This window comes from Magnolia sinica, chromosome 3, assembly GCF_029962835.1.
Source record: "Magnolia sinica isolate HGM2019 chromosome 3, MsV1, whole genome shotgun sequence".
Taxonomy (NCBI): domain Eukaryota; kingdom Viridiplantae; phylum Streptophyta; class Magnoliopsida; order Magnoliales; family Magnoliaceae; genus Magnolia; species Magnolia sinica.
Window position 1 is genome coordinate 93,975,502 of NC_080575.1, and position 54,178 is coordinate 94,029,679.

The 54,178-nt window shown below is 40.0% G+C and overlaps 3 protein-coding genes across 13 annotated transcripts; 1 reads left to right on the forward strand and 2 right to left on the reverse strand.

The window, feature by feature from the left end:
- Nucleotides 1-12,882: 12,882 nt before the first annotated feature.
- On the reverse strand, nucleotides 12,883-36,428 carry LOC131240274 (pentatricopeptide repeat-containing protein At5g61370, mitochondrial). Of its 11 annotated transcripts, XR_009168687.1 has the most exons (5): nucleotides 36,207-36,428; nucleotides 20,359-20,497; nucleotides 17,397-18,948; nucleotides 13,660-13,742; nucleotides 13,217-13,579 (listed from the first exon to the last, which is right to left on the reverse strand). XR_009168687.1 is itself a non-coding variant. In XM_058238400.1 (3 exons), the coding sequence occupies exon 2, from the start codon at nucleotides 18,837-18,839 to the stop codon at nucleotides 17,400-17,402; it is 1,440 nt and encodes a 479-aa protein (XP_058094383.1). In that variant the 5' UTR covers nucleotides 18,840-18,948; nucleotides 20,359-20,497; the 3' UTR covers nucleotides 12,883-13,579; nucleotides 17,397-17,399. The 11 variants fall into 11 exon arrangements, 1 of the variants encoding a protein (XP_058094383.1); XR_009168695.1 differs by lacking the exons at nucleotides 17,397-18,948; nucleotides 36,207-36,428 and having other exon boundaries at nucleotides 12,883-13,579; nucleotides 20,359-20,392; nucleotides 20,494-20,699; XR_009168689.1 differs by lacking the exon at nucleotides 20,359-20,497.
- Nucleotides 34,055-36,200, reverse strand: LOC131240273 (putative pentatricopeptide repeat-containing protein At3g49142). The gene has a single exon (XM_058238399.1). It carries the CDS (start codon nucleotides 36,149-36,151, stop codon nucleotides 34,076-34,078), a length of 2,076 nt encoding a protein of 691 aa, XP_058094382.1. The 5' UTR covers nucleotides 36,152-36,200; the 3' UTR covers nucleotides 34,055-34,075.
- Nucleotides 36,429-46,179: 9,751 nt separating the features above from the next.
- On the forward strand, nucleotides 46,180-53,551 carry LOC131240276 (uncharacterized). Its single transcript, XM_058238401.1, has 5 exons — nucleotides 46,180-46,458; nucleotides 46,622-46,715; nucleotides 49,201-49,315; nucleotides 50,559-51,290; nucleotides 53,238-53,551. The coding sequence occupies exons 1-5, from the start codon at nucleotides 46,302-46,304 to the stop codon at nucleotides 53,391-53,393; spliced, it is 1,254 nt and encodes a 417-aa protein (XP_058094384.1). The 5' UTR covers nucleotides 46,180-46,301; the 3' UTR covers nucleotides 53,394-53,551.
- The last annotated feature ends 627 nt before the right edge of the window (nucleotides 53,552-54,178 follow it).

A 54,178-nucleotide genomic window follows, 5' to 3' on the forward strand; every position in this document is an offset into this window, starting at 1 on the left:
CACGCTGTGGTGGACGCATATTGGATAGTTCGATTGTACAATGAGTTTAGAAATTCGCCCTAGCTTAGGTGGTTTTGATTGATGTATGGTTTGCCACGTGTACAGTGAACAAGTCATTGCCAGCTAAGTCCGCTCGCATGGAACGCGGATTCGGTAACGCCGGGGAATTGCCGATGTCGGTTAGGCAGTGACCCTGGCCCCACATTGATGTATGTGTTGTAGATCCACACCGTCCATCCGTTATGTCCATTCATTTTAGGCTTGAGCCCAAAAACGAAGCGGATCCAAATCTCAGGTGGATGGCATAGAAAGATTATGGTCAGCTTCAGGAAGGTTTCAACGGTGGAAATTTCCGTTACCAGTGTTTCCTTGGTGTGGTCCACTTGAGTTTTGAATCTATCTAATTTTTAGTTTCGTTTCTTATTTTGTCCTTTCAAAACAGATGGACGGAATGGATTTTTTGAAGACATCTCTGTGGGGCCCACACTGCCCCGGGCACAGTTTATCTATGTGTGTCAAAGGCAATCTGCTTTAAGGCCCATCTAGATGTATTCATTGTATATCCACACCGTCCATATATTTTCCAGCATATTTTAGAGCATGGTCTCAAAAATGAATCAGATATAAATTTCAGGTGTACTACACGACAGGAAACGTGGTCACTGAACGGCTAACATTAATAACTTCCCAGGGTCCACCGTAATGTTTATTTACCATCCAACCAGCTGATAATGATAATCAGACCTGGATGAAAGGAAAAAATAAATATCAGCTTCATCCAAAACTTTGGTAGACCACGAAAGTTTTAATGGTCATAAATCACTGTTTCTTGTGGTGTGTTCCACCTGAAACTTTTATCTGCTTGATTTTTCGGACCATATAATAAAATAATCTCTAAAAATAGATGGACGGCGTGGATATTCAATGAATACATTAAGATGGGCCCTACAGTCACATCCACGTCGCTGGTCCCGGGTCGAAGCTAAGTCGCGTTCATCCGGAAGATCCGGAACCAGGAAAAGCTCTCTCGTCAGAGTGTACGGGGCACGGAGATGCATCAATCTGAGCGGTCCATCTAGGGATGCCTGTAACAAAATTTTGTATAGTTAATACCGACCGTTAACTGTTTTTCGTGTACGGCTGTTGTTTTGAAGGCGACTGATCAGATGGATAGGATCGGACACGAATTGCCTTTGCCTATGTGAGGCTTACCGCAATGTACTGCGTCCATCAGGTTTGTGAACGTGGGGCCCACCTTGATGTATGTTTTGTATATCCACGCCGTACATCCGTTTTTTAAGCTCATTTTAGTGTAGAAAACGGAAAAATGAAGCAGATCCAATTGTTGGGTGGACCACACCACAGGAAAGAGTGTTGATTGAATTTGCATCATTAAAAACTTGCTAGGGCCCACCGTACCGTTTATTTTACATCCAACATGTTGATAAGGTCACGTAGACATGGATGAAGCGAAAAAACAAATATCAGCTTGACACAAAACTTTTGTGCCCTACAAGCATTTAATCAACGTTTTTTCCTTTGTGTGGTCCACCCGAGATTTGGATATTCTTAATTTTTCAGTCCATTCTCTAAAATGATCTGGGAAAATGGATGGACAGTGTCGATATACCCAAAAGAAACAATAAGTGGGATCTACAGTCACAGCCTAAGGCAAGTCGGTGTTCCCCGGCCTCACCGAACCCGCGTTCCGTATTCCAGTTCACACGACCGTCAAGATGGCTGTGGCTCATCATCCACCATCCATGCGCTGCAAGAGGAGAAATTAGCGCGTGTTTGGGCACTGGGATTAGGTGGGATGGGATTCATCTGGTCCTGTGCCAATTCCGCTCCATGTTTGAGAAGGATGTAAAATCTTGGAATTAAATTAGATGGAATTCACTCAATGTTAGCAAGTTGTGTAGGTCCCACCATGATGTGTGGGCTATATCCACACCGTCCACCCATTTTTCGAGATTATTTTAAAGCATGGGCCAAAAAATCAGGTAAATCTAAAGCTCAAGTGATCCCCATCATAGAAAGCAACTGAGATTAAATACTTACTGTTGAAAACTTCTTTGGGGCCACATAAGTTTTGGATCTGCCTCATTTTTAGGCTCATGCCATAAAATGAGGTTACAAAACAAATAAACAGTTTAGATATGACACATGTGTATTATTCTCAATAATTTTAAATGATAGTGGTATATTCATTCAATGTACAACTATATTACTAAGAAAGCAGGGCATTAATCTTATCCCACGGCAAAAGGGACAATCCCTGCCATGGGTAATAATTATGTTTTTTGAATCTCATCACATCAAATCCCTTCTAATCCCACGGCAACAGAGTCTTGATGCATCCAGAACTGAAAGATATCCTGATCACCCATTTTCTATAAGTGGGCCCCATGTTTCGGTGATCGTTTCTCTATGATCTCCTAGCCGTCTATTTTCTAGGCCATTGATCCAAGGTGGGCCCACATGTTCAAAAAAACTGGATTACCAAAACATGGGCACCAACGTACAAACGCTTGATATTCCATCCATCAGGATTTCTGTTCTTTCTCGTGTCGAGGAAGGATTCATTGAACCATGTGGCAGTAGAATGTAAATGTAAAACTAAAATGGTCAACGATTCAAATTCGATGGACAATATCGGATGGTTGAGATCTGGTCTGTGATTCATCCACGGTGGGGCAAATAGTTTGGATGGTGCCGATCTCTTTACATGATGCCACGTGTAATGGATGAGTGACAGCTATTTTCTCGGTGAATTATTACGGGAGTCTATTTCCCTGCTCCTATGTTCATGGTCTACACCATTTAATCGTGGATTTGACTAGTTTGTGAGTCAATCGCGACTGTGCAATTCGTGGGCCCCATCATTGATGGAGCATATCCAACACGGAATCTGATGGTACATGCATCGCCTTCTGACGCGGATTTACTGAGAAATCCTTTCGCATTCCTGTACTGGGATGCCAGTTGGGGCCCACTATGATGTTGGTTAGAAATCCACCCCGTCCATCCGTTTTGTGAGGTCATTTTAGGTTACGAAACCGAAAATTAGTGGATCCAAAACTCAAGTGGGTCATGCTAGAGAGAAAACTGGGAAAAGAGTTTCCTACCGTTGAAACCTTCTTGGAATCCACCTTGATGTTTATATGCCATCCAAACCGTTTATTAGGTAATTCCCACTGTGATGAAGTGAAAAAACTAAAAATTTATCCTGATAGGTAACTTTTGTGGCCATAAAAATATTTCAACGGTGGTCACTGAATCCCCAGTGTTTCCTCTCGTGTGGCCCACTTGAGTTTTGGATCCTCCTAATTTTGGATTAAATGGTCTAAAATGACCTCACAAAACAGATGGACGGGGTTGATTTCTAGAAAAACATCACAGTGGGACCCAACTGACATACCAGTGCAGGAACTTCATGTGAAAGGCTTTCGCAGGAAATCCGCGTCCATCGCCATCTAATATTGCGCTGTCAAATTCGGCAGTTAGGATTGTCTAATCAGAGTAATTTAATTTCCGGGATGTGCTTCGTCAGCAAGTGGGGCCCACTCTTTGGAAGGTTAGGATTGACGTACACGCACGTGCCCAGTCCAAATGTCGTTATTGGAATGCATGTGAAGCTTAATCCATGAGCATTTACACGTGCTAATATTACGCGCGCATGTGAGATCGTTTTCCTTGTAACCATTTCATCTCCCCCAAAAAACCTGGCCGTTTAACTTCTCAGGAGATCCATAATAAAGCCTTTCGTTCGCTTTGTACAGTGTGGCGTGGCCCACTTGAGTTAAAAGACCTGATCTTTAGACCAGATGATCTAGACCGTCTGAAAATCTGGATCTCTAACACGTGTGACGTATTGGCACATGTGCTTGCTTGAGGATGGGTCCCACTCCCACATGCGTGGGATCAGTAAAAGCCCAGGAAATCTGATGAGCATCCCTTTTTCTTCGTTTTCACATGGGCTCCAATTCAACGCTTGTCATTGTCTTTGTTCGATCTGGAAACGGTCAAAATTTCCAATGGATGGTTGGATTTCACTCACATTCATGCTTTGACAGCTAGGGGCAGTTCGGTCGTAATTGGAAGATTCGATGTCTCATGTGTCTCGCCTCTTCTTAAGGTGTACTGGCCTCACCCGTGGATACTAGGCACACGTGTATCTTACTGCAGCCGCTCATCAGGAGAACCTCATTGGGTAGATCAGAGCTGAATTTAATCAGCAGATTGGCCACACGTGTACAAAAATGAACGGTAGATTGATGACTGATGGTCGGATTGACCTCATTTTTGAGAAATGGTATTTGAACAGCGATGACCGCCGGATGAGTGGCTTTGATATGCACGTGTACACGTGGAAGATATGAAGTCAATACCGACCGTCCAAAATTGGGCCCCAAAATGGACGGGGCATAGCCCAAACAATAATCAAACATCCTAACCATTTGATGGTTGCTGTCAAATGGAAATATTCTTAAACAATTGTCGATTTGAAATATGATCCATCTATGAGAGAATGGTAAATTGAACGGTTTGGATTGAGTGCATGTCAACAAATTGCTAGTAAGAATGCGTGCATGCATATGATCCACCATTCTCCGCCCGTGTATAACCTAACATAATTCATCGTAGCATGCTGCAAGCCCCGGTTGTAAGATTCCCATACAACCTAGCTCTGATCCTACACGCGCAACATAGAAGAAGTGAATCGTAACCATTCATGTAGTATTTTATACAGTAGATGGCTCATTTCTCAAATAAAATACCAATCAGACGATCCTAGCCATCTGTCTTGGCAACGTTTCCCTTCTAAATTTCTGGCCGTTGACCATGTCTATTTCTTGGCAGCCTATTAAAGCCACGGATCTGATTGCTATAATGTGTCGTTTTGAATTGGTGTCTACCTATGAAACTGCACACTAGATAGATGGTCCTGATCCACCTGTACGGTGCGTTTGCATTTAAAATATCTCATCTCTAGTTGACCACAGCAGAAATTTACATATTCCCCCCTCACCATTTTTATATTTGTATTTACTTAATACTCTTTACCGTCAATCGCTGTTAGTGGCGTTACTATTGCATCACCAACGTCGTCAAGGGAATGAGAAATGACCAAAACATCCTCCGGAACGGCCAAGCGACCGGACGCGGTTTGGCTACTGACGCTGCCACCAGCCAGGTGGCTAGTGGTCGGTGCTATGTGGACCCCACCATGATGTATGTGTTTTATCCATGCCGTCCATCCATTTCTAAAGATAATTTTAGGACTTTATGCCAAAAACGAGGTAGATCTAAATCTCAAGTGGACTACATCATGGGAAAACAGTATTGATTGAATGTCCACCATTAAAAACCTCCTAGGGCCCACTGTAATGGTTATTTGACATCTAACCTGTTGATTAGGTCATACAGACTCAGATGAAGGGAAAAAATATATATCAGTTTGATCCAAAACTTTTGTGCCCCCCAAGAAGTTTTTAATGGTGGGCGTTCAAACAACACTGTGCGGTCAACTTGAGATTTGGATCAACCTTATTTTTGGGCTCATACCATAAAATGATCTGGAAGAATGGGTGGACGGCATGGATGAAACACATACATCATGGTGGGCCCCACAGAGCACCGACCACTAGCCATTGGCTAGTGGCAAGGTCAGTAACCAATCCGTTTCCCAAGCGACTGCAACGATTTGGAAGTCCAATGTCAATGTGATTTGAAACGTCGTTCATTCATCAATCGAGTGAATACCGCCCCCCACACGATATGCAGGCGTGCGTATCAGACATACGTGAGTACAGTACACGTGTCACAAATCAGATCCGTTCATCAGAAAGGGTATGCAGTGAACATGCCCTAAAAAAATTTAGGTTAGTGTATTATTCATTAGTGGGCCACAAGTACAAGTTGAGTTAGAGCCATTGATCGATTTGACTTAACCACCCAATTCATGTGTACAGATGTGGGCCATATAATATGAAAGCTTTCATATTTCCTGCGTCCAAAAATCATAACAATAGAATCCACCAGATGAACAGCTTGGATCTCTCACAAGTATTTAGATTTCACAAAATCTAACAAAAATACATAATCAAAGCTTATGGTTATCAAAATGAACTACCTTCATTTAAATATATTATTCGGACGGTGTTTTTTTTTTATTTTTTTATTTTATGTTAGCTTGTTAGTAGACCCATTCTCAGTTCACACTTCACTGTTCGCCACCCCCACTAGGGATCGTTACCAAGACCTCAGCGTTGAAACGATGTGCATCGACCTCAGCGTTCAAACGAGGTGTCTTTCACTCAGTCTGCCACTTGAGCTATGGACCAGGGTGTGGGATTTCCGATTACCTAATCCTCAACACGTATTGTCCCATTGAGGCCCACTTGCAGAGAACGTACGGTCACTCATGATCATCGACATTGCATACTGGCGGAGATCCTAAATGGGCCACACTTAGAAGCTTATACTGAGCTGATGTTTTTTATTTATTTATTATTATTATTATTTATACTACTTACAGAAGAAAACTTTCAATGGCTCCCATTTAACTGCACGAATCAATGGTCACGACCATCCTTTATGCTTGATTAGAGGAGTGCCGCTCATTTGAATTTGCGTTGAGAGGATGACAATTGTGATTATCCAGCCATCTCTGCTTGTGGGCCCAGTGGGATGATGCGTGCCATGATCGAGTGCCCACTCCTCATACACGAGGCTTACACGTGCATTAATCCATGCTGTTCAATTGTAGGCCATGCTAAAGATGAACCCCAAAATCATATGCAATGGCTTCATGTGCATTTTTTTTTTTTGTTAGCTGGTTAGTACACCCTACTGTGACTTCGCACTTTATTGTTAGCCACCCTTAGTAGGAAATTGATACCAAGACCTTAGTGTTGAAACGAGGTATCTTTCACTCTGTCTTATTACTCAGACAGTTTAGATTGATTTGTGCACCATTTTCATGTGGCCCTGTAAATGCATCACATCCTGTCAGAGGATTAAGTCACTTCTAAGTGTATTTATTCATTGGAGAGGAAAGCCTTGAGTTTGATCAAGTATATATAAATTTTATCAGTAGTTGAATATAAGTAAAATTAAGAGTTAATTATGAAAAACAACTAACCATTTAAAAATATGATGATAATTTAGCTGTTAAGGTATTAAAAAAACCATTTTGCCTATGTTGCCAATCATATTTAGGGATGGATTATACCCTAATTCATATCTCAAGTGGTAGACCGAGAGAAGTTACCATGTTTCAATAATGAGGTCATAGTACCGATTCCCTAGTAGGGTAGTTAATAGTGGATTGTGTACTGACAATGGGGGCTTCTACTAACAAGCTAACCCAAAAACAACAAAAAATAAAAATAAAAAATAAAATCATATTTATGGTTGGATCCAAATTTTTTTGTGTGCGCTTTTGTGGGAGCGTTTAGAGCCCACCTTTAAAATATAAAGTGACTCATGTTGCACGTTTGTTTTTTAAGTCTTCTCACGGACTGATCGTCTGTCCTAGGAAGGTTTCACCAGTGTTCATTATTTGGATTTGTTTTTTTATTGTTGTGGGTTGCATGTGGATTAGATTTAGATTTGGCTGATTTTTCGTGTGAAGTCATAATATGAGTTGTCAGAGTAGATGAATGAAGTAGATCCCATGCATACATAAAGGTGGGGCCCACTGAAGGGGCAAGGGCCGGTCAGATGTAGTTTGGCTGTTGTGGGATATGTTTGGCTAAATTATGGTTGATTTGTACGTGAAGGCCTAATATGAGATGCGAAAATAAATGGCCGGCTAAGATCATACACATATACAATCATTAGTTTGGTATAAAACCTGGTGTAGTGTTTTTATCCCCTCCATCCATTCAGCACCTCATTAGCATGAATGAATTAATTAAGTATTCCAAAATTCAGGTAAGCCCCACCACTATCTTCTATGTTATAGTCCACCATGGATTTGGATGTATTTCATTTTTGGGCTCATGCCCTAAGATGATTCAGCAAAACGGATAGATAGCGCGGATATAAAATACATACATCAAGGTGGGTCCCACGGTAAGGGCCGCACCTAATCCCCTCCCCATTATTTCCTTCTCAGTAGATAAGGGCATTTTGGTAAAGTTTCATCGCTAACCTAAAAATCTGAGTCAACACAGCCGCCGTTAACGGCTATTGACAGTATGGCGCATTTACCATTGTCAGAAAATCAAGGTATGTAAATACAAATGTCAAAAACTGAGGAAGGAATTTACAAATATCATAAATGTGGAGAGGAAAATACAAATATCCCTTTTCTTTTAATAGTATTAGTGGTTAGTAAGAAAGCTAATGAAGTATTACATCTGCACATATATTTTAGGCTTAAAATAACAAAACCGCTCCAGAAGAAGGAAAGCTACTTCAGGGCAGCCATGGTGGAGAAGGACACATGATCAGGACCCCACATCTGGTGGGCCCTAACAGCATCGATCAGGAAATCCTATCCACTGCTTGATCACCACTTTTCTTGATTGATAGTTGATATTCACCATTTTGGTTTCTACTGCCTGCTTGATGGCCATTAATCAGATGGATAAGATCATCCAGTTTGTGTGATTTTTTAAATATATCACATATACAGTATGTATGACTAAATGGACGGTCCGGATCAAATGTCTTGGTTGAATGTCAGCTAAATAACAACTCTGGTAGGAAGATTTCTTGTACTTCTCATACATTTAAGTTCTACTATTGTTATTTTAGAAAATGAGAAATGCTCCAGTGCTCTTAGAGCACCATAGGTTATAGTGCTCCTAATTGCATTGGTTCACTTGGATAGTCCAATGGATCATCCGAACCGTCTATCATGTTGAGAACACTTTTCATGGATGGCCATGAAAAGATCTCCACTGACTGGATGATCCAATCCATCTTTGATTTGGCCTTATTTTTTTTTATAACCATCCATTTTCCAAGCCTTGGATAGACTAGTTGAGATTACCAAACAAAGTAATTCTTTACAACCATAAGCAATTGCCCTAAAAAATACATGATCAAATTGTTGATTGGATCTGTTATGTGAAAATAATCTTGACCGTCCAATATAATGTGGCTCACCTACTCAACGGACCACCTTTATCGTTGGGCAGTAACATCTACACTGTGAGGTCCACCTGATGTATGGCTTGGATCTTTCACCTATCTGCCACGCTAGCATATGAAACCTCCTATTTTCATATATATAAAATTCTTAGTAAGGAAGCTGGTATACATAAGATACTAATTAGAGTAGTTAAAGAGTACCCATCATAAAAGTATTTAGGAGGACGAGTGGGATGGTTCACACGTGCACACCTAACCTACGTGGAATTTAAAATGGTGGGGCCCATCGTGAATGGGTCATAGACCCTGAATCAGATAGGCCAACATCTGATCAGTGGTATGTCTTTGTTGAAATGGGACCGTTGACTATTTTTTCATTTTAGCTGTCCCTTGGATTACCAATAATCTAATAACATGTTTTTATCAAGTGGTTAGAAACCGAGTTGGACGGTTACTTCACCGTGCAACTAGAGAATGATGTTTATCCTATCGTGCTTCAGATAAATCCGATCCATCCAAAATATTGGCCACAATTTGAGGATCATTTTATACAAAAATCAGGTTGATCCACCAATCAGTTGGGCCACACTTATTTTTTTATTATATCAGTGGCTATCTGCTGTTTTAGGTGTGACCCACCTGACGAGTGGATTAGGTTGGTTTTTTCACTAGATGATCTTTGTAATGGTGCCAACCTATTGAAAGGATTGACTGTAAATTAAACACTGGCCTCTCCTGAAACTATAGCTTTACTGGGGCTGCCAAGGGGCTGCAATTCTGCGGGCAGAACTAGTCAAGTGAAGGGGTGTGAATGGGCCGGGCTCAGGCCTTAAAAATCAGAAATTTGAATAGGCCTATCCCAAAACAGTTCAAAATCTGGGCCGAGACCTACCCCAGGTCCGGCCTATTGACAGCCCTAGTTAAATGCATTTCGTTAACCACTTAATTAATTAATTTTAAAATAATAATTTTTAAAATTTTATAGTTTTTTCCACTACTCCTAACCCCCTATTTCTTAGGGTCACTTCCGACTCTACAAACTTGTAAAAAGGTGGGCCCTCTTGTTGGAAGCTTTGTTAATTGGACTTGAGCGTAGAGGTGTACATCTTCACACATGACATAATGGCAAGTGTGTCAGATATCAAATCCATCCATTTGTGTAAACACCCCACTTCAAGCCGATAAGCTTGATTGAACAAAAACCCCAATCCGAACTGATCCAAACCCAGAAACCCTAAAACCCAGTTAATCCAATCACAATAACCCGAACAAGACCTAAAACTGGTCGTGAATCCTGACTTTAGGATAAACCTAACCTATATAGTCAACTCTTGAGTCTACCCACTGAGTCAACTCACCCAGTTAGCCCACATAGCTAACTAGTCAACTCACCTTGGCACAAGCCCATTCCAAAGTTCAAATTGGAGGAAAAGAGAGATAGCAAGGCAACTTCGAAGGACCAAAGCCATCAACGTGTACAAGAGGAAATCCCTCCGAAGCTGGAGCAAAAGTGAAGGACGACCATGTTGCACTAGCCGTACTTTGGCCAGCTGCCCACTTAGCTAAAATTACACTTTATGACATCCAAACTAACACATGAGATTTTTCCACATGGCAATCTCAAATCCTAGCTATCCAAACACCTTTCAACCTCAAGCCCTAATTTGTGGATCAACTTAATTCTTGAGCTAGGGAATCAATATAAGGGCGTCTTTCTAATGGATGGATTGGATCTCAGATAAACTTGCTATGATGGCAAATGTATGGCATGTAAATGAGTTGTATTTCACATGCGCCTACCATTCTATAACCTTGCCTGGGGTGGTAGGGTCTACCATGATAACCATGTGACATCCTAGCCCAGGAAAATTGATTTTCTTATGCATACTTTTTAAACACGCAGTTTTTCACATAAGTAATTGGAACCGTTTTCTAGTAATCTAGACCACCATGCTGTCGGGTCCCAATATGGAAGGACCATATCCAACGGTCCCTCATATTGGAAGATCTAAGACCAGTTGAATGTGGATCATGGTTATTTAGCACTCCTTAATCTTAACAGTCATTTGAAATTGGAAGGTTATGATGGGACACAAAAGACCCACTTATTGGAAATTAAAATTTGTACATACGGTGCGAAAAATATGGGCCCTACATCCTATGGTTCTTCTTGGGAGCTTGTCCCATTATGTAAATGGATGGCCCAGACTGCCCTGCTCACCAATTACCACTAGTTCAAAAGAGAAGGATGAGACTGACCAACACTCCATTCAGTATGCATAAGTGGCCCACCAGATCGGTAGACAACCTTATTTTGGATTTAGGAAGTCTAGAAGGTGGGCCCACATGATGAGTGGCTTAGATATCAAATGCTTGCAGATAGTGACTACCAGAAAACTGCTCTCACAAGAGCCAAATTTCCCTAGAGTCGCTTTCTTGAGTCAATAAGAAAGGGTAGTTGATGCGATTCATACTAGCAATTGGCAAAGAACAAATAGAATCTGCTAAAAAGCCAGCTAAGGCTAATGGATATTCCTCCATATGAGACAATAGTAATAGAGAAGGTAATAGCCCAAATCGGATTTGATTTGGCCAGAGCACCCAAATCCACTGTATCATTGATACATAAATAAAAATACCAATTAGTAGTGATTATTTAAAAGCCGTTGTGTGCTAGGGCACCCATACTCAAATCTAATGAGCCTTAATGAACCGACAAGCTCGCGAGCAACAATTACCGGCTGACCATGCACCAATTTCATATTTTTAAATTGCATTTTTTTAAAAAAAATATTAATACATTTTTAGCGTGTACTATTAGTGCAATTAAATTCCTGGCTGAATTGTTAAATATTGAGCCATGGAGTCAACCTGGCCCAGCTAGATATCGAGTCAAGTTGAGCTTTCGAGTTCTTAAACTATCATGCATGCCATGATTTGAATTACCTATTCAAGGTGGACATTTTATTTCATGGAAGACATGGTTTAGATTATTATAACCATAGTAAATGTTTAGACACAGTAAATGATGACAAAGTGATGTATAGCATACGTAGGGCATGACATAATTGGGCCTCAGGTGTGTCCGGTACCAAGAAAATCATGGCGCGGGTTCCAAGAAAATCATTCCGGATAGGTAAAAATTGTCATTCAAAATCTGAAACGTAAATCAGCCATAACTTTTGATCCGGGTATTGTTACGGGATGCACGACCTATCAATCTTTACTATAACAGGCCATTTGAGGTCAACCGACACTCGTAGCAGGTTGCATCCATCAGTTTCGCAAGAAAACACTTCCTTCCAATTCAAAATCACAATTTTAAGCAAAACTTATTATTTTCAATAAGTTTTACCTTGAATATATCTCCTTCGTTTTCTGGTTTTAGCACATGCCGACTTCCTACGAATTGCTTCTAATCATAATAGGAACCATACGTCATGATTAAATTAGGACTTTTTATTTTTAGTAAAATTTACTATTTCGGATAAATTCTAATTTAGTCAAATTATGACTCAATTTTGCTTTTTCTTTATTAGTATAATCGGCAAGTCAGAGCATTATTGAATAATAAATTTTCAAATTTCCCATTTTATCTTGTGAATTCAAACTCAGTGACTCAACTTGAGAGATGGGTGATCAACACATGGCTGCTGGCTGGACTCAACATGCCATTTATAAGGTCAAGCATTGTACATTTATTCCTCACTGTAAACACCATACAGTAGAAACAAGTGATGTTTTATGCAGTAAAAGGTTACTAGAAATGAATCAACTGCTAAATGTTAATGACAATTAGATGTGAATTACCAGCATTTAGCATCCATATGAAATCGATTCAATGCACGACCTCAATTCCCAGACCAGTTTTCCAGCCATCGATCAGGCTGGTAGTGGACAAGACCAGATCTATCCTGAGATGCTTTAGCTTCCGAGGTAGCAATTTTTACCAAATGACAGTTCAGCACAGCAACCCTTTTCACCATCCAAATTATATCTCAAGATTGCTTCATTTCAGTCTTTCAGAAACCTGCCTAATCGTTTTGGATAGACTTACAGACTGCGTTTTCTTCACCTGATTGCCACATTTTCTACTTTTACATTGACGTGCAAATCTACCAGAAAATTTTCAAAATCAGAATCTTCGAGTTATGATCAGCTTGGTAGGCCGTGATGGAGTTACAGAATTAGACTGCTTACACTGTGATGCAAATGCATGTACAAGCGAAAAAGCAGAGGATTTTGAATATGATCAGTAACTTGGAAAAAAAAAAAAAAAAAACCTTTGCACAGGAATTTGTACATGGCCTGAGTTCATTTAATCTGGAGTAATGTCAATCTTCACGTGCAGCACACGTGCGACACATTTGCCAGCATGGTACGTGCACAAGATGGTTTGGTTGATTCACATGGCAGTCCCCATTGTAAATGTTCCTTGGCCCAAAATCTGGCCTGTCCAGTCTTCAGGTGGCTGAAAAGTGTACGAGGAAAATGCATGATTAGAAAGCTGCTAGCTAACAGTACAAAATTCAAAATGCAGGCATCACTGACCTGATGAATATGCAGCCGGATTATTAGGATATGAGACATGGACTGAGAGGGACCATCTGGTGAGTATCTAAGATCACGAACACCTGTTCCATATTAGGATATGCAGCTCAATCGTATTTGGTGGTTAGAAACTAGGAGCCCATAATTAGCATCCTCTTTAATATATATATATATATATATGGGAAAAGGTACTATGTGCTCAACCTCACGATAAGCTCCCGTGAGGTCGAGCTGTGTGGGCCCCACCGTGATGCGTGTCGACCATCAACACCGTGCATTTGATGGGTCCCCTCTAAATTATGGGATATCCCAAAAATCAGCCGTATACAGAACTCAGGTGGGCCATACCATCTAAAATCATGTGAAGACATGCCAAAAACATATAAAAGCACTTGGTGGGGCCCACCTGAGTTTTGAATGCTGCTGAAACTTGGTCTGAACCCTCATCCAAGTGGGACACACATAATGGATGGGCTCGATTTGCAAACCACATCTCGGTGGGCCCAAAAAATGATTATGAATGTTTTAATGGTGCACGGCCCCTCCCCACTTCTGTATGTGGTGTGGCCCACACAAGTCACGGATTGACTTGATTTTTGAGACCTAGGCCCACAATGGAATGGTGCATCTGACTGATGGGGTAGATGTTCGAAACGCATCACGGTGGGGCCCACACAACTCGACCTCATGGGACGGTCTTGTGAGGTTGAGCGCATAGTACCTTTTCCCTAGATATATATATATAATAAAAGAGATTTACAAGAGAGGAAAAGAGAGATGTCAATGCGATTAATATTAAAACACGTAGATACCTACAGATTTTTCCATTGCTAGTGAACAGCATGCACATTGCACAAAAGTAAAATGCAGAAGTTGAGGGAAACACAATTGAAAATATATATACACACACACCACTACATTTAAGAAATAACAACTATAATGAAATTATCAGTACATTTATCATTGAATTTAGAAATTGTTTTACATTCGATGAAAGATTAACATTAGTTGTAACAAAAAGTAAGAAGTTTATAATAACGGTCTATACTCAAATTAATAAAAAGAAATAGTCAACAAAAGAAAAAATAAAAATAAAAACCCACCTAAGAAAATCATCTAAAGATTGATAAAAAGTTTGAAAATTAAATGTAGAAGGAAAATAGGTAAAAGGGCCAATAGGTTTTAAAAAATTTCAAACCACAATAAACATACATACATATAAAAAAAATAATAATAATAAATAAATAATTTAGAAATTAAAATTAAAATTAAAAAAAAACTTATGTACCAAAAATAGGAGGATAAAGACAACTACAGAGCTAGAATAAGGACCCCAATTAGCTGGACTTTGATGGGCCATGCTACTTGATTTTTTAAGCACGTTGCAAATGTGTATGAGATAGAACCAATAATCAGGCAGCCTATACCTTAGATGGGTGACGCCCAAATAATCATACCAATCTGCCCCAAGATGGGGCGGGTGGGTGTGTGTGAGTTTGGGGGGTAGCCAATGTTCCCACCTTCATGGGTACATTTGCAACGTCATCAAACCTTTTAAACAGCGCACAGGGTGACCTATTGTCAATCCAAATCGTTTATTCATGTCCCCACCTTCATGGGAACATTAGCAACATCCTCAAACCTTTTAAATGGCACACCTATTGTCGATCCAAACTATACATTCATTCATACAACTAAGAGCAGGCCATGGTGCAAAAATCACGCCAATCGGGCGACCCTAAGCTTCCAATCAATAGGATGAAAATGGACAGTCTCAAGATTGACCAGAGAAAAAAAAAAAAAAAGAGGTCTAATTATCATCTTGAAACATCTAGTAGATAGACCCCACTTTGCATTTCTTATTATTCAAAAGTAACAGTTTGATTTGATGATTCTAACCATGTGATTTATGGCTCATAAACAATGGAAGGTTGTAAAGCCTTGGGATCACCCGACAAGCGTTGTCTTGTACCATTGCTTGCTCCTAGTTGTATGAATGAATGAATGGTTCAAATCGATAATAGGTCACCCCAGGTGCCGTTTAAAAGGCTTGGAGACGATTGTGTGTGTGTGTGTGTGTGTACACACCTAGATCAGAGAATTTATGGAGGAAATCATGGGTTTGAAATTTCCAGAAACCACATGATTATATAGCCAAAGGGAATACGCCATGCCTAAAATCATCCCAAGGGAGAGATGTGAAAGTCATTGCCTTTACTACATTACTACTGCTGTGATGTGAGTGGTTCAAATTAGTTTGATCTTTTCCAATCATCCTGGCCAGATATTGTATGCAGAACTTGTACAAAGGTGCATGCATAAAGGGACCCACCCCTTTTCTAATTCGAATTTTAAGGACAGGACAGGACAGGACCTTACCCAATTCTGAACTGTCTGCCAAGCTCTACCCTGCCTGCATTTCTTTTGAAGGGGGCCAAAGAAATGTCTCCACCTACTGCCATTCCCCACACACCCAGTTACACATGCACACCACCCCCACATGCTCTCACACACACCCACACACACGCACACACAAAAAAAAAAAAAAAAAACAAACAAACAAACAAAGTCATGCAAAAGGCACTGAAAAGTGAGAGTTCTGCTAAGAAACCATGTACTTCTCCATATGTGCAGCCACATGAAAATTTGACAGATTTACAGACTTGTGTCCAGCTTAGGTGGTTCACCTTGTAGATTATTGTTTTTTCTTCTTCTTTCTTTTTTCTTTCTTTTCTTACCGTTTGTACTTCTTTTAAAGATAAAAGTCAAAAATAAAGGAAAGAGAACAACCCTGAATGTCTCCATTGTTTGTGCAATTAGAAGAAACTCTACTGTAACTAAAAATCAAGAAGGGACTTAATTCTCTTAATCAAACTAAATTTTTAATTCCCAATTTAGTAAATTCTATAACTGAACCACACAACACAGTAGCATAGTCCATCAAAAGTCCTCCAATAGAGTTGTCCAATACAGTGGTTAGGATTTTCAGATTGGTATAGACTGCCTGATTATTGGTTCTATCTCATACACATCTGCAAAGTGCTTAAAAAATCAAGTCAATGATAGTTACATCAAGAACAGTCATTTGATAATCCAAAGAGTGCAATGGTTCATCTGCATATGCTAAACATTTTACATGGGGGTGCCGCATACATATAACTCAAATTACATTGTCCAAATCATGGGACCCACTTTAGCTTGGTCATAGCTCCAAATCAAGACTGATTGGACCATTTTAACCTATGACAAGTAGACACTCTTTGTTGAATTTTGACCTGTGACTTTCCATTTTAACTGTCCATTAGCTGTCCACCCATCTGCCAATTAGAATATTAGTTCATCATCATCATCATCTAAGCCTTATCCCAATTAATTGAGAGCAGCTACCACCATTCCACACTATCAAGGGCCATCCGATTCATGTTGGAAGTTATGGTATACGTTTGAAACTGGCTGCCAACCTAATGCAACCCTCCTTTATCCAGGCTTAGGACTAGCAATGAGAGCACAAAACTCCCACATGTGCAATATAATAGACCATAACAAAGGTTGATTACAATCAAGCACTACCTAATAGTCTATCACATATCAACGAGTTCAATTAGGACATTAGTTCAGTTTACACATTTTGGTTTACTCATCTAAAGTGGGGTCCATTAATTTGATGTAGTTGTATGCAAGAGGAAGAACAAATATGAGAGAACAATACAATGCGAAAGAAAAGAGAAATGGATTACCAATTACGCTGAAGAAGCTTTCTTCTTACTCATCCTTTTCACATTCGTAATGCATTTCTTCTGCATTTTCACCACCCTCCTGGAATCCTCAAGGCTCCCCTTTTCCGCTCTCCCTTTTGGTTTAAATACCTCTGTCTTTGCTGGATCTAGAATATCACTTGAGCACTGAAGAGTGATGCCCTTCTCAACTGCCTCATCCCAAAGATGCCTGCCCTTATCAAACTCTCCACCCCTACAAAGCTTAGGTATCAGCATATCATATACCGGCCCATAATCACCCACACAGCTCTTCTTCATTCTCTCGAACATCTCAAGAGCACACCTCACTTCCTCCACTCCACAAAGAACGCCAATCAAATCATGGTAAAACCTCGCCTTAGGAATCAACCCCTCTCCAATCATCTGATCGACGAGCCTATTCCCTCTTCCAAACCTTCCCGTCAAATAAAAAAGCCTCACAACAATATAATAGCTAACCCAATCGGGAGAACAACCTCTTTCTTTCATCCATTGGAGAATTTGGTAAGCTTCCTTTACTCTCCTCGTCCTACTCAAACAAGAGAGCAAGATGTTGAAGCTAATTGCAGTTGGATGAACGCCAGAAGTCCTCATCTCCATCATCAAATTGGTAGCTTCCGGAACAAGCGCTGAGGGATTGAATTTAACATTTCTATCACAAATGCACCTGAGGAAAGCATTATATGAAAGCAGGCCCGGACAAATTCCCAATAATTTCATCTCATCAACAATTCTACGAACTTCCTTGACATTACCGTGAATACACCATCCATGAAGGAGGCTATCGTAAATGCAAGGCTCTATAGGGATTTTATTCTTATGGCGCCAAACAACACCTTCGGCCATTCTAGCATGCCCTTTAGAGCAAAGGGCATGAACAATCACAGACAAGCTAATTCTATCTTTCGAGCAATTGAACTTATCCAAGTTCTTGAAAAGGCGCAAAGCTTCATCTTCTCTGCCTGATTTCACAAGGCTCTCTACAACACAACTGAATGTTTTGGAATCCATACTTCGATGCTCTTTTTGGAGATCTGAGATCAAAATATCCATGGCCATGAGGTCTTTCTTTTCAGCGAATATCTGGATTACTTGATTGAATGTCCCGTCTCCTAGTTTATCACAGTTGGGTATTTTCCGAGACCAAGAGAAGAACCTAAGGAGCCTTCGGTTGGGTGCTTGGGCTTTGCAGTAATCTATGACAAGAGTAACAATCTCTGGGGTGATGTTCAGATTTGAATGTTCAAGAGATGCTTCCAGGTCGTCGAGATTCCCAACGCCTCCTGAAACAATTTCACATAGCTTTTGCAGGTCCTGTGAAGACGTGGGAGTAGTTGTTGAGTACTTGTGAGAGAGGAGACATTGGAATTGCATCCTATGAGGGGTCAGTAATGGTAGGAATCTGTTGAATTTCAACTTCAGCATCTTGTTGCCTCTGCTATTTTTTTTCTCCTCTCTTTCTTTTCTCTTTCTTCATTTTTTTCTTTTATCATCTTGGTCTATGCATTTTTCTTTCATTCTTCGTCTTCATGGTCTATGCAATGAGGAAAAAGAAATACAACTGTTACTATAATTGGAAACCAACATTTCAATAGATTAACCTTAGCAGTCATTTGGTAGCTCGGATTTGATATGCATTGACAATTACGATGGAATCCATATGAATTGAAATTACTAGTTGTGTTTGGCAGCCTATAATTGGAACCCACTAGAATCCGGCAATCTGGTAATTGGAATCACTAAATTGTGTTTGGCAGCCTGTATTTGGAAGAGAGAGAGTGAGAGAGATGACTATGACTTGGAAATCGGTGGCAATCGATGGTTATTAGGATCCATGTGTAATGCAATCACATGGTTTTGTTGTGATTTCAAAGAACCGCCTTTTGGTGTATTTGATGTGAATTGGATTCCAATATACATCAAATACACTCCTCCCCAAACACACCAATTACCACCAATTCACGCTCCCAAATGACCCCTTACGAGAAAAACTTTGATACTCTAGCAAAGTGTGATGGATGATATGCAGGCACTCGGAAATTACTTAGAAATTGAACATGGTGCATACAAGTAGTAAAATTAAACCGTCCAAATTATGGTACCCAGTGTAGATATACCATGAAAATTAAGCTTATTTAATTATCTGACTATTGGATTGTTGGACGTTTATTGGAAGGTTAAAAATGAAAATATCGAACGTCCTATATCAGAGGTTAGGATTGTTCAATCAATCTGATATTGAGATTGTGACTTGATGACAGTGGGCAGAATAATCTCGTCGGTTAATTTGACTTAATCTATGCCATGTGTACAATTTATGAGGACCTTTGTATCAAGTGTTGTATTCAGACTGAGTATCATATAACTCCTCCAATGTAATTCAGCATTCAAGATGGATAAATTGCACAGTGAATGCAAACAAACGAAGAAAATGGAATCCGATGTTGGTTAAAACAAGAAATTTTTAAAAATCAGGAAACCCTTAACAGTAGACTACTGAGAAATAAAAGGTGAGAGTAGCGTATTGTAATGCTGTGATGGCAATGTAAAGATTGGAATCTGCAAAATTAGAAAATGCAGCCAAGTTGCATGATGAAATTCTCCAAATTTTCAAATTAAATATGATGAGATTTTTTTTTTAAAATAAAAAATTTCTTCTGGATTCCAAACCTCAAGCAATAAAAAGAGCAAGATAGTTTTTTCACCCCAACTTTCCATAGAAATAGTGCAAGACATATTCTCTATTTCTCCACTAAAGAGATAATGAGGAATATAGGGTTCTTCACATTGCCAAATTACCGACTGCGTGGAAGATGGATTCTTCTAATCTCCAAACAACATACAGCTAGGGAAGATGGGTTCTTCAAATTTCCAAAATAGAGACAATACGCAAGACTAGGTGATGTAAGTGACTTACAGGTGATGTTTGGGGGAGAAAATTCACCTGTAAGTCACTTATAGGAAAATCTTCCAGGCAACTGCAGGGAGCAGGGACAGGGGGTGAGAAGTCACTATCCTGTAAGTGACTTACAGGCCCAACGGTCTATTTTTTCAAAGAGGGGAAGAAAGGGAAACGCACCAACCTGCCTGCAACCTCCTTACATCCATTGAAGAAGCTCATCCAGATCCTACAGCACCATTAACACCAGAGCTCCATTTACAGCACCAACAAGCACAATTGATCAGCCATTACTGAGTGGCTGGCTCACAGCTGTTATAAAGAGGAGAAAGAGAGATTCCAGCCCTCTCTCTCTGAGTCGGACGGTAGGGGTTTTGGGGTTTTTTTTCTTCTTTTCATCTTTTCCTCCTTGCATTGGAATCGGGAATGGGGGAGGCCGTGCCAGTGTGGCCCACTTGATGTTTTGATATATCCACGCCGCCCATTGGATATGCCAGCTCATTTTAGAGCTTGTGCCAAAAAATCAAGCAGATCCAAGTCTCTGGTGGGCCACACCACATGAAACAGTGATGATTGAACGTCCACCGTTAAAAACTTCTTTCAGCCCACCTTCATGTTTATTTGCCATTTGATAAGATCACACAAACCTATATCTAGATTGATCCAACTCTTCTGTGGTTCAAAAAAAATAAAAATAAAATAAATAGTGGCCATTAATCACCACTGTTTCTTATTCGTGTCAAGGTGTTGTAGGCCCACCATGTTGTGTGTTTTATCCACGCGGTCCATCCATTTTGCCAGATCGCTTTAGGACATGATCCATGCATAAAAATGAGGCAGATCTTTAATCTAAGGTGGACTACAACTTAAGAAAATAATGTTAAGTGTAAGTAAACTTTCCTAAGGCCCACTGTAATGGTTTTTTAAGCATCCAACCCATTGATAAGGTCAAATAGGCCTTGATGAAAGGAAACATAAATATCAGCTTAATCTAAAACTAACACGGCCTCCAAAGGACGCGGATTAGAATAGAAAGAGTGATTACTGAACTGACGTCACCGCTTTATGTAGGCCCCACCATGGTGCATGTATTTTATCCACACCGTCCATTCATTTTGAGAGATCCTTTTAGGGTATAAGCCAAAGAATGAGAAGATCGAAAGCTGGATTGGACCCCACCATAGAAAACAGTGGAGAGAGTGACGAATACCATTGAAACCTTCTTAAGGTCCACCGTGATGTTTATTTGAGATCTAACCTGTTCATAAGTTAACAAAGACATTAAAGAAGTGAAAACACTATCAGCTTGTTAGAAAAATTTTATAGCCCTTGAAGTTTTTAATGGTGGGTGTCATTCTCTACGCTGTTTTCTATGGTGTGGTCTGCTAGAGATTTTGATCTGACTCATTCCTTGGCTGATGTCCTGACATGATCTCTCCAAATGGATGGACAGTTTGGATACAAAAAATACATCATGGTGGACCCACATTACTAGGTGACGTCACTTCAGTAGGAGTATAGCTACTCAACCTGCCGCCTCCGAAACATTTTCAATGGACGGGTTCGGTAGCGAATCCCACTACTGAAGTGATGTCACTAGGTTTTGTAGGCCCACCATGATGTGTGTGTTATGTTATATCTTTACCATCCATTCATTTGGAGAGATGATTTTATGGCATGCGCCAAAAAATGAAGAATTAAAAGCTCAAGTGAACCCTTCATAGAAAACAGTGGAGATAGTGACGCCCACCGTTAATTCACTCTTAAGCCCACCGAGATGTTTATTTGATGTCAAACCTATCTATGAGTCGACACAGATATGGATGAAGGGAAAACACAAATATAGGCTTGATCGAAAACTTTTTTGGCCCCTTAATGGTAGGCGTTCAATCCCCACTATTTTCTGTGGTGGGGTCCACTTGAGCTTTGGATCTACCTCAATCTTTTGAACATTTTCTAAAATGGTCTCTCAAAATGGATGGGCGGTGTGGGTACAATACATACATCATGATTGGCCCAAAAAACCTGATGACGTCGCTTCAGTAGCCAGATTCTACTCAAGTAACTCAACCAGCCAGTAGCTAATCCGCGTCCATTTTCAACGGTGAGTGTTTAATCCCCACCGTTCCTTGTAGTGTGGTTGAAGTTAGATTTTTATCTGCCTCAATTCTAAGCCCAAGCCCTAAAATGAGCTGGTAAAAGGGATTGATGGCAGGGATAAAACAAATACATTAGTGGGTCCATAGCACTTTGACACCGGTTAGGTGGCTAGTGTTGGGATCACTAGCTAAACCACATCCGCACACGGGGAGCTGACAAAACAAGCATCAAGGTGGACTTCATCATCCATCAAGTAGACCATAGCTACTTATATTCTTTAATTTTTATTTTATTTAACTATTGCCATTATAAAAGGGTCATATTTTTTTTATTTAACTATCTCGTGTGCAGTCCAAACTCATTAAGGACCCTACACACAAGAATCCTTAATGTTGCCGACCTATTATATTTTTTGCATTATTATTATATACTATAGGTTACATTTAATTATGGTTAACTATTACAAGCCATGATTTTTGCATTAATATATATTTTGCTAAATGCTGAGATATGTTAATTGGAGCTACAATCCATTTTCATTTCATATTTGATCGTTTGTCTGGTTTCATGAAGTTTTTCTTTTTTTATTCTTATATATATAGTTGGTTATAATATATTTCCTTGTAATGTTTATATTGAGTTATTCTTCTAAATTATAAGTATTTTCAATTCGTTGATCCACTTTTATATTTCATTTGATGATCAGGTCAATTGAAAAATTGGCTCAAAATTTTATTAAGATAAGCTTTAAAAAATTATATATTGCATGCCAAAATTTTTTTTATGTAATCATAACATCTTGAAATGATTCCCTACTTAAAGTGTAACGCCCTAGAAATCGGGGTCGTGCATATACTCGACTCCTGAGTTCCAGAGTATCACTTATAACCGATTTTTATTAATATGCGTTTAATCAGATTTAAACGCGTAACCTGAAATTTCCTGGAACATAAAGTACAACCACATAAGTCTACTGAAATGAAGAGATCTAGCATATATACAGGTCCAAAAATATAAATGGATCGCACAAGGCGTTGTCCAACAAAAACCACAGAAAGAATAGAGCTGAGCTCACTGCTCAGCGATCCAAATCCTGTCTATCAAGCCGATGGAGAGCCGCCCATCAGCTGGAAGTAAGACAGCTCATCATCCTCATCAAGACTCGCGTCGTTAGGCTCCTCGTACTCTGTGCCACCTGCATCTACAGGAGAGTTTGGTTGGTGTTTTAAAACATCATCCCAGAGTGAGAGTGAGTGATCAACTCAGTGAGTGCTATTAGTCTTAAGTTACAACAGGCATCAATTAAATTAGGAATTTAATGAAAGACAATACATTCATAAGCACCTAACAAATCTTATTAATGCGTATGCATGATGGATGATATGATGCATGCTCTCGCCACAACACTCCCTCGAGCGACTCCATCTAACGATCGCGTATGACCAACACTCTCTCAGAGCGACCTCGACTGCCGAGTCGTCAACCTAGCTAGTGCGATACAATGATAATGTTAGTCAAGTTCTTAGTTAATTTCATTCATTCAGTAAGTTAGGAAAACTGATACACCCCATTTCACAAAATTGACATGAATTGAACCAAAGGAGAATTACTAGTTAATGGGGATTTTTGAAAATGGATATCGAATTGTACTAAAGAGGATGTCATAGGTATTTCAAAAAATACATGAAATTTTTTGAAAGCTTGTGTTGTTGTTTTGTTTTTTCGAAGGCAATACATTTGTTTCATTGGATGAAAAATGAGAGAAAATTATGTTTATATAATATCATTCTCCGAGGACTCTTGTATGATGTACTACATTGTACCTAAGCTCATATGCGTGTGCAAGCCCCTTGGCATGTGTGTAGAGAAAGTTGTTGAGAAATTGTACATGGGATAACGTATGCCAAAATCGCGAATTTGCGACGGAACAAATCCGTCGTAAAACCGAATAAACGACGGATTTTGTTCGTCGCTTGGTCTGTGCTGTTTACTAGTCCTTTTTTTTGTGACGGATAAAATCCGTCGTTAATGTGCGACGGAAAAGGTCACCCGTCGCAAAAATAAAACAATCCGTCGCAGATTCGAAAAACCCACCCGAATTAGTTATTAAAAATATTAGACGGACCTCAAATCCGTCGTTGATTCTCAACTTGTTACGAAATTAGCGACGGATTTGGTCCGTCGTTAAAATATTAGATAAAAAATATCTTCATATATATATTTGAATCTTAAACCTGATAGTCATTCAAAAAATAAATCACACGATTGTTTAATAAGAATCACATTCACGAGATTCAAAAGATTGGGCTAAATATGAAGCTACACTAAATATTAATGTCTTTGGATGCTCAATGGGCCTTAAATAAGAAACTGAACTAAATATAGAGTAAATAGCCAAAATTAGATCAGCTACTGATGAAGTAAGGTAATGAAATAGCAAAAAATAAAAATAAAAATCGACCATTACAGCCCATAAAACGGTTCAACAGCTACCTATTATGCTGGCCATTACCATTGTTGAATACCTTGGGAGCGACAAACCACCTATTCAATCTTTCCTAACATAAATCACTTTTAGATTGCCGACGGCCTCGGTGGAGCCTTGAAGGAGCATTCCTAAAAGGAAAATGTAGAGATTAATGCCTAACCAAGAGATTTACCTTATCTATGGTTAATAGAGTTATCTTCGAAAGGTGGTCGAAGCAATGATGCCTTCTTCAGTTTCTTTCTTCTAGACGCACCAATGTATAGACAAAACTAGAAACAGTATAATGGCAACCGCTGCAACAGGGATTCCAGCAACAGCTCCCATTGAAATTCCTGCTTAAAAGACATTGTATATGCAATAAGTTTCAAAAGGCATCATATAACTTGAGGGGCTAGATTTCACATGCTCTTAACTGGTTAGTAGTTATCAGCTGGGTGGAGTGTAACTTGTTGTCCAACCAGTTGGACTTAAAAGGGTTGTGTGTGTGTTCACACACAGTTCTATGGTGTGCCCCACCTAATAGTTGGATGGGCAAAATGCCATACAAACACCATGGTGGGTCCCACATGCCAACTAGTTGTGTGTGGATTTTGCTAATTGTCCCCAATGTGACACGTGGCTTTGGGGTCAGTTAAATGAATTCTGTTCTGCCATTCCACACAAGGGAGCAAGCCATGACCAAGAATCACACCGATTGGATGATTGTAACCCCGTGAATGATTCCAATTTGTTCTGTCTATTTTTTACAAACCATAGATCACGCTGTTAGAATCATCAAACCAAAGTGCTACTTTAGAATCATAAGAAATATAAAAGCAAGATCTCTCAAATAGATGGCTCAAGATGATGATGGACCTATTTTGCTTCTTTGCTCAATCTTGACTGCCCATTATCCCTGCGATTGATTGAACAATTGGGATCATCCTATTGGCATAGCTGTACCTAATTGTATGAAAGAATGGATAATTCGGATTGGGCATCCCATGTGCACTTGAAAGCTTTGGATAATCAACTCCAACCATTTGATTCCGCATTAAAATTTATGCATCGGTCCAAAAATTGGGCCCATGCATCTGTGATTTAGGTGGGTCACACGAAGGGAAACAGTTTGGAGGGTGAGGGTTGCCCTGTACACTGTTTCCAATTGTGTGGTCTACCTGAATAGAGCTGAATCTTGGGCTTTGGGGTCAGCTACATGAATTCTGTTCTGCCATTCCACACAAGGGAGGATGCCAAGGAATTCCTTCTTTCCACAAAACAGGCTACGGAATTGTAGCAGGCATATATCGAGAAAAGAGGAATTACAGTTTTGCCACCCAGAAATATGCACGGTGTACTCAGGTTTTTGGTTTATAGAACAGGACCTGCTGTTCAGTTGTCCAGAGCATGGGCATGTTGGGCACCACTGCAGATGGACAATCTTCTCAATAGGAGAATCCTAACCTTTCAATTTGTGGCCTGCAAATAGATGGTCTAGAAGAGAAACATGGTAAAACATCCATATTCAACTCAAAAAACGGCCCAAGATAGATGGCTAGTATCTCCTAGTGGTTTTTCAGAGCATGGTTTCATCGGCGAAGAGGCCCCAATGGACCAGTGGTCTAGATCACTGAGCCACGGTTCAATTGTACAAACTGAAAAGCCCAAGTATATTGTGCCTATGCTCAGGTTGAAAAAGCATAGAATTCTTCCCCACAAAATGTACAAGGCAATTAATTATTAATGTGAAATGAATGGTGGAATTACGGAAATTTAGGAGAGAATGGACATCTTACCAACATCCGGAAGCCCCTCTTTTCTTATAACAAACATCTGCTTCTTTTCGTGGTCAAGGACTGCAATTACATTTGGAGAGCTAAGATAAATGCGATCCACCTGCGTACATTAGAGAAATCTTGTAAGAGATCCTTTCTGTGATTCTTGCTATCTACTCTGGTCAAGCACAAGATGGGAAATAGCTCATGTATAGAATCATTTGAAAAGTAAGAAAGAAGAAAAACTTAGCAATTGTTTTCTTGTTTTTCTAGGAGGGATGGGTTTCAGACCCATTTCAATGTTCCCAGCAAAACATAGTTCCATCCACATAGTATGTAACGCCCTGGAAATCGGGGGTCGTGCACACGCTCGACTCCCAAGTTCCCGGGTATCACCTTTATCCAATTTTTACTAATTTATGTTTAATTAGGGTAATGCGCAATATGGAATTACTTGAAACATGAAGTACGATCACAACTAGTCTACTGAAATGAAAGAGATCAATATATACAGGTCTAAAAGAATATAAATGGGTGCCCAACAAAATCCCAAAAAGAATGTCATGTCCCAAAGAATAGAGCTGAGTCCACTTCTCGGCGATCCAAATGCTATCTACTGGGCTGACAAGGAACCGTCCATCAGCTAGAAATAGGATAGCTCGTCCTCCTCCTCAAGGCTCGCGCCGCCAAGCTCCTCATACTCTGCATCACCTGCGTCTACCGGAGAGTCTGATTGGTGTTTTAAAACACCGTCCCAGAGTGGGAGTGAATGATCAACTCAGTAGGTGGTATTAATCTTGAATTACATCAAGCAGCAATTATATTATGAACTTAATGAAAGACAAACATTCGTAAATCCTTAGCTAATCTTATTAATGCATATGCATGATAAATGATATGATGCATGACCTCGCCACAACACTCCCTCGAGCGACTCCGTCTAACGATCGCACATGACCAGCACTCCCTCATTGCGACCTCAACTGCCGAGTCGCCAAATCCTAACTAATGCAATGCATGAATAATGTTAACCGAGTATTTAGTTAGTTTCGTTCATCCAGCAGGTTAGGGAAACTAGTACACCCCACGTATCAATACCCTAAAATGGTTGCGAGGCCAAGGCCCCCCAACATGTGATGTCAAGACCCCGTGATCCTTGATCCCGTCAGGTTCCCCATCCCCGACTTCAAGCACATGGGGAGTGCTGAGAAAAGGGATCGCTCACGATCACTATGAGGAGGCTCGTCACCCCAGCGTAAGCCGACAACTCGGACACAGTATCTCATTCCACCATACCTGACTCACGAGTTAGTAGATCGGTTTCAATTTGGTTATCGGTGGGTTACAGCGGTTGAAGGGTGTCCCAGGTTCCATACATACGTGAGCAGACAAGTTTAACAATCAAGGTTGGTCAGTTAGTAGTCTAGACCGCACAGGTCCAGGCGAGCACGCGACAGACAACATCGGGTACAAGCGACCCATGTAGTCCAACTACTATCGCCCATACGCACCCGCCCAATTCCACGGGTTTAGCCTCAAGGTAGTCCTACCAACGGGACCACCTTCTCTCACCTCAGTTTCCTGTCCAACCTAGGGTTGATGGTATTCAATAACATTTCAACAATCAGGGTTATCAACTAACATAATTAGTATCATGCATTCATATTTCTCAAATCAAATTCCAAATTTCCCACAAGGCAAATGCTAACAACATTATAAAATAAAGGTGCATGTATTGTGTGGGTTAGTGACGAGGGCAAGCATTTCATATATCTCCTAATACCAAAATATATATAAGGGTTAATGCATCAAACATGTTATGAGGAATCATCATACAAGAAACGTACAAAGCTTGTTCAAACAATCATCAATTGCATATCCAAACATGTTGAGAAACATCAAACATTCCATCATCATTCCATATTGATTTGGGGGAGGATCTAAAGTGTAATGACTTGTCTAGGTTTTTCTAGATTACCCAAATACATCATCCAACAAGCAAAATCATTACATTCATATTAAAATTGGTGCTAGGCCACCTAAGAACAATAGTCCGCACCTATGGATCGTTGAAAACTTGGAAGACGACCTAGGAGCGTGGATTTTTGGGGTCGATCGGCCAGAATCCCTAAAGCAAGCACTTGCATGTTAGAAAACTATGCCAAATCCCTACTCAACACAAGGGTTTCAAGAAAAAGGGATGAAGGATTTACCTTTAAGATCAACGAAAGCGATTCTTGCAGTTGTAATGGAGGGTTTCCTTGGAGAAAAGGTGGGAAGTTGCAAGATTTGGTTTCCTTGGGGCCCACCTCGATCTAAGGTCAACCTACACTCTTCTTCACTCTCTCTTTCTCTCCTTGCTCTCTTTACTCCCTTGGTGGTGGTAGTAATGGTGTGAGTTATGAGATAAGGAGCTAGGGTTTTATTTCCTAGACTTGGGCCCCTTGGCCTTACGTTTCCTCAAATGCCCACAATGGCCCTCTAGGACCCCTATTGCTATGTTAGTACACATGCACTCGAGCATCACGCGGTTCCCTAATATTATTTACTGATTCACACAGCATCATATTCATGCACATTGCTAGTTAAATGCTTTGATGTCACCATCACTTTGTATAAAATTACATATACGGAACAAAGTTATAGGCCCAGTTTGGAAAGAGTGAAGATGTGCATATGCCATTATTATTTAAAGGCTCTGACTTGCCTTTTCAGATGTGCTTTTGCTTGCTAAGTGCAGACACCAACATTAAGCAGAGTGGGGAAATTCCATCAAACTAGCTCAAAATGACAAGTGAACTCAATTCAGGAAGCGGATGAATTAAACAAAATGCCTGTTTTTGTTGATGGCCATTGGTCCAATAGAAATATAGCAGCTTTTGAATGCATCATGGATCAAGAAAGGAAGAATATCTATTGGGAGTGAAGTATTTCATATAATAGCAAGTAAGAGATGAAGATACCTCAATAATCCTTTTTGTAATTAATTCTTCAAGGGATGCTGTAACCTCTTCTGTGATCACAGGAGGTGGTCGTACATTGTGCTCAAAATCCAGATCAACCTCGAGTGCACTGTTCTTCAGCCTTTTACTGGTGGTTACCTATCACCAGGAACCCAGCAGAATAATGATTTAACAAATCAATGACCAATCATGTGAATTTGATGCAAAGGATTGTGAACCAAATGCAAATACAAATACAACAGGGTAGAATCAGTAGATAGGCTAGCTGATGGATACAAGAATATTGACAATCAATCATTACCTCTCCCTGCATGGTCTGGGCCTTAGTTTCCAAGTTCTCTTTCTCCATCTGCTCAATTTTAGAGTGGATCTTTTGAAGCTCTTTCTCATGGGTTGAAAGAGTTCCTTTATCATCTTCTTGTTTCTCGGCTATGCTCAGTTCTTCAGATCCATCGAAGGACTTGAGCTTAGTTGAACTTTTTTTCTTTTTACCCCGAAGGAAGTCTTCATATCTGGAAAAAGGAGATGCCACAGCCAAAGCTAATCACAACAGAGAGAAAAATAAAATTGAGAAGATATGACGTTTAACAGGTTTCATATCTTAGAAGATAACCTTTCACATTTAAAGACGTCACAGGTTTCAAACTAGTTGCTTCATTATATTACTTACAACTAATTGAGAAGAGATCCCAATTTTTACAACAACCTCCTTGCTCACTCCTAATGTTCACAGTTCACCTAATCACACTAAACGTTATCATATCAAAAAACTTCTGGTGTCAAAATAGGCTAAATGGATGACAGCAATAAACAAGGAGTATGAATTTGCTCAGGCTGTACAGTTTCCGCTACGGTGCATTAAATAGGCAATCAAGCATGTAAACCCTCCAACAAGTTAAGCAAACAAAGGAACGAGTAGAGTCATTTACCCATTCGAACATCTAAACAGGATTAAAAGTAAAAGGATTGATATATTCATTACACACTTAATACAAGAAGCTCTTGTGTTTTTGTAAGGGTCAAGTAGAAAGAATATAATTGAGGTTGTAAATCTGTGCTTTGCATCTAACAATAACACTCCAAATCCAAGTTACGGAGCAGAAACTTCTCTTTGGAGGGTAACAAATATTCTATAAAAAAGAAAAAAAAGAAAAAAAAAAAAAGGTGAAAGAAGCATGTAAGAAGAGATGAACCACTGAGCCTACTTTGGGTGACCATCTTATAACTCGTTCTTTAACAAGGGAAGCAGCAACCTCCTTTGTCATCTTGGGACTTTAGAAAATACAATCCTCCTATTAGCTAAAATGGATCTAATTTCAAGTGTCCAGAACACAGCATCAACAGTAGCAGCCGACTTAATGGAATTACTTGAGTCACCTTTGCTTACCAGACTTGCTTGAAAAAGAGGCTTCAATAATTGACCGAACTTCCTAGGGTTCTCTGCCTCATTAGAACCCACCCTCAGTCGAAAGTGAGATGCTAATGGCTATGTGGTCTATAACATTTAGTACATATCTGACAGTAGACAAATTGACTTGACTAGGCAGAACAGTTATGTGGAAGTTGCTGGGAATTAACTAAATTACCCTAAATTTCACCTAAAATGGTAATATATAACCCTTGAATTTAAGGTGTGTGTGTGTGTGTGTGTCTATATATATATATAACATAAACTTTCAAAGCATGTATTACTCTTACATCCATGTAGGCAAACATGTGCTTAGTAGCTGCCCAGAGCAAGAGATCCTCGTTCCCCCAAAAGAATGTTAGCTAGTTTGCATAGCACTTCAGGATTAAATCAAAAGGATATAAGTCAATTCTTTAAGTCTATGCACAGATACGAACATAAAACAACTTATAAGAAAGAACAGTTGCATCGTTTCCTAAAAACAATATCCAACAAAAAAAGGCATGAAAATATGCAATGTAAGGTCCAGAAATCACAATGAATCAGCAATGCTAATAATCTGATTCACCCATTGTATTTGGACTCTTCTCTGTATCCATCCATTTGACAGCCGCCAATTGGACAGAGATGATCATCCAATCAATATGTTTTTGGCACTATGCTCCATAGTTCATCCACAACGGAGCCCACAATATGCATACCGATTTGATGATAAAAAAGACTTTAAGAATTCCTTCATTTACAACCCGAGCCTCTTCCTCTAATCCCCAAATTTGAGGATTTGACAACGTCCCAAAAAAGATGTACCTTCAAAATCCCCGATTTGGGCTCCACATTCAAATTTGTAAGCCCTAAAATCCCCAAATCCCTAAATGAGGGTCCACATCGAATCAAGAATCCACAAATTGCTAAATCCCCAAATTCTTAAATCGGTATTGAGATTGAGAGAGAGAGAGAGAGAGAGAGAGAGACCGTCATCAAAAGATGTATATGGGTGCCAATATCCGGGCCCACCCTGGTCCACTAAGCCCATGTGCTATGCTTATCGGGTCCCGTCAGGTCAGGTTAAAGGAATGAAAATAGACAATCAAAAGATAAATATACATGTACCATATGCTATGCTTATTGGGTCAGGTTGCCCGAGCCTCAACCCAAGCCAACCATGGTAAGGCTGAGGGTTTCCAACCCAACCCAACCCGGCCCCACCTAAAGTTCGGGTTGGGCCAGATGTGTATGGGTTGAGCTAAACCCAATTTGCATCCCTACAATGTCCACCAATCCAGGAATCAAATGATAGAATAAGCATAACTTTTGTTTCATGACACAGCTAAATTGTGATGGACCATTTAATTTGAATTATTTGTATGCCACCTAACTGCATATCATCCGTCACACTATTCCAGAGTATCAAAGTTTCTCTTCTGATCAATGCAACTACCATCCATCACACTAAGCGCCGGTTTCAAAGTTTCCCTATTTGCAGCAGAAATGGATGAACCCCAAAAATACACAAGCAGGATGAGAACAGTACAGAGCCCTTGTAATTGAAGCTTTAGGCCAGTTCAGAACAGATCATGATCATGTTTCGACCCGACCAAGTTGCAACTGTATGAGCAAAAAGGACAAGATGAGGGAAGATTGGATGCCGGTGGGTTGAGAAAAGGAGGGTCAGTGCAACTGAGTCGCCGAGTATTGGGTGGCGGGTTAAGAGATTCAAAAAACAAATATGGAATGATTCAACTTGAAACTCGGTTGAGTCAACTTGACTTGTCACAACTTGATCGCCTGGTCCACTAGCGTTTTGTTACCAGCCAGTCAAGTGGTTCTGTTATGGCAAAAATTAGTTTTATTTTTATTTTTATCTACTAATGTCCAACAAGTTTAATATTAACTGCTGGACAAATTATGTTATATTTAGTTATTAATATATCAAGTCGAGTTGAGTAACAACTTGATCAAGTCTTTGAGTCGACCTAACCCGATTGGATATTGAGTCTATTTGAGTTTTCGGGTTTTTGAACTATGATTTGAGGTAGAGAACCATGTGACAAAATAACAACAATGGCCCATTTCTTCCTAGCTACCACTTTTAGTGTGTTTTATGGTAAAGATAAGAACGATGTATCACAAATTGTCTCTATGAATGAGTTCAAATTGTTAGGTGAAAAAGGACGGACTCAACAAACAACCAGCTATTGAAGCTTCCGTTACCAAACTAAGATAGAGTAAGATTTGAGGGATGCAATGAATTGAAACAAATAAAGAAATGTTCAACTGGAAAATTTTCTTATATACAGAAAAGCTAGCAGATTTAATGGTCTTCAAGACTGGATTTTACAATGAATTCGCTCTGCAAAAGCGAGCACTCTTCTATACCTACCTAAACAATGGAAGATAACTAGTTTCAAGGTTATGTGGATTCCTGTAGCAGATCCAAATTAATTGGGATAAGGGTTGGATGATGATGATGGTGGTTACAGATATGAAACAAGTCAGATTTAGAGAAGCTGAATGGCACCATTTGGGCCTTCTATTCTCACTAAAATCTACATGCTTGAATCTCATGGACCATGGATCGTCAACGAAGTAATCCACGTTGATGTTTCAGCATTTGGATGTACATGAGAATTGAATTGCACATCCCCTTTGGTAGACTTCCGAAAATGGTTATCCCATCTTATTTAATCATGATTATGCATTAGAGATCATCATCTCCAATACATAATTACAATTAGCTAATATTATAGATCATGATCTCTAATACATAATTATGGTTAAGTAAAATGGGATTAACTCATTTTTTGATGTCTACCAAACAAGCCATAAGTGTGCTCCCTAGCATTCATAATGAGGATTGAAGACTCAAATTCCAGCTGCATTTCTTCCATCTCCAACTTGAAAGAAGCATAATTGCCATTAAGAGCCCAACCCATAATATGAATGCTGAGGAAATGACAATTTGATCAGTTCCATTTTATTAGACTAATAATTGCAATTCAATCACATAGAACACCCAAACGCGTCTGAGTTGTGCCAAAAAGAGCATCAGTTACCAATAGCCCCCACATGAGCACACCCCATTCTCAAAATGATGAAACCGATTCGTATCCCTAAGGATGATTTTGCGTTTAGTGATCATGGAGATAAGCTTGGCAGCGTGATGGCAATCCCCGCACACCCGGAGGTTCTTTGTTATTCTGATAGGTGTGCCGTGCTTGGTATTTATGAGCACGAAAGCAATAGCGAGCTTCTCACTGTGGACAACAAGATGGCCTTCCTTATCTTCCTCTTCCACATCGTGAAGAGCTGAATCTGTCTCGGCAACATATCCAACCTCCTTCATCTTCCCAACCAAGAAATCCAACTTTGCGTAAATCTCCTTCGACTGTGGATGAGATCTATCGCCAACAAGAAATGTATGCACTTGGTTGTCAAGCTCGACATTGCTACACCCAGGCAATTTCTTGATCCCTCTGCTTTTCATGATGCTCCGCACGGATGTAACGTCATCCCATCTGCCAGCTTTTGCATAGATGTTAGATAACAAAACGTAATAAGCAGCCTGCTCGGGAACCAGCTTAAACAAGTGATCTGCAGCTACTAGCCCAATAGCCATATTGGAGTAAACCCGGGAAGCGCCTAAGAGAGCACCCCACACTCTCTCATTTGGTTCTATAGGCATTTGTTTAATGAAATCGTATGCCTCTCCCATCTGTCCCGCCCGTCCTAGTAGATCAACCATGCAAGCATAGTGCTCTATCCGCGGAACTAACTGATACTCGTCAGTCATGAGCTTAAAGAAATATCGTCCTTCTTTAAGTAGACCTGCATGGCTACAAGCTGACAGGATTGAAACGAATACTATGTGATCCGGTATTAGGCCTGATTCCTGCATTTTTGAGAAGAGAGTGATGGACTCTTGACCATGTCCATGAGTGCCATATGCTGATATCATTGCAGTCCAAGACACAACGTCTCGCCCTCGCATACAATCAAAAACTTCTCTTGCAGCATCCAGACATCCGCATTTAGCATACATGTCGACCAATGCATTTTCCAAGAATAGATTCGAACCAATCCTCTTTCTGATGATGTATTCGTGAATGCGTTTTCCCAGTGCAAGAGCTGATAGATCCCCACAAGCAGGAAGAATGCTGGCCAGAGTAACTGCATCAGGCTCTACCTGTTCAGCTTCCATCTGCAAGAAGAGTTGCACCGCCTCAGCCACCATTGAATTATTTACATAAATTGCGATCATGGCATTCCAAGGAACCAAACCTTTGCAGGCCATTTCATCAAACATCTTCCGCATGAAGAGGACGTTGACAAATTCCGTATCCGTCACTGCCGGCAAGATGCTCGCCATCGTACCCGCATCGGGTTTAAGCCTATTCGACTCCATTTCCTTGCAGAGCTCCAGCGCCTCATCGAACCTGCCATTCTGAGCATAGCCCGCAACCATCGTATTCCAACTAACAACATCTCTATGGGGCATTCCAGCGAATACCTGGCGAGCATCGGATAAGCAATTGCATTTCCCATACATTGCAACAAGACCATTTCCGACGAACAAATTCGAGTCGAGCCCGACTCTTATAACAGCACCATGAATTTGCAGGCCTACACGCAAATTCTCGGAACCGGAACAAGCTTTGAGAATGCAAGGGAAAGTGTAGTGATCGGATTTTACCCCATGACCCACCATGCTTGTGTAAACGAAAAGAGCATCTTGATAGAGTTGGTTGTTAACGTAGCTTCGGATCATAACGTTGAAGAATACGACATTTCTCTCAGGAATTTCATCGAACACCTGACGAGTGAATGTTGTATCTCCGCAAGCTGCATAAGCTCTCATGAGCTTGATTGCAAGAGATGGATTTGAATAGAGATCGCGAATGAGGATCTGTGAATGGAGTTTTTTCAGCGTTTGGATAGTAGGATATTCGTCCAATATTCGACCAAAGAAATCGACGGTGAGGATGGTTTCTGCTTGAGATGATTTGGGTTTTCGAAGGGACGGATTTAAGGTTTGTAAGCAGTTGGAGACGGTTGATGAACGGCGGGAAATGATGGAAAAATGGGCATCTGTTTCAGCAAGAAGCCCTCTAACAAAAACCAATCTCATTCCTGGCTAAGAAATTGTATATTTCCAATTTTCCATCACTTAGAGCTTGGTGGACCTGCCTGCAACCTCCCTTACAGCCATTGAAGCTCCAGCCATTGAAGAAGCTCATCCATATCCTACAGCACCATTAACACCAGAGCTCCATTTACAGCACCAACGACCACAATTGATCAGCCATTACTGAGTGGTTGGCTCACAGCTGTTATAAAGAGGAGAAAGAGAGCTTCCAACCCTCCCTCGCTCTCTCGCTCTCTCTCTTTCAGTAGGACGGTAGGGGTTTTGGCGTTTTCTTTTCTTTTCTTTTCTTTCCTGCACTGGAATCGGGATTGGTCCTGATTCGGGGAGGCCGTGACAGTGGGGCCCACCTGATGTTTTGATATATCCACGCCGCCCATTGGGTATGCCAGCTCATTTTAGAGCTTGTGCCAAAAAATGAAGCAGATCCAAATCTAAGGTGATTGATGGTCCACCGTTTAAAACTTCTTAAGGTCCACCGTTACGTTGATTTGCCATTTGACAAGATCACACAAACCTATATCAAGCTTGATCCAACTCTTCTGTGGTCCACAAGAAATTTTATTAGTGGCCGTTAATCACCACTGCTTCTTATTCGTGTCAAGGTGTTGTAGGCCCACCATGTCGTGTGTTTTATCCACACGGTCCATCCATTTTGCCAGATTGCTTCAGGACATGATCAAAAAAATGAGGTAGATCCTTAATCTAAGGTAGACCACAACATAAGAAAATAATGTTAAGTGTAGGTCCACTTTCCTAGGGCCCACTGTAATGATTTTTTTAGCATCTGACCCATTCATAAGGTCAAATGGACCTGGATGAAAGGAAACGTAAATATAAGCTTAATCCAAAATTTGAGTAGTGAGATTGGCTACTGAAGTGACGTCACCGAGTTATGTAAGCCCTACCATGATGTATGTATTTTATGCACACTGCCTATCCATTTTGAGATATCATTTTTAGGCATAGCCCAAAGAATGAACTGTTCGAAAGCTGGATTGACTCCAACATATAAAACAGTGGAGAGAGTGACCCACCATTGAAACCTTCTTGAGGTCCACCTTGTTATTTATTTGAAATCCAACCTGTTCATAAGTTAACACAGACATTAAAAAAGTGAAAACACAAATATCAGCTTGATCAAAAACTTTTACAGCCCTTAAAAGTTTTTAATGGTGGGTGTCACTCTCTACATTATTTTCTATGGTGGAGTCTACTAAAGATTTTAATCGGACTCATTCCTTGGCAGATATCCTAAAATGATCTCTCCAAATGAATGGACAGGGCAGATACAAAAAAATACATCACGATGGGATCCACGTAACTAAGTGACATCACTTCAGCAGGAGTATAGCTACTCCTCCTGTCTGTAGCTAATCCATGTCCACCTGACATTATCAGGTTTTGTAGGCCCAATTATGATGTATGTGTTGTATCCACACCATCCATCCATTTGGAGAGATCCTTTTGTGGCTTTAGTCAAAAAATAACACACATATACCGTGGTGGAATTTCACCTCCTATGAGTAGTCGAATGCCAACGAGGTATTGAAACTCCTGGGAGTCTACCATTGAAGCAAGAGTAATGACCCATTATATATTTTAGGTTACATTTGATTATGTTTAACTATTACAAACCATGATTTTTGCATTAATATATATTTCGCTAAATGTTGAGATATATTATTTGGAGTTACAAGCTATCTTCATTTCACATTTGATCATTTATCTTGTTTTACGAAGTTTTTTCTTTAATTTTTTTTTTTTTATTGTTGGTTATAAACTATTTTCTTCTAATGTTTGTATTGAGTTATTCTTTCAAATTATAATTATTTTGAATTTGTAGATCCACTTTCATGTTTTATTTGATGATTGAGTCAATCTAAAAATTGGCACAAATTTTTATTAAGATAAGTTTAAAAAAATTATATATTTTGTGCCAAAATTTTTTATGTAATCATAATATTTTGAAATGATTCCCTACTTACAAATTTACGTGATATACATATGCAACTTCCTGGATGTAACTAATTTACAGGTTATTTAAAAAAAAACACTTGCATATAAATGACTTATATGTTATAACTTACAATTAAATAAAATTATTAGTAAGTGACTCTCACCTATAAGTGATTTACAACTATGAACTTACCGACATTGATGTAAAGCGGGTTGCGGACACTTTCATGTCTAAGATGGATCAGAGAAAGCTCAATCAAAGGCAGAAGTCATCAAGACCGTCAAAACTTTAAAACAGATATATCTCACAAACCGGAATAAGTTACTTCACGTACCACATATGATTTTAGGATAGGATGAGCTACTTTAGCCAACCAACCCGTCTATGCCGGGTTGCCCACGCCGAATTTGTAAGATTCCATCATATGACAGCGGAATTGCACGTTTAATTCTATTTTTATCATAAATAGTAAGTTTAAGTTTGATTATAACTCTTCATCCATTTGGCTTTATGAGTTGCGCAAAACATGAAAAGCGTTTAGAAAAATTAGGAGAATAACATGGTTAAGCCACATAGGACACTTACTATAAATAAAAAATTTACTATTTATAGTAAGTTATGAATTTTAAAGAGTTTTAGTTATAATTTAATTCTTAAACTTCTTACTTCGTATCCCTATTTAAAGGATTGTAAATTTGTTTATTTCAACTATCAATATTCAACAACCTTTGTTCATATATTTTAAATTTATTTCTATTTCTTGTTCCATTCGAGAAGTACTTATAATGAGTCCAGGGAAGCTTCGTGGATTCGGAGTACTTATCTTTGAGGAAGACAGTGATCGACCTCATCACGTTCATCCCTACGTCACACACCCAAATTAATGAGAAATTACAACGCAAATCTTTGAAATAAATATCGAATTGGAACCGAAAGTGAATTCGACAAAATGGCCATTTTCATAAAATTGATATGACTTGGAACCAAAGAGATTTGGATGAAGTCGGCATTTCTGAAAACCACTAGGCAGGACTAAAAGAGAAGTTCAATGAAATAGGCATTTCTCAAAATTGACATGAATTGAGCCAAAGGAGATTTACTACTTGATGGGGATTTTTGAAAATGGATATCCAATCGTAGGTATTTCAAAAAATACATGAAATTTTTTGAAAGCTTGTGTTGTTGTTTTGTTTTTACTAAGGCAAAACATTTGTTTCATTGGATGAAAAATGAGAGAAAAATATGTTTATATAATATCTTTCTCCTAAGACTCTTGTATGATGCACTACATTCTACCTAAGCTCATATGCGTGCGCAAGCCCCTTGGCATGTGTGTGTAGAGAGAGAGAGTTGTTGAGAAATTGTACATGGGCTTGCCACAATGAAAATATGGGTGCCAATATCCGGGCTCACCCTAGTCCACTAAGCCCTTAGACACATAGTGTTTTCTTTAATCTTCCATCTATGGTAAGTCCCATCCGATAAAATGATCAGGAACATTGAAATATCACTTGGACTGAAAATAATTTTAAGTTTCATATTATGGTAATGGAACCACTCATGTGTCTTTAAACCATCCATTCTTTTTTATAATAGTGGCCAACTGGATGACTGAATTGAGCCAATGGGCTGTCTAGGTATAGTCATGGAGTCTAGATTTCAAGCCTAAGCCTAGTCCGAGCTAGGTTTAGGAGCCAAAGCCTGGCCCCACGCGCCAATGCTTGGCCCATTGCCATATCTTGGAAATTATAGGTTCTTCTATCCAAGGTTTTCAAACTGTATATCGAGTTTGAAATCCTAACAAATGGAATTCATGTTTCAGTAATCCAAACCATTGGTTTGTTGGTAGCCATCTTGGATGGACCATTGGTTTGTGGGTAACTATCTTGGATGGACCGCACCCGGCCGGAACTCATCTTGATAGGATATTTTTAAAGGTTCATGGAATGAAAATTGACAATCAAGGAGAGAAACATAACAACAAACTAGATAAAAATTAAAAAGAAAAGAAATTAAAAAAAAACAATTTGGTGGTTACAAGTTTCCAATGTTAGACATTTTTGGAGAACGATTCGAACCAGGGCTGGACATACTTGAGGATTGTTGAAGCCAATTCTATGTCATATCCGCCCATTAAGGTGACTTTGCCTAATGTGCTCAACGAGGAGAGCATGGCTGCTGCTGCAAAACCTATCATATGAGCTCTGCAGAGTGGCCGTCCGTGCATAGTAGCAAATATTCAATTGAGAACTTTGAAGGTCAAAAAAATAAAAAGAAAAAAAAGAAGAAGGTAATGCATGCATGGCACTTGCACATGGGTTAATTCTCTCTTCAAAAGATAAATACACATGTAGCATACACTATGCTTATCGGGTTGGGTCAGGTTGCCCGCCTCAACCCAAGCCTACCATGGTAAGGTTGACGGTGTCCAACCCGACCCGACCCAACCCCACGTAAAGTTTGGGTTGGGCCAGATAGGTATGGGTTGAGCTAAACCCAATTTGCATCCCTAAAAGTCCACCAATCCAGGAATCAAATGATAGAATAAGCATAACTTTTGTTTCATGAAACAGCTAAATTGTGATGGACCATTTAATTTAAATTACTTGTATGCCACCTAACTGCATATCATCCGTCACACTATTCCAGAGTATCAAAGTTTTTCTCTTCTGATCAATGCAACTACCATCTGTCACACTAAGCGCCGGTTTCAAAGTTTCCCTATTTGCAGCAGAAATGGATGAACCCTAAAATACACAAGCAGGATGAGTTACAGAGCCCGTGTAATTGAAAGCTTTAGGCCAGTTCAGAACAGATCATGATCATGCTTCGACCCGACCTTGCAACTGTATGAGCAAAACAAGTACAAGATGAGGGGAAGATTGGATGCCGGTGGGTTGAGAAAAAGAGGGTCAGCGAAACTGAGTTGCCGAGTATTGGGTGGCGGGTTAAGAGATTCAAAAATCAAATATGGAATGATTCAACTTGAAACTCGGTTGAGTCAACTCAGCTTGTCACAACTTGATCAAGTCACTCGCCTGGTCCACTGGCATTTTGTTACCAGCCAGTCAAGTGGTTCCATTATGGCAAAATTTAGTTTTGTTTTAATTTTAATTTTACTAATGTCCAACAAGTTTAATATTAACCGCTAGACAAAATAATTTATATTTAGTAATTAATATATTTTTTTGAAACTTGACAAAATTATATTAAGAAAGAAAAAGATACAGAGATAGGAGAAGAGAGTCCGCAGAGAATGTAGACGCACTTAACTCCTAAAAAAGAAAAAGAAAGTCAGAATCCTTTAAGGAGTCCTCGATACAGGCCCATTCAATCAACATTCTCTTTGCCTTTGACGAGACAGCCTGTGGTGGGTTAGACAAGTCCCTGAAACATCTGTCATTTCTCTCCTCCCAAACAGCCCACCAGATCGCTATGATTGACATCCTCCAGAGTCTCGTTCCCACCTTGCCAATATTTACCCCATGCCAAGCTTGAAGAAGATGATTCACCGTACCAAGGGCGCTCCAACTAATGTTAAACCGAGAGAAGAAATCTGACCAAATTGCGGTGATAAAAGGGCAGAATAGCAGCAAGTGGTCAACCGTTTCTTCGTTCTGCATACAGCACAAGCAGATATTAGGAAGGATCATTCCCCGTTTCCTCAAATTATCAATTGCGAGGATTTTCTCTTTGCCGACCAGCCAACCGAAGATGACATGCTTCGGAGGGGCAGGGTAATTCCAGATAAAATGGGGGTTTTGAACTACACTGACGTACAAATTACGATGTAACTGGTTGTACAAGGATCTGACCGAAAATCTCGAGTTGAGTTGAGTAACGACTTGGTCGAGTCTTCGAGTCGACCTGACCCGATTGGATATTGAGTCGATTCGAGTTTTCGGGTTTTTGAACTATGATTTGAGCTAGAGAACCATGCGACAAAATAACAACAATGGCCTATTCTTCCTAGCTACCACTTTGTGTGTTTTATGGTAAAGATAAGATAGATGTATTACAAACTGTCTCTACGAATGAGTTTGAATCGTTAGGTGAAAAGGGACAGACTCAACAAACGACCAGCTATTGAAGTTTCCGTTTACCAAACTAAGATAGAGTAAAATTTGAGGAATGCAATGAATTGAAACAAATCAAGAAATGTTCAACTGGAAAATTTTCTTCTGTACAGAAAAGCTAGCAGATTTAATGGTCTTCAAGACTGGATTTTACAATGAATTCACTCTGCAAAAGTGAGCACTCTTCTATACCTACCTAAAAAATGGAAGATAACTAGTTTTAAGGTTATGCGGATTCCTGTAGTAGATCCCAATTAATTGGGATAAGGCTTGGATGATGATGATGATGATGATGATGGTTACAGATATGAAACAAGTCAGATTGAGAGAGGCTGAATGGCACCATTTCGGCCTTCTCTTCTCACTAAAAACTACATGTTTAAATCTCATGGACCATGGATCGTCAATGAAGTAATCCATGTTGATGTTTCTAAGTCAGCATTTGGATGTACATGAGAATTGAATTGCACATGTGCCATTTGGTAGACTATAGATCGTGATCTCTAATACATAATTATAGTTAAGTAAAATGGGATTAACTCATTTTCTGGTGTCTTCCAAACAAGCCATAAATGTGCTTCCTAGCATTCATGGTGAGGATTTAGAACTCAAATTCCAGCTGCATTTCTTCCATCTCCAACTTGAAAGTAGCATAATTGCCATTAAGAGCCCAACCCACAATATGAATGCTGAGGAAATGACAATTTGATCAGTTCCATTTTATTAGACTAACAATTGCAATTCAATCACATAGAACATCCAAACGCGCCCGAATTGTGCCAAAAAGAGCATCAGTTACGAATAATCCCCACATGAGCACACCTTCTTCTCAAAATGATGAAACCGATTCGTATCCCTAAGGATGATTTCGCGTTTAGTGATCATGGAGATAAGCTTGGCAGTGCAATGGCAATCCCCGCACACCCGGAGCTTCTTCGTTATTCTAATCGGTGTGCCGGGCCTGGTATTTATAATGAGCATGAAAGCAATAGCGAGCTTCTCACTGTGGACAACAAGATGGCCTTTCTTATCTTCCTCTTCCACATCATGAAGAGCTGAATCAGAGGTTTAGCTATTCTAATCAGAAGTTTAGCTATTCTAAGAAATTGTATATTTCCAATTTTCCATCACTAAAAGCTTGGTGGACCTTCTTTTGGACAATTGAGATGAAAAGGAACGGACCGTCCAGATTTAGTAAACAAGTGTCGCAAATCAGAGGTTTAGCTATTCTGATTTGTTAATGATGGCCCATCTAAACTGGGTCCCACAGTTTTGTGCAGTTGAATTTTACGAAAAGTATACCTCATGTACACAAAATTCCGAGTGACCGCTTATCGGATTCGGCCGAAGAATTTCCTACACCCCTGCTGTATGAAACTTGTGTAACAGGAAGATCTATTTCGTCGTGTTATATTCCTCAGTTGCACGCTCATATTAGGACCAGAGTTCAAATATAAAGCCGATTTAAAATGTAACCATGTGCATCGATCTAATCATTCAAGATTTAATCAATTCCATCAAATTTTAAAAAATCATTTAGCACTATAAATTGGAAAGGATTTGAGTGAATTTATGTTTGATAGCAGGATTGTTTGGTACATGAATTTGAGAAGATTTGAGGGAATTTCAAATCCCTAGTTGTTTGGCACCATAAAGTCCATAATGAGAGCTTGGATTATGTCTAAAATCCTTAGAAGAATTGCATGTGTAATATGTGTGTCACTAGAGTATTAAACTATTGGGCACATGGCCCACTAATGATATCCCACTAACTAGAGCTTGGATGTAGTGAAAACACAAATATAAGTTTGATTTAAAACTTTTGTTCTCCTGAGACATTTTTAATGGTAGTCATTTTAATTATTATTGTGTGGTCCACTTGAGATTTGAATCTGCTTATTTTTCAGACCATGTCTAAAATGAGCTGGAAAAACTGATGAACACCTTGTGTGTATATAACACAAACAACCCATGGTAGAGTTGGTAGACGTTGGATTGCTGGTTGTCTTATTAAATAACGTAAGTTTAGGATCGAAATATCTACAAGTGGAACCCAACTATTATGCGAATAGAGGTGCGTGTAGAAAGAGAACGGATTGGCTACTCCCCTGGCTGGTGGTCGGTAATCCGTGGGCCTAACCATGACGTATGTGTTTCATCCATTCCGTTCATCCATTTTTACATATCATTTTAGTGTCTCAGCACAAAAATGAGATGGGTATAAATCTCAGGTGGACCACACTACAGGAAAACAATAGTGATTGATTAAAATCCTTGTGAGGCCCACTGTACTATTTATTTGACATCCAATCTGTTGATTAGCTCATACAGACACAGATGAAGGGAAAAAACAAGATAATCTTGATCCAAAACTTTTATGGCCCCCAAAAAGTTTTTAATGGTTGGCGTTCATTCAACACTATTTCCTGTAATGTGGTCCACTTGAGATTACGATATACCTTAATTGTGGTCTAATACCATAAAATGATCTATAAAAATAGATAGACGGCATGGATGAAACAAATACATTATGGTTGGCCCACAGAGAACCGACCATCAGCCATTGGCTGGTGGCAGGAGAGTAGCCAGTCCGTTTCCTTGTAGAAACTAAGAAGCGTATCAAACGGTCTACACCATGAGGGAATGCATGCAGCGATGAAAACGAGAAAAGTAAAAGACACGTTAGAAAAGTACAAATCAACCAAAAGATGCCATGCGTAAAGAAGAGTAGATACGCCCTTCAAGAATCCTAGCCGATGTTTCTCTTTTAATCTCGACCGTTGTCTCTTTTCCATTTGGACTTGAAGAACACAAATCGGGCAGCTAGGATTCCTTACGCCAGTGATTTTACCATAGCAGATGAGGTGCGGTCCTGACCGTGGGGCCCACCTTGATGTATGTATTGTATATCTACACCGTCCATCCATTTTGCTAGCTTAGTTCAAGGCATGAACAAAAAAATGAAGCAGATTCAAATCTCAGGTGGACCATGCAGTAGGAAGCAGTGGTGATTGAATACCCACCATTAAAAAATTTCTAGGCCCACCTAATGTTTCTGTAATTTTTAATAGCCATCCAACCTGTTGATAGGGTGACACGAATCTGGATGAAGGTGGAAAAACAAATATCGGCATGATCCAAAACTTCGTGGCCTAAAAAAAGCTTTTAATGATCAGTCACTACTGTTTCTTATGGTATGATTCACCTGGGATTTGGATCTACTTCAATTTTTAGATCATATCCTAAAATGAGTTGGCAAAGCGGATGAACGGCCTGGATATATAATTCATACATCAAGGTGGGCCTTACAGTGATAGCCGCACCCTGTTGGGTGGGTCCCGGGACGCACCTAATCTGCGCCAAGTACTGCCATTTCCCATCCGGACTCGCACTCGGTAACGACCCCTCCCGTACTGGTCGGTGCTGTGGGCCCACCATGATGTATTTGTTTTATCCACTCCATCGATTCATTTTATCAGATCATTTTAAGGCATAAATCAAAAAAATGAGGCAGATTTAAATCTAAAGTGGACCACACCACAGAAACAGTGGTGATTAAACGCTCATCATTTAAAACTTCCCAGGGCCCACCGTAATGTTTATTTGCCATCCAACCCGTACGATTAGGTCACACGGACCAGTACGAAGGGAAAACACAAATATCTGCTCCCCAAGAAGTTTTTAACGGTGAGTGTTCAATCATCACTGTTTCCTATGGTGTGGTCCATCTGAGATTTGGATCTAACTCATTTTTTATCTCATAGCCTTAAATGATCTGAACAAATGGATGAACGGAATGGATTAAACATATAAATACTTTTGGGACCCACATAGCTTTTCTAGCACCGACCTGTACCAACCTAGGTAGTGGAGAGGTAACTACCAAATCCGAATCTGTCTCCACTGTGGACGTAGCCATATGGCCACATTATAAAGAGTTCACCACTAGTTCGTTGTGAGACGGCCTCGGATTTAGGAATTGCCGGCAGAAAAACCCACGTGGCACCCTCCCCTTTTGTCTTCATATATTCAAAAATTCCCTTTTTTCTCTCCAGGCAATACCTCTCCCTCTGTGGTTGTTTTGATCTCAAGGAGAAGAATGAAAGGCGATCGCCGGAAAATCTCCATGCCGCCTGTTGATGTTCGGAAAGATCGAGATGACGATCTGCTTCTCTTTTTTGAGATGCGTAGGTGTGAAAAGGATCGAACGATCAATCTCCTTCAGCCAGTTTCCGAGGAGTTCGAGCCCAACTCCGGTAAGTTTACTACAGCTCAAACTCTGATGGTGTGAATAGTGTCGTGGGTCTATTTTTTTAAGGGTGATGAAGATGGACGGTCCAAAATCTTCGGTGAATGAGGCACCACCATTTTAAAAAGTGGTAAACAATCGGTAATTACAATTTTTTCAATCTTGTGCAGGAAATGGGAATTATCCTCTGTACAGAATACCTTCAGCGAAGAAAGGAACTGGCAACGATTTCCTTGACATCCACGGCAAAAACGATTATGACTGGTAGGACATGAATTAATTTCTGTCCGTTTGTAATTTCATATATTGGCCGATCCACTCATTTTGTGGGCCACACCCACACTGTCACTGATCTGGTTTAAAGCACACGTGTGGCTGACCTGATGAGTGGATCCGTCTGCGTACTTGATGATCTTTATATGGTGGGGCCAAACTTTTGGACGGATTGGATGTCCTCTGCTCATGACACGTTGGGAATAATGTCCTAGTTGAACGGTGGCTAGTCGCATGTCAGACTTCATCGTCTCTTGGTTTGCATTTAGAGGTGGGCATCAATTTGAGTCCGATCGGATTGGGTCCAACTCGACTCTATCCGATTTTTTCAAGAACTTAACCCTAACTTGATTATATACAGGACCAAGTCCAGTAGGGCTGACTCGATCCGATCCGAATCATTGTTGGCCTGACCTGAACCGAGTCCAACTTGATTAGGGAAATCGAGTCAGATCGAATTAAGTCTGTCCGATCGATTTGGACACGGCTGGGTAAGCCGGAGCCGGAGACTCTCGTGATAGGAAGAAAACGGGAGGGAAATCGAGAGAGAGATTGAGAGAAAGGAGGAGAGAAAGAATGAGAGAAAGAAGAACCTCGTGCAGCGCCACTCGGGGTTCGGGTAAAAGAGGGGTAAAAGTTAAAGTTAAAAAATAATAATTTATTTATACCAGCCCAACGGATCCGATTCGATTCCGAATCGGATCGGATTGGCTATTGACCCGAACTCGACTCGATGTGCGGTTGGATCTGAGTGGGACTACTTGATCCGACCCAATCCTAGCTTTCGGTTCGGGTTGGATCGGATCCGACCGGTTCGAACGAGTTGGATCCGTCAGTTAGGATCAGATCCTGCCCAACTCTATTTGTATCTTTTACGATGGAAATGACTTCTACTGGACATGTGAACTATTTATCCGGTCTGGCCCATTCTTCATTGGGCAGCCTCACATAATTCACACTGATTAGATGATCCTGATCGTCCATCTAGCAGTTCCATTTTCAAAACTGTGGATTTTGTAGGCCTTTGAACTAGATAGTTAGGATCATCAATCCAAGGTGATACTTAAGAGACCAAGTGACAACTAAATCAAGGAAGGCGGATTGCCCGAGATCCAATCTTGAAGCCACCCCATCCATCTGTTCTAAAACTCAAGTGGGCCACGAAATTGTAGGAATTGAATACCCACCTTTGAAACATTTGTGAAGCCACATAAGTTTTCAATTAGGCTAATATTTTTTGTGCATGTAGTTTATCTATATGAGAATGGTTTGGATGGCATATTAACATCACGGTGGACCCTGGAAAGGTTTCAATGGTAGGCATTGCCCTTCCGTTGAAACCTTTCTCTGGTGGACTCCCCCGTTTCATGTGGTGTGGCCCATTTGAGTTTTGGACTTGTCTCATTTTTGGTATTATGTCATAAAATGAGGTGGCAAAATGAATGGACAGAATGGATTTCTCAAAAGCATCATGGTGGCCCCACCTAGCTCCTGATGAAGGGAAGAACTCCCCAGGGAAGAGTCCATGCTAAAGACTAGGTATTTGACAACAGTACTTTGTTATTATAATGTGACGCAAGGATGAATGTGATGAGGCCGATTACCGTCTTCCTCAAGGATAAGTACTCCAAACTTACGGAGCTTCTCTGGACTCCTCACAGAGACTTCTCGAATCTATGATGAAAAGAAATAGAAATCATTTAAAGATATATGAAAGAAACTTCTCAATTGATTGATAAATGAAATAAATAAGTATATGACGCTTCAAATAAGGATATCAAGACTAGGAAAAAGTTTAAGAATTAAACTATAACTAAAACTCTCTAAAATTCATAACTTACTATGAATACTAAATTTTATATATATATATATATATATATATATATATATATATATATATATATATATATAGTAAATGTCTTATGGCTTAACCACGTTAATCTCCTAATTTTTCTAAACACTTTTCATGGATATCACTCCTAAAGCCAAATGGATGAAGAGTTATAGTCAAACTAAAACTTACTAAAAATAGTAAAAATAGTTATAATCAAACTAAAATTTACTAAAAATAGTAAAAACGTAAATAAACATGTAATTTGACCATCGATATGATGGAATAAATATGTAATTTGACCGTCGATATGATGGAATCTCACAAATTCAGTCATATATGGTACGTCGAGTAACTATTTCGATTTATGAGATATGTCTGTTTTAAAGTTTTGACGGTCTTGATAACTTCTGCCTCCGATCGGGCCTTCTCTAATCCATCTTAAACATGAAAGTGTTTGCGACCCGCTCTACATCATAATGGCTTATCTAGACTGTTCAATTTGCAAGTCATTGATTGGATGATCTGATGACTGTGATTTTGTTTTGATGGCACACTAACTGTAGGTCCAACCTGATGGACAGTCTAGATCAATGGTTGGATCATTCCTCTTGTTTATATCATTTAATATATTTATCTTGGCAGGCTGAAAACACCACCAGCAACACCTCTATTTCCGTCTCTAGAAATGGAAGCAGCTGGATCTGACTTAGTTATTCAAAAAGAGATCCCAATACTCCAGCCTATCAGACTTTCGCGGGTAAGTTCTTCGTTTTTTCATTTCATTTTCCCACCGACTCAGTTTTTCTTCGGGTCTAAGGTGCTTGGATGGGCCGGGTCCAACTCACAAACTAAGGATACGGATCCAGACCTAGGCCCTAGCCCTCAATTAGGTTAGGCCCGGCTTGTCCATCTAAGGACCCAGACCCAGCTGACCCGACCCCATAATAGGCCCCAAATGATTTTAATTGATTTAACTATAGCATCGCCATTGACCCACTTGGACAGGTGGGTGGGAATGTTTCGGACCAGACCACCCACAAAAACTTATGCATCTAGACCGGGTTTTAAAACATTGACTCGGACCCGCAAATGCCAAAAATAGTCGGGTCCATGAATCGGATAAATGGATAATAGACGTTAGTCACGGTCACTAGCTGGCGGGGATCGGGGGAGGACCTAGCTAGATACTACGGTCCTGTCGGGGGCTCTGTGAGGCCCACCATGATACGTGTGCTTTATCCAAGCCGTCCATTCATTTTATAAGATCATTTAAGATGATGAAAGCAAAAATTAGGCAGAATGAATGATCAGGTGGACCATACCACAGGGAACAATAAGGATTGAATTCATACTGCTGAAGACCTCTTGGTAGCCACAGAAGTTTTGGATCAAGCTGATATTCATTTGTTCCTTTCATCCAGGTCCATGTGACCTTATGAACGGGTTGGATAGAAAATAAATATCACGGTGGGCCCTAGCATGGTTTCAATGATGGGAACGTTGTCACCACTGCTTCCTGTGGTGTGGTTCACTTGAGCCCTATATATTTTTCCTCTTTGGGTTAGTTCCCTAAAATGATATTTTAAAATATATGGACGGATTAGATAAAACAAATATATCACGGTGGGCCCCATAGATCCCCTGACAGGACCGTCCGTCTCTAGCTAGGTCCCAATCATCGTGGGGTGCGTGACGTGAATGGGCCATACAACATATTCACGCTGATCAGGCAATCCTAACCATTAGATTGGCCGGATTTGGGAAGACGGGTCGGTTAAAAGAATTTACAGAACATTCTCTAGACCGTCCATTTTTTCCCTAAAAGGTCCTCTGATCAAAGGGTTTGAGTCGTCCAATCAGTATGATTCTTTGCCACTAGCCTATCCATGGTAAATCCTACAGGATGATCGGTTCAGATCTCACACGTGCACAAGTGACGAGTATGCACACATCATATCTACTTCACTAACTTATCTAACCCCGAAAATCTAAAACCTCAGTTTTCAAGCAAGACGGAGCCATCGAAAGATTCAAAACCCAATACCGATACGAAATCTCCGAAGCCGAAACCTTCAGTTTCCTCCAGATCCATAACACCGACATCGAAAACCAGCGTTTCGGGGAAAAATTCATCAACCCCAAAGGGAATTTCGGATAAAACGGCAAAATGGGGCTCGAATCCCAACAAAGCATCAAGCATCTCTTCGATCTCAGCAAAACCCACCAACCCAAAAGAGCTCACTCCCAAAACCGATACGAACTCGCCGAAACAAAGAGCAAACGTGTCGGATCCGAAACCGAGAAGCAGGGGCGTGTCGCCTATGGTGAGATCGAGAATACCCGCTACGATTCCTGGGTTCTCCGATGAGACTCCTCCGAATCTCAAGACAACAATCTCAGACCGATCAACGTCCGCTTCGCGGGGGCGGCCGGCGAATTCAACGGCTGATGTCAAACAGGATATCGGGAAGCAGAGGAGACAATCGTGCTCTCCGAGCGTTACGAGAGGTAGAAAACCGGAAATCGGGCAGGAGTCCAAAGGGAAGATCGCAACGGGAAACGGGTCTTTGCTTTTGGGGAGTCGGATGGTGGAGAAGGTGATGAATGCCAGGAAATCGAACGGACCAGATGAGAAAGATCCTAAACCGAAATATCGGGTTTCGGGCAATGAGAATTCGGGTTTCGGGCGAATGATATCGAAGGGTTCGTTGGATATGGCCCTCAAACACATGGTAAGATCACTCCCCTTGTAACTACCCTCGAACCGCATGTGATACGTTCACACGTGTCGCTCATCTGCGTGGATCCTGAGAGCCAGAAAATCAGGCCAGTTCAATCACTCATCTGGTGGGCCACACATGTATGAACAAAATGAATAGTTGAAAACATTGACCGTGCATGATTTCTGGCCAAGGGATCTACGCGGGTGGGACCCGCCATGATGTATGTGTTTCATCCATTCCGTTCATCCATTTTTACAGATCATTTTAGGGATTTATCTCAAAATTGAGAGGGATATAAATCTCACGTGGACCACACCACAGGAAAACAATAGTGATTGGATATCCACCATTAAAATCCTCCTAAGGCCCAGCGTACTGTTTATTTGAAATCCAATCTGTTGATTAGGTCATACAGACCCAGATGAAGGGAAAAAACGAAGATCAGCTTGATCCAAAACTTTTATGGCCCCTAAAAAATTTTAAATGGTCAACGTTCATTCAACACTGTTTCCTTTAATGTGGTCCAATTGAGATGGGATATAACTCATTTTTGGTATCATATCATAAAATGATCTAGAAAAATAGATGGACGGCATGGATGAAACACATACATCATGGTGGGGCCCACAAGCACCGACCACCAGCCATTGGCTGGAGGCAGGGGGAGTAGCCAATTCGTTTCCATTTACCATGGTACACGTGGCAGTCATTTACACATTGCGGATTGGTCGTCCATCGAACCATGGATGGCCGTGGCCCAAAAATCAAGCCAAACGCATACTGTATAGCTGCTTGTTTTAAGCATTATTTCCAACCAGATGGAAAGCTCAGATATCACACAGGTGTTTCATATTGGCACGTGTGCTTGTGTGTGAATGTGCAGTGCCCCACATGCGTGTGGAATTAGCAAACCTGAGGCCAATCCACCCGTCGGTGGGCCGCATCTCTACATCAGATTAGACAATGCGTTGATTCCGATAGAGTGACCTTCCTGATGGGTGGACCATCTTGTTTTTCACCCCATGTCAACGGCCTGGATTTGCTTACGCCCGGATTTTAAACTATTTAAGCTTGGGCCTATTCAATTGATTTTGCCCGGTCCAGCCCAATTGCAGAGACAAATGATAGAAATGAATATGAGAGAGTACTTAATTTTTCATCAAGCTTCCTTATATGATTTAAATCATTGATGGTATCCGGCAGTCATTCTAACTGTGAATTAGATGAGTGATTGACTCATTTTCACTTTCACAGTAGCTATGTGGATAGTTGGATGAGTATCATTCATCTTGGGCTTTACAAAATTATCTAATACACACACACACACACCCCATCAAAACCCGAGGGCTCAACATCCAAGTAGACTAGAACTATGACTAAAAATCACCCATGACTAATATTTAAATCACATTAGTAGCATACAATTAATCTTAGCCACTGGATTGTTTACAGGTGAAGAATATTACTATCTTCGGTTGGAAGATCTGAACCCTTGAATGGCCTAATAATAGGTTGTGGAAAAAAAAATATGACTTGGAAAAAATAAAAGGCTAATGATTAGATGTATAGGAACTTATCCCTCATAAGATTTTTTGGGCAAACCCATCTATTGCATGTCCCATCAGATTATTAATCTAGGTTGATGAACCATGGCTCCATTTCAACAAAAGAGGGCCATATAATCTTCAAATCACCATTTTACTATTGGCTAATCTTTGAATGTTTCTATCTCATCTCAAAATTATTTAATAAAGCTTGACTTTTTTTAATATAAAGTTATATTCATTTTTATTTCTATTTTAATTAAATTTAGTTAATTTTACTAGATTAGGTCAGGTCACATGTTCAACTAGTCAGATTTTTGACTAATTGGTCGACCGAGCTGAGCCTGAGTTCTTGATTTTTTTTCTTTTTAACAGTGATTGAAACTTTTTCCATTTGTCTCTTTTCTGGCAGGAAATAAAAAGAAATCCAATTAATTTTCATCACTACAACACTATCGGTGTAAGAAAGCCATCAAGCAGTAACTCGAGTTTAAACCTGAGCCCACGGCGTACAGTTGAGGAAGACGAAAGCGAAAATCTTGAGAGCTGGAGAGGTCGGAGAACATAAAAGAATTCCACCGAGAGGAGAAGGGAGGATTGAATGTGGCTTATGTTGATACATGCTATTTGTCTATTGGATCAGAACTATCCTATGAAGAGAAATGTTTGGATGATTTACCCTTGGGCCACTCATCTGGTCTAGTGTGGATAATGCCCTGGAGGCCTGGACAAAAGACCAGGTTGGTTTGCTCATTAGGTAGTTTACACATGCATGAGAAAAATTCAAGATTGGAAAGCCAAAAAAGTTAACTAATAGGCTATGTTTAGGGAGCGTTTGGATCCTAAGTTACTTTAGCTACTTATACCTTAAGTAGCTTATCTTGATTTATACTTATTAAATTGAAGTGATTAAGTAACTTTAAATTTTAAAAAAAAGAAGCTATTTATATTTGATCACGAACCAAACTTATATCAAATAAGTTACTTATCTACTGTTATAAGTAAAGAAGGTAACTTATTTTGTCGTATCCAAATGGGACCTTAATGTCCATGTGTGGCCCACCTGATGAGTGGATTTTGATTTTTGGACTTGGTATGTTTATGGTTTCTTCTATGTGATGAATGGCTTTGATCTTACACGCCTCACCATCTCTCCTCATGCAAATGGCCTTAGAATTCATCTTTAGAGAGTAGGCCCAAATTTAAAAATAAAAAATAAAAAAAATAAAAAAAAGAAAGAAAGAAAGAAAGGTTACTTGATTTTTCTTATGCTTTCAATGATAGGTATCAATTGAAGCTAACTTTTATGTATGATTATATGTACACTGTTTGGGTTTGATTGTTACCACTGCT

Excerpts from the sequence above, each read along its gene's own strand:
- LOC131240274 (XM_058238400.1), bottom strand. The coding sequence starts at position 18,839 with ATGCTGAAGTTGAAATTCAACAGATTCCTACCATTACTGACCCCTCAT.
- LOC131240273 (XM_058238399.1), bottom strand. The coding sequence starts at position 36,151 with ATGAGATTGGTTTTTGTTAGAGGGCTTCTTGCTGAAACAGATGCCCAT.
- LOC131240276 (XM_058238401.1), top strand. The coding sequence starts at position 46,302 with ATGAAAGGCGATCGCCGGAAAATCTCCATGCCGCCTGTTGATGTTCGG. Across the intron at positions 46,716-49,200 it reads GGCAAAAACGATTATGACTG|GCTGAAAACACCACCAGCAA; the intron begins GTAGGACATGAA and ends TTATCTTGGCAG. Across the intron at positions 49,316-50,558 it reads AGCCTATCAGACTTTCGCGG|TTTTCAAGCAAGACGGAGCC; the intron begins GTAAGTTCTTCG and ends CTAAAACCTCAG.